This window comes from Cibotium barometz, chromosome 9 (genome assembly GCF_041138505.1).
Source record: "Cibotium barometz isolate CiBa-2024 chromosome 9, ASM4113850v1, whole genome shotgun sequence".
In the NCBI taxonomy this organism is placed as follows: domain Eukaryota; kingdom Viridiplantae; phylum Streptophyta; class Polypodiopsida; order Cyatheales; family Cibotiaceae; genus Cibotium; species Cibotium barometz.
This window is the reverse complement of record NC_141054.1, coordinates 22157275-22229028: the sequence shown is the minus strand read 5'-3', so window position 1 is coordinate 22229028 and position 71754 is coordinate 22157275. Positions and strand designations below refer to the sequence as shown.

At 44.8% G+C, this 71754-nt stretch overlaps 2 protein-coding genes across 8 annotated transcripts; both read left to right on the top strand.

Moving 5' to 3' along the window:
- The first annotated feature begins 7137 nt into the window (after nt 1-7137).
- On the top strand, nt 7138-8283 carry LOC147635333 (uncharacterized). Its single transcript, XM_086802164.1, has 3 exons — nt 7138-7426; nt 7519-7633; nt 7727-8283. The coding sequence occupies exons 1-3, from the start codon at nt 7155-7157 to the stop codon at nt 8084-8086; spliced, it is 747 nt and encodes a 248-aa protein (XP_086658290.1). The 5' UTR covers nt 7138-7154; the 3' UTR covers nt 8087-8283.
- A 5136-nt stretch (nt 8284-13419) lies between these two features.
- On the top strand, nt 13420-70656 carry LOC147635332 (protein FLX-like 2). Of its 7 annotated transcripts, none has more exons than XR_015266626.1 (9): nt 13420-13531; nt 14401-14985; nt 15140-15283; nt 15358-15427; nt 15511-15586; nt 15678-15845; nt 34044-34105; nt 34175-34249; nt 70336-70656. XR_015266626.1 is itself a non-coding variant. In XM_086802571.1 (6 exons), the coding sequence occupies exons 2-5, from the start codon at nt 14420-14422 to the stop codon at nt 15574-15576; spliced, it is 846 nt and encodes a 281-aa protein (XP_086658697.1). In that variant the 5' UTR covers nt 13420-13531; nt 14401-14419; the 3' UTR covers nt 15577-15586; nt 15678-16044. The 7 variants fall into 7 exon arrangements, 1 of the variants encoding a protein (XP_086658697.1); XR_015266627.1 differs by having other exon boundaries at nt 34015-34105; XR_015266628.1 differs by lacking the exon at nt 34044-34105.
- Nucleotides 70657-71754: the final 1098 nt, after the last annotated feature.

The following is a 71754-nucleotide window of genomic DNA, read 5'->3' as shown; positions in this document are numbered from 1 at the left end:
AATAACCAAAATATTTCCAAAACAATAACTAATAAACTCGTACTACGGTTCAACTGGTAAGACATGACCCCCATACATATTTCAACTAAAGTGGGTTGCAGGTTCCTAAAGCTGTTGAGGATGACTTCTAACAGACTTAGTTAGCATGTCTTTTACAATTCTCTCAGAAATACAAACTTGATGAATATGCATATTGTTGTTCACATCCTGTCCAAGAATCATTAAGAACACAAAGTATATGTGCTTGCATGCAAGATATGGTCTTTTCTTGGCCACTCTATCTCTGAACTCCACACATGAACACATTGGATTCTTCTGAATAGTGACCTCTATCAGAGGTGTGTCTTGGCTCCCATTGGTCAATGGATTAATACTAAATGTTTCCTTTACCCCTTCTATATGTATATGGCTGCCTATAACTTCTGCATGCATATCTAAGGCCGCAGTGATTTGACCAAATGCAGCCTTTGAAATTCCTCGTCGATATGGAAATTGTTTCACCTCCTTGTTTGTCTCGCTAGTGCCTTTTGCAAGCTCCTTTTCTAGAAAAAACTCAAGAGGAATACCAATGTCATATCCTGCTCTAATAAGCTTGCAGGCTTCTTTCACTTGTAACTTGGTACCTTTAGCAATGGGCCAAACACAAGGGACATCCTCTGGTGGATGTAATATTGTCTTTGTAATTTTCCAAGTGTGCCTAACATCTGTATTACAAAAATAGCAATACTTCTCCTTTTTCCAGGAGGATAGTTGACAATCACTGCAAAAACAAGGACTGACATCACCCCCTCGCAACCTTGAGCTACACTTTTTCCCCGATGCCCAGTGGTTGCACTCAACTCGATTCACTGTTGGTATCCTCCGCAAGGCCCACTTTGTATCATGCACATCACTTTCAAGGCTCTCTAAAACTTTGCATTGCTCATCGACCTCTATTGCAGGCTCTAATCTCTCTCTTGTCACATAGTTAAACTCAGGCCTATGGCTGCCAAAGTTTTCTTCTGTCGAGTCGTGTAGTGGCCTTTTGGCTCGAATAGTTTTATTCTCACCCTTGAATTTTACCCTATTTGAAAACATAGGGGTCCCCGCCGCCACTGCATCATCCACTGCTCGTGAGGTAGCTATTGGGGATGGACTTGCTTTCTGTCGAGAAAGAGCTCTCTCAACCAAAATCTCCAATGTAGGCCCACAACCTGTGTATTTTCCTTCTAAGAAAGCCAGTTGTCTGGCACATTGGAAGTAAGCATTGATTAGATCTGTCACACAAGCATCATAAAGACTAATCTTTTGCCTATACCCCTCCCCTGCCAACCAGCTTGCATGCTTGGTCTCTTGACATATTTGTCCTTGGGACAAGAGCATTGACAATAGGCTCTCCATCCTACAAGAGAGTGGTAGAAATTGATTAAAAACAATGCAGTGCACATAAGTAGGAGGCACACAATAATACAATGAATAATCTCTTACAAACATTACCTTTAAAATGAAATGACCCCATCGACTAACCCTATAGTGCCACCAACTCAACCAGCTAAGAAGCTTAGGGATGTTTCTATCAACTGCCTTGCCAGTTGCCCACCATGCTCGTATCCTGCGAAATTGCTGACGGGCACTTTCTTTGTTTGGGGCAGTCCTCCACTTCTCACACATCTCCCTGTGCTTTTCTTGATGTGGGCTATAGATGTACCTCTACGTGTGGACACGAAGGTTGTCTTCCCAATGCCATAAACATGACCTTTCCCTTTCAATCATCTCCTTTCCGTCGTTGAAGACACGTCTCACTGCATTCCAGTTAGCGCCAGCCTCATCCGCCACATAAACCCAAAAAAATTTGCTACCTTTCCTGTATGCTCCACCATTACCACATTCATATTTTCCCAAAACATGACTTGAGCATCCTCATCCTCTTCTCTAAATTCACAAGTTGCTATTGTCAATAGCTCACCAATCCTACATGCCACAAATGGAAACAGAGTTATATTAAAGACACAAATTAAGCAATGCTCTCTACCGCTTGTAACTTACATGTGGTCATAAACATGTGCTCCCATTGTATGCCATCCAGTATCCACTCGATGCACATGATCAAAGCAGACCCATGCTTGATTAAGATCCCCATTACCATCCTTGTCCATTCGCCGAACAATGTCAATCCCAGAACCAGGTCCAGTAGTAGACATCTTAAAGATAAAGCAACGCTCAGTAGTAGTGGTGGCTTGCAATGGAAATCGAGAACCATGGAAGAACTCAAAATGGCATGTTCTTTTTAGATTAAGAATGGCTTCATATCCTTCACCCAGAGGCCGTATTGTTTTTTGTGTTTGCATTACCATCTGCTTCACCCTGCATTCATAAAGCATACTTAGTGTATTAAAGATGATAATTGCATACTATTCTTTGCTAAATTGCACTTCCTACGTACTTTTTGACATTTATCAAACTTTGCAACTCTTGCAACATCTCCTGTAGCTCCCTCTCTGTCATGAATTCTCCCTGTGCCTTGTCATCATCAGTGAATGCTCTTAGAACCACCTCCCTTGCCACAATCATTTGTACCTTTCTGGGCCCAGCGTTGTGGTCGATGCCCACTGCACGTGCTACAAAGGCCTTGATATTTCGTATCGATGCTCGGCACATTCCCTTGGAAACCATGTGTGTATGTTTGCCATAATGAATAAATAGTCTGCTGTGCATTGATTCTTTTGGCATAAAATAATAGACACAAGCAGGACATTCTTTAAGACACATTGGCACATGCTTGCAGAGAAAACACTCAAGGTTCCCGAAGCTCCCAATTGCTAAATTCCCATATTTTGGAGGTTTTATCAGCTGCCCATTCCAATGGAGTTTGTTTGGTTGATTCATACGTGTCCTAAAGGAGCAATGCTCATTCATGCACTGGTGGAAGGTTCCCCCGCAGAAGCTCTTCCTAAGAACAAAAGTTTTATTGGCCCTAGTTTGTGTTTGTGGCTTTGTCCAAATGTTGCCCTCGTATTTTTGATCCATCCCTTCCATACCTTTCCCACCTTCAAGCTCATATGTATTGAACTCTGGGTACACCTTGGGAAGCTCTTTTACCTTGCCTTTGTAATCACAATCATGGATTAAAGTGTGCAAGACATCAGTAGGAGGTAACATGCGGATTATTTGAAAGCAAAAGACCGCAGTATCAAACTGAACATCTTCCTCTTCCAAATGTTGAAAGCACTTTTCCATAGGAGAGACCTCTATCTCCTCTTGCAACAATGACCCATGTGCTTGGACATTGATTTCTTCTATCTCTTCAGTGTCCAAGTCACTGCAAAGCACAATGCTCTCTAATTCAATGCACAATGCAAAATAAAAAATGTCAAAGTCAAAGTTAATGCCACTTACATTAGAGTACTCTTTCGAGAACCGGGAGAAAATATAGTTGAGGGGACTTGTTCTGGGGTCTCAAAATAATTCTCTGATTTAGCAATATATACAGAGGACAATGAATGCTCCAGGATAAAATATGCCTCGTCTCCTATCCCTGCATACAAGTGTAAAGGACAAATGGGCTCATACTCTCCTCCAATTTCAAGTAAGGCCTCCACATTTATCCCACCAATAGTTCCAAGCTTCCCCCGGATCATGTTGATTGACACAAGACATTTGCCATTCGAGAAGGGGACTCGGATGCATGCACCCATTGTAGAATGGAGGAAAACACGAGCCTCCCTGCATAATGCAATCACAACAACAATTAAGGAATTTACATTGAATATTAGCCAAAAATATTTTAATACTAGATGTTCTTGCTCTAATCAATAGCATATACTAGCCATAATACAATTTTACCAGGCTCATTTTAAGACTATGGGTAGAAGCAAATAAAAATATTTATTGCAAAAACAGTCATAATGAAGGGTATCAAAAAGAGTACATGTATATATGTATATATGTTTGTGTGTGTGTGTGTATGTATACACACACACACACACACACATATTTGCTTTGTGTTAGTTCTTGCGCTTTTTTATAATCTCCTGTTAGATTTCAAAAACTCTACCAGTTGGATGCCATAGCATAACTGTGCTAGCTAGATTTAAAAAAATCGAAAAAATATTGACCACACCCGTAAATTTTAGTGTTGAAATTCATTAGTGTTAGGATAAAAAAATTTGTCCAGTGCCTAACTTAGGGTTTTTAGTAGTCGGCTACTTCTTATGAAGCAATTACTTAAGGCTTTTAGTCGTCCTCCGCACAGAAGCATCTTCCCTTGAACACACACGCAGAGAAGCGATCATGAAGCATCATACGTCTCCCCAGCAAAGAAACGTTGATCTCATGCGCAGGGCCCTCTCCCCACTCCAATCTTTCTCCCCAACAAAAAGACACAGAAAGGTATCATCATCCATGAATTTGTGCTATTTTGCCTGAATGAATTTGTGCGCTCAGCGCACAAAATAATAGGATGTTTTGCTGCCACCACACTCCACACACAGTAGTATGAGATGTGCGGCGTTACTTCTTGTTATTTTTCTTGAATGAATTTGTGCGCTCAGTGCACAAAATAATAGGATGTTTTGCTGCCGCCACACTCCACACACAGTATGAGATGTGCGGCGTTACTTCTTGCTATTTTTCTTGAATTAATTTGTGCGCTCAGCGCACAAAATAATAGGATGTTTTGCTGTCGAGCATTGAAAAAATCATCACGATTTTGAGTTCGTTTCAAGCTTCGGGGGCGCTGCCCCCGAACTCCCCCGCGGCGGCAGAAATTTGGAGAGAGTAGTGTAAGAACATGCTATCTATATGGTGCTGTCTCAAACACATTGCATAGACTGTCTCTCTTACTACTGTCTATATTATGCAGACTTTGTGTGTATACAAGAAGCTCAAAAAACTCACATTTGATGTCTTCTTGGTTGAGAAACGGCTCACACAGTCAAGAGAGGAGACCAGCAAACATGTGCATCTAAAGAACAATAGCACAAAAAGAAAAAAGTTTGTCCTTAAAAAAGTGTTGGATTGTGAAATATCACTTCTAAAGTTTATTAGTGCTCAATATTGAATGCCTTCAGATTTGGGCTACCGAATCTTTATATATTTTCCAATAAATTTGAATGCCTTGAATTGAACACCTGAAAAGGGCTCCGTAAATATTTTCCAATGAAGATTTTTTTAAAATATTCAATACAGCTTTGAATGCCTTGGAATTTGGGCCAAAGCACTCCATATGATAATCTCAAAGATATTCTGTTCGTTAATGAGTTGGCCGTTTTGTTGGATAGTGAATGTGCCACCTTTGTTTGATGATTGTGTTGCAGTACTGAATTTAATCTCTTTAGTGAATGTGCCACCTTTTCTTTAAGTTTGTGTCGTATTACTGAATTTGCTGTTAAAATAATCAATTAATTATACAATACGAGTAGAATACTATTTGAAGATTTGTTCTTGTATTTTTGCATGGCTATCTGGTTTTCAAATGAGTTCGAGTCATTTCACTAGAGCATCTTGCTTGAAAGGTTCTTGTTGTGCAAAAATGGATGAGTTACCTCTTGCTAAGCGGAAAAAGAGTGTGTAGGTTGGCCCAGGTGAGAGCTCATCGAGACACACAAGGAGGCAAGTTGATTTTTCCAGCACTTTGGAGCAAGCCGCCTCCTCAAACCCTACTACGGAGCATGCGGTACATATCATAGATGACACTAACCTGGAGGTGGATATGGATAGGCAGCATCTACATAGTGATGAAAGAAATGAGGAGGATGGACAAAATGTAGTGGGGGCAATTGAGGAAAATAAAGGTGATCAAAATGAGGGTGAGAATACTCAAGGTGGTGATAATGAGGATGAAGGTGAGAATACTGAGGATACTGGGAGAGAGATAGAGGGGGAAGAGAACACACATCCACTAGAGGATCAAGAAGAAATAGTTGTCACAACCCAAACTGAAGGAAGCAAGCAGAAAAAAAATAAGGTTGATATTTTTGGGAAGATTCTTGAGACATCTACTCCACAAGCCTTTTTAGATAGGATAGGAGTCAGATTTAGGTCTCCACCTCCACGTGTTCCTCTCTATAGGATGATCCAAACGGAGGCAATCCGAAAGGTTTCTCCCTCAACAGATAAGTCTCTTACTCGAAGCTTCAAAAAACTAGGTGGGTACATTGAGAGCATGGGAGCTTTCACAGTATCAATTATGGACTTGGAAGGGGAGGAGACACCATTGACACAAGAGAGGGAGGAATCTTGGGATGAGCATTGGAGGACTGTGAATCAACAATTTGAGGAAACTCTTGCACTTGACCCCGATTGGGGTCCGTACTTGAGCCGAAAAATGGTGCATATTCTTGATGGTAATAATCGACACAATGCTTGGATGGATTGCATTTCTACAGGTGAGTTCTCATTGGGATGTTATAGTTTCTTATGCTTCTTTGTCCTTCCTAATTTTGTGTTTTATTACAGGGTTTCAAGGGGATTTGTCCATGCATTGTTGTGTTCTCTGTAACTTTTATGTGTTCGAGCGGAGGGATGTGGGCGAGCTTTTGTTTTCATTGTCCAGGTTGAACAAGTAAGTTAATTTGTTATCAGAGTCTCCTTCTATGTCAAGTAAGTTGTTTGTACTCAAGAATATTAACATATTTTTTCTTTGTTTTGTAGGACGCATGATTATGCATTTGTGCCAACCACATTTGGTGATCGTCTATTTCAACTAAGAAGATTGGGAGAGTTCGACCTAACAACTCTCATGGCACATTTGGACAATGAGGACAAGCTGTGGGTTGAGAGAGAGATGCAGAGTGCATCTGCCAGAGGAAGGCCTAGTTGGCTTCATTTGCCAATCCAGATTATGACTTGGCTCTTGTTCAAGGACGAGATGGAGCAAAAAATTGATGAGGCATCAAATGGACCACTTGCCGAGTCTGCTAGGGAGAATGTGACTCGAAAGGTATAAGTTCTCTACAGAGGAAAAACATCAAAATATGCAAGGATTGCTGATCCCTCCAACGGTGAGGCCTTTTGGTGTGCGGTGCTCTCCCTCCCATGGCACGCGTCAACCAATCATGTGGCCACAGAGGAAAAGCTCAATATGATAGGTTCTGCTTGCATCAGAGACACAGATAAGGCTCACATTGTCAAGCTATTGGACAACTCTACAGGCTGCAGTGCGATCACTTGAGGGTATGCCAAATGATAAGACAAAGGTTAGGGAATGGCTGCACATGTACTCCTATTGGCTTCAGATCACGGAGCTGGGTTTGAGAATCCAAAATGATATTAAAAATGCCGATCGAGTCAGGTTGCCAGGTGAGAGCCGATTCACCTCTTTTGTTGTTCTATGCAGAAGAAAGTACTTCAAAAGGGCTTTCAAAGTGCACGAAGGAGGCATAAAATTTAGCCATGATATTGACCATCAACCAGGCCTACAAAGTGCTGCACGGCGAGTCGTTTATAGGTTTTCCTACAACATAACCCAGATATTCCTTGTTAAAAAACATGCATGCTTCTTTCTGTGTGTTGTTTTATCATTTGGGCTTTGGCTTGCAGATGGTTGCTTTCTGAAATTGAGGAGCACCAATTGGATATTTTACCCCCTCTCGCTAGTGTGTGGCTTTGTGTTGACAATCAATCTTATATGTATGCCGATTTGAAGCTTGGAAGAGTAAGTGATTGAATTTGTCATTTTAAATCCATGATTGAGAAACATGTTCATATTGAGGGTGAGTTGTGTTTACCCATGTTTATCATTGAACAGGCCATGTCAAGCATAGAGTCTCGTTTCTGCCCGTGGTGGTTGGACCTTGAAAGAAACCATGTGCCTGAGGAGGAGCTTGATCTGTATCGCCAACATAAGTCTATATTGGAGCTTCGTAGCCAGCAAATTGATCATAATGAGGCCACATCCACATCACATGCAACATCGATTGCATCGGCTTCTTTTCGTAAGTCATTGCCAGTGAATTTAGGGAGGGAAATAGTGAATCGTGCATTGGAGGTGAATCGAGCAATGGAAGCAAATAGGGAGCAGAGTCAACAACAGACATCCAATAGTAGTGCAGGCGGGATACAACCAACTGACATCATAACCAAGACATTGCAAGCTCCAGGTATGTGAGCTTCCTACCTCATCTCTATCGTGATCCGATTGTTTTGACTTAAGACTATGTGTGTTAAATGTCAAAAACCTGTCTATAGGAACCATTTATGCCTTCAATGTCAGTATTGAGGACCTTGCAGCTACTTTTGTGAACATGGAGGATGCATCCTCATTGGGAAAGCAAGTGCTTGATGCCATGAATGTTATTTGCACAGTAGGGAATGTCAAGAGTAGAGGGTACGATTACTGTGTGGAGTTGATATTTGCAGACTTCCCCTCAAATATCATCATTGGAGGTTGTGTTGCAAACAAGATTCCATATTGGAATAAGATTGGGGATGGCATGTATGACTCTACTTTTAAAGTTGTTGATTCTTGTCTCTCGGATCGAGGCTTCTTTACATGCCTTTACACTATGGAAGAAGGAGTGACCATTGAGCAGGTTGCACAGAGCGTTGGGTTTGGCATTTATCATAGACAGGTTGTGAGGTGTACTCCACCTATTGGGAAGAAGATGGGGCAAATGATTACTACCCAGGTATTGGTGTTGTTCTCTTTGGGGGCTGTCATTTGTGCAAATCTTCTTTGTCCCATTTAAGGTGAAAATGCATGAACAACCAATGTGTCTTTGCTTGTAGGTCACTTGTCTAATATTGGTTGTTTTTGTTCGCTCAACATCTCCTGCTACAAGCTTTGTGATGCATGGGGATCAACTAAGGGATTTGGCACTAGGTGATGATCTTGATGTAGGGCAAGATCTTATCTTTGACATGTATGTATGCATTCAAATTAAGATAGAATTTAAAATGATTTTCGGTGATCTTTATGGCATATGGTTAATGGTTTGTGTGCGTTTTCAAGAGTGCCATCGGAGGATCTGGTGAAGAGAAAGGGTAGACCATGGCGGGGCGGTTGTCAGAGAGGTCAGCGGCTTAGCAAATACATCGTCTCCGTCTTCAGTCGTCCTGGGGACATGATTTTGGATTTGTTTGCTGGCACTGGAACTCTTGGGCTAGTGGCAGCATTTATGGATCGCAATGTCATAATGTTAGACAAGGATGAGCGGATCTATGATCACCTGTTAGAACCATACTCAGCAAAGGTATGCATGTTGAAAAGATAAATATGTTAGTAGAGAATAATTTTGTATTGATAAAGCTTATTTTCTTTTCTTTGTGTCTCTTGCAGTTATGAGGATCACATGTCTACATCAGAATGCCATTAGAGATAGTCTTTTTTTTAATTGAGACAATCATTTTCTTGGGACTATTGGAAGTAATGTTTTGATGGATGTTATGCTTCTGAATGTTTTTTACAATAGCATGTAGCTGATTGTTGGACAACTTTTATTTAAATTTTTAAATCCTATGGTTATGGTTTCTAAAGAGTATTATATTGTTGTGTCAGTGGTATGGCTATTAAAATTGGTGTGCATCTTAATGGCTTGATTTCTATGCTCTCTGGTCGCTGTGGTTTCCATGTGGTTGTACCTCAATGACCAATTCAACGTCTTTTTAGCGAGCCAAGTAGTATGAGTTTTGTAGTGATTTTTTATATCCGCATCATTCATTTGAAAATGCTTTATTTGCAATAGTGATTTTTAAACTTTTTTAGTCTTCTTTGTTCTGTTCATTATAGAGTTGCACTATGGTTTCACTCTTCTCTTTAACATACCATGCTCGCTTAACATCATACCATGCCCCTACTTGCTCACTTTCACAAGGACTTTATTTCTACTCACTGCTCTGTGCTCACTGCTCTTGGCTCGCTAAATAGATGCACCCCCACTTTGAGGACTCTAAAGCCGATGAGTTGGCCACACGAGACTTCTCTGTGTTGAGGTGACTTTATGTACATTGGGGATTGGTTTGGAGTCCTTGGAAGGTGTGCATGAGTATCTTTTGACGAGTGTTATACCACTAGACACCCTACCATGTGATAAAAAGAAGCTTCTCAAGAAGGCTTCACGGTTTACTATTCATGATGATGTGCTTTTTTACTGTGTGTGTCCCAAACAAGTTTTGAGAAGAGTTCTAGATACTTAAGAAGCTCATCAATTTTTGGAAGCATATCATGGAGATGTATGTAGAGGGCACTTTGCCCATGATGTATGTGGAGGGCACTTTGCCCATGATGCAATGGTCACAAAGATTCTCACCTTTGGGGTACTATTCCACCAGATACCCCATCATGTGAGAAGAAGAGCTTTCAAGAAGGCTTCATGGTTTACTATTCATGATGATGTACTTTACTATTGGGGTCCTAAGAAAGTTTTTGAGACAAGTTCTAAATACTCAAGAAGCTCATCGAGTTTTGGAAGCATGGCATGGTTGGAGATGTATGTGGAGAATACTTTGCCCATAATGCAACGGCCCCACAAAGATTCTCACTTCGGGGTACTATTGGCCTACTATGCATAAGGATGCTCATGAATGGTGTCGTACTTACAAGGAATGTCAAATCTTTGGACATTGATGATTGCTGAGTGCACCTTTGAATCCTATACTTATGTTTACACCATTCGAGAAGTGGGGGGTTGATTTAATAGGGCCACTTCCCTGCTCTTCTACTAGTAAGGTATACATACTTGTTGTGGCTATGGATTACATGACATGATGGGCCAAGGCTAAGGCTACCTGTGATGCTACTACCAAGATGGTTTCTTGTGGGGCATGTGTGCTCTCATTTTGGTACAACTTTGAGATTCTTACCGACATAGTGGTGGGTCAGGTTTTTGCCATGATCTTTTGGGAGGGTTGATGACGAAACTTTCTATCAAGCATCAATGCTTGTCTCCTTTAATATCTACAATGCAATGGGTTAGTTGACAAGACCAATGGGATCTTGGTGGAATTATTTATAAGATTGTCAAGGACAAGCCTCGTTGTGGGAACAAAGCTCTTCTTCATGCTTTATGGGCTTACCACACAAGACATAAGGTGGCTTTGGGCTTTATTCCTTTTCGCCTTGTCTATGCTATTCTTCTTATTGAGCTACAGGTGCCTAGCTTGTGGATAGCTCTTGCTCATGGGGATGGGGAGATCAAGAGGCATTGACATAACGACTTCATCAACTACATGTGTTAGAGGATGATCGAGACCATGCTTTGGAATAGTTTAAGAAGCAAACCGCACGTTCAAAGAGCTTGTTTGATGACAAATTCAAGAAGGAGGAGGGTATTGAGAAAGGTGACTTGGTCTTGAGGTATGATTACCGTTTTGATAACTGCAAGGATAAGAAGTTTCTTATTCGTTGGGAAGGATTATTTATGGTACACAAGAAGTTTTTGAATGGTCCTTATCCTCCCAACGAATAAGAAGTTTCTTATTCGTTGTTGGGAAGGATTATTTATGGTACACAAGATGTTTTTGAATGGTCCTTATCCTCTCAAAGTTTTGAATGGCGCTCTTCATTCAAGTTATATCAATACATATCGGTTGAAGTTCTATCGTCATCAACATGAAGGTGCTATAGAGGACATTCTTGCAACAAGTAAAATGTGATGGGAGTTTTTTGTTCAGGTTTTTGACGCACGTTCGGTCGAAAACATGTGTGTATGCCCATGTTTGTCTACATCGGCTTTGCACTTTCCCATTTGGAATTGTCATGTCGGCATTGGGTTGAGCATTAGATTTTTTTTTGGGGATCTCGACGAGGCAACTTTTTTTCCCGGTTTCTTCATCGGATGATGCCGTCGTCGTTTTCTTGTAAATATCTTGTGGATTTAGTTTACAGGAGGGTAAGCCTTTAATTTTTAGAAAGCCACACTTGGGAGGAAGCTTTGAAGTGTTTTTGTTAATAGATTTTTAAGAAAGCTAAGTTTGATGAGCTTATGGCTATAAAAGGCCTTGTGATATATTTGTAGAAGGGAGGAAAATTTGTTTATTGGAGAAGAAGCATGGACTTCATTAATAGGGAAGGCTTTGTTTTTTCCACACAAGCTTGGAAAAGCTTAGTTTCTTTCTTCTTCTGCATGTATGTGCATGAGAGAGAGTGAGCTTCAATTTGCTGCGCATAACCAAGGCAAGTGTCGTCTCTCTGTTGTTGTCGTTGTCGTCATTAACAACATTGCTGTCAGCGACGGCGGGCGTTGAAAGTAACAACAAGCAAAGTAGAGGAAGGGAAGGAGCCATTATGATCGTGATTGCCTCCCTTAGCACATGATACATGTGTGTTGCCTTGGCTAGTGATAGAACTTTAGAGCTCTTTGTTGTGCCTTGAACTAGGTTCGAGTCAAGCTCTACCGTGTGCCTTTGGGTGTGGTGTTCACACAGTGGTGGTTGTTGGCACCCGTCGGTGTGGCTTGGTTGGTTGGCCATAGCCGTGTGTTTGTCGGTTTTCATGGTTGTTCCAGCGGGAGTTTCCGCGTAGTGAACTATTGTGTAGTTACTCTTGACCGGGCCCTAGTGAACATCCGCATGGCCATTTTATTTTAAAAAATCATATTGAATAAGTGTTATTTATTCAAAAAACAACAAAAGCCCTATATGTTTTTCAGAATCTTAGAAATCCTCATGAGAGGGGATTTTTTTTCAAGGAATCCAAATTTACAAATGATGACCTTTCTTTGAAGTGTGCTCAGCGCGCTTGGTACTCTCGCATGGGGGCTTCTCGGTATTGCCTTCTCGGAACAATTGAAGGACGTGACACTATTAATGGTGGTGTGCGTGCAAACTAGTCATGGCAATACCCTCTTAATGCTTCCATGAACACAAATCGATGCATTCACACAGAACACAAATCGATTCATAGTGTGTGCTAGGTTCTATAAGTATGTGGCTTGGCCTTTATAAGTGTGTGCTAGGCTTTAGTTAGACACGTCCACACTGGTAGTGAGTCATGAGTTTGACAACATTGGCAACATATTCAACACCAGCCTTAGGTGGGATTGTTTATAGCACGAAAAATGGGCAATTTTTGAGCATTGAAATGTGCGTCGTGTAGATTCCTCTTACCTGATTGCTTAAGGGGTGAGCTCGTTTAGCTCTATGGTTGGGTGGTGAGCTGTTGTCCATTCAGATCCTTTAGTTGGAGATCTTCAGTCAAAGACGGATGATCTTGCATATATCGAGTCTTGAGCTCCATAGTTGAGTCTTGCTAGGGATGTCTCTACGCCGGGCCACGACCACCCTTCCCTCTACCCTTTCTGAGGATACATGTGCCACGTGTGGCATCTATCATTTCAGAAGATTTGCTTGCTAAAAAAAGCTATCCTTAAACCTTACAAATCAAAATTTCAGGTAGGCATATTCCTAGTACATTTGTGCGAACATGTATAAAAGTATAATTTTACATATTGTTACATCTGATGTATAATTTAACATGTAATATTAACAGTCCAGATTAAATTGAAAGTTAAGTTATCAAGACTGGAGCTTTTATTTCTTGATATTATCTAGGGTTGGGACGCTCTTGCAACTTTACTACAGAAAAGCTTGGATCGCCCATCGCCGGTGCCTCTTCGTAAGTGTATTTTTACGTTCTGTTCAATTGCAGGAAGCATTGGTCTCCTCTCTCTCTCTCTCGCTTAAGGAATGTTCAAGACATCTTCAATTATATACAGTTTTCAACTCTCTCTCTCTCTCTCTCTCTCTCTCTCTCTCAGATTAAAGCCTGCTTGAACACTCGGTTTCATAATCCACGAGATCTGATTAAATTCAGGACAGCTTGACCATCGTAATTATTAGCCCCAGTAATTCTTTATATCGTTGCCCTGGCACTTCCTAAACTTAAATCACTTGCAAGAAATAAGAATTTGGTGTGAGAGAGAGAGAGAGAGAGAGAGAGAGAGAGAGAGAGAATTTCCAAGTTTACTCAGGAGGTAATTTGTGTGTTGCTGCTATGCAGCTGCGCTCTCTACACCTTACCATTCTGTTTACCTTGTAAATCTACCTCGAACAACATAATTGTAACAATTCAATTATGGGTTTGCTGACCAGCCTTACCACCTTTCATCTTCTCTCTTTTCATTCCCTTCTCTCGTCCCATCCTGAATTGTCTTTGCTTGCATCATCCCGAGTCTGCCCGATTCAGCCTCCTGACAAATATCATGGCTTGTGCTCAGGATGGAATTTATGATGCCACATTTGTCAATGCATAGCACGCAGGCTCTTCTTTCATGCAGAAGACATGCTTTGTTGTTAAGTCTTCTCTATCATCATCATGATATGCTTACTCGTGTAGGGCTCCAGTCCTTGATTTATAAAAATGTCTTTAGGCGCTTAATTAAGGTTGGTGGTTCTCCATTCGCCCAGCTCCAAGTGAAGAAAGTCAGCTTTTGTGTGTTGAGTGTAGGGCATGGAACTCACTGACGTTCTTTGCCAATTTTGCAGGTAGGTCTCAGAATTATCAATGGCAGGCAGAGGCCGTCTTCCTTATCCCTTGCTCTCTGCACGTGGGCCCATTGCAGGATCTGGTGGTCTCCGTGCTGGTCCTGAAGGTTTTGGCCCGGGAATGCGATCAATTGGGCCTGGTATGGATGTTCTGTCTCCACCTCCATTATTGGTGGAGGAGAAGCTGGCCAGACAGCATGCAGAGATTCAGAGACTTTTGACTGAAAACCAAAGGCTGGCTGCCACTCATGTGGCCCTGAGACAGGAGCTGGCTGCAACACAGCAAGAAGTGCGGCGTCTGCAACAAGTTGTTGGTGGTGCCCAAGCTGAAAAAGAACAGCAATTTAGAGGACTAGCTGAGAAGTCGGTCAGATTGGAGCAAGAACTGCAAAATTTAGAACCTTTGAAGCTGGAATTACAAAGAGCTCAAGCAGATGCCCAGAAGCTTCTTTTGAGTCGCCAAGAGCTGAGCGGGCAGGTGCAGCAGCTCACTCAAGAAGTGCAGAGGGCTCGTACTGAAGCCCAGCAGCTACCAACCATGAAAGTAGAAATTGATGGCCTTAGACAAGAGATACAACGTGCCAGGTACTGTTTATGCTATTGAAGTGTAACTTTACGAAGCACTGCAGCGACTACTCATGTTTTCAATCACCTGTCCTCTGTGCTCTGATGGTAGTTGCTCAAGCAAGGATACCTTAATGCCTGCTGTTGATGATTTCTCCTCTTGAATGCCGAGCAGGACTGCCTTTGAGTTTGAAAAGAATGCTAACACAGAGCTGCTTGAGCATAGAGGTGCTATGGAGAAAAACCTTGTGTCCATGGCTAGAGAAGTGGAGAAGCTGCGTGCAGAGCTTACGAATGCTGAGAAGAAAGCTGGGGGTAGGTTTTGAATTGAGCTATTATTGAATGCCAGATTTGTTTTGGAAACTTGTTGTTTTATTCATTGTCTGCAGGTAGTGCATATGGTGGGTCTTATATAGCTGAACCGGTGTATTCGTCATATGGAGATGGATATGGAGTGAGCCAGGTGATTGAGTTTAGTAATCTATGTCGGTTCTGCTCATGTACTTTGGTTTGCTGGTTGTAATGATGGTATTGGTGCAATCTTAGATTGGTGGTGGTGTGCCTTTTGGCACTGGGGGTGGATCTGCTTGGGGAGCGTATGCCCGCCGTTGAGCGTCTCCAGGTGCAAGGAGGTTTATTCTGTGATATTTCTTCATATGTTCTCCATCATTTCCCAAAGTGTCTTATACTTTTCTGTTGTTGTGTCCTTGCAGATTAGAATGGTTGAAGTACACACTTAGCACCTGCTAGATGCTACATGGTTATATTTTGTACTGGTGGAGAGTGATTACTGCTTAGAACTTTTGAAGGGACCTTCATGGAAGGTGTCCCTTAGTTTGAATCTTGAGCAAGGCAGACATTAGTATCACTGGAGACATTAGGTTAGTATCTATCATAGATAATGTCTAGTCAGGAGTCTGTGTGTAAATGTTTCAAAAACTGGTTATATTTCTCTACTTGGTGACTAGCTCAGCGTCTATTTTGGAGTATATAAAGACGTGCTTTATGTATCTCCATCATATGTGGTGCTATCGGTATGATGTTTAAAACTTTAATCTGACTTATAGTTTTTTTTGTTGATATCAGCTTGATTCGACTACCTCCAGGGAGCTGCTAACGATTTTAGGCTATTTAGTTCAGGTTGACGTACATAGTTTAGTTGGTGTGTTGACTATTGTAGTAACCTTGCACGAGAAAGTGTCACTTTGTGATCTTTTTTTAAATGTAACCTCAAGTGACTGCTTTTTCTCACTGCTCTTTAGGTGTAAGGTTTATTTTATAACCCTGCCTCAAGTGGACTTCCCCATAGTTTGGTAGTGTTTGTAAGGCTTGTCGTTCTCTTCCTATCATTGTAGTGAATTGATAAGATAGCACACACAATGCTTTATCACTGACAATCGAGAGAGTGCTAGGTCCAAATGGCATGGACTCATACCTGGTGGAAATAATCGATTTCTTGCTATCATTCTAGTGAATTGATAAGACAGCACACACAATGATTTGTCACTGACAATTGAGAGAGTGCTAGGTCCAAACGGTGTGGACTCATACGGGGCTTCCACCAGGTGACTGCATCATCGGTTATGGATATTGAGGCTTTGAGCACCTTCGTTTCTGCTGTCCTCACGACTTTGTAGCAGAATTCAAGCTGGTTGATCGAGCCAATCACTTCTACTGGAGAGGGTGCTTATGCGAAATTGTATAAATCTACTTTGTTTCTTTGGAGGGTACATCACCAATTCCTAATGAAGCCAGGCTGGCACTCAGGGCCTGGTTGGTGAGGTCTTTCTAGTAGCAAGAGCTTTCATCTTCTCGTGGACGTTACCTCTTCAGCTTCCTGTTGAAGTCTTGCTGCTTCTTGTATTTGTTTTCTTGTACTTGCAGCTTCTTGCCAGTTACCTTCATGGCCATTTTGATGTTCAGCTCCAGCATGCTTACTGGAGGGCCAATTTTTCCAGACAGATTTTTCGTTCTGCTTCCCTTTTGTGCAGTTCTATTTCCAGTTTGGCTCTGTGACGGCCTCCTGGGCCTACTGGTCTACTTCTAATCTGGCTTCATGGGCCCTCTATCTAGCCTTCTGGGCCTTCTGTCACGGTCCCTTCATTTGGCCTCCCGGGCCTACCTTCACGATCCTTCCATTTGGCCTCTCGGGCCTGCCTTCCCATTTTGTGTGGCCCTTCTCCATATACTAGTTTATAATTTGCAGCTTGGGGGGTATTATGGCTTCATGTTTGGAATGAAGATTGTGCTGGGATCGGTACTTTGGGTAGGGGTGAGGAACATTTTTTTCGTCCTCTCCGAAGGATGAGGACACCACATTTGAAATTCTTCCCACAAGTAGGAAAAATCATTCCTATGCTTGCATCATCTGCTCCAAGTTATTGTTTTTTTCCCTCACATTCATTATGAAGGACGAGGCTCTGGTCTCTTCATGCCGAGGAGTTTTTTGGCATGTTGAATCATTGTGGGCCCATGTGTGTCTGTTGTCGTAGATGCACCTGAACCATATAGAGTGCCCAGGTCACTTAAAATTCTTGGGGCAAAAGCTGAAAAACCAGAGTCTAAACCTTGGTTTGATCAAACACAATTTTATGGTACTTGAGACAGCACATGCTTATCACTGTGATAGGTGTATGCCCTGCTAGAGATCCATTATCTACCCAAACAAATCATACACTAAAAAGTTAATTAAATCAAAACAAACAATGAGCAAGAAAACTTGCAGTGCAGATCACACCAGGGACCAGAAGAATTGGGTGGGTCCTCCCCCCTCTCTCCTTCACTCTAAGGGTATCTTTTATTCCATGGGACAAAATCCATTTCTTAGAGAACATGGTCTGCCTAGTCTCTAGCTAGAGAAACTCTTGACGTCTGCACTAGGTCCAAGTTACACATAGCAATCTCTTTTGTTGTCTTCCGGATAGAGAGCCATAAACCTGCAGCTCTCTTAATGATCTGAGTGACATAGATATCAATAATCAACATCAAAAGTGATTCCGAAGACCACAATATAGGTAATCTTACTCTGCAAGTATCCTACTCATAAGATAACATCAAAATAGCAGGATCCATATAGAAAAGTCATACAATAGTAAATGCTTGTCAAACCATGGTCAACTGAAGTCAAACATTGCTCAAACTTGGTCGGACCAGCCAATGCTGGTCAACTTTGGTCAAACTTGCACAAATTTAGTGAAAAAGTGTATGGAGAGGTGGTATGATCGTCCAATATCCTCTCCACTGAGAAATTAGCTGTGACTTTAGATTGCCAACTCTTGATGATTAATTAAAGGTCCCTCTTATGATCATTCTCGAGTAAGGATTTTTCATTTTTTCACTGGTGGAATCTTTTTGTACTTTTAACTTTTGCTTTGTCTACAGTTGTTAGAATCAAGCAAGCCTATATTCAAAGCTATTGTCTTCTAGACCTCTTTCATTTGTTTTGCGATAACTTTATGTGACTAATGAACATAAATTTGATGCACAGTGTTTCTAATTGATTGTGCGAGGTTTGTGTTGTGACATTCCTCTGGCTTTGGAAAGCAAGTTGTTTCTTAGCCGAAATGCGCTATAATCTTGTCCTTTTGAAGGAACAAATACGTCTTGCCATATTTATTCATTTGTTACATTCGTGCAGAAGCGTCTTGATTATACCCAAATTAAACATTGATTAGAAGGCTAATTACTGCTAGTTACAAACACAATTTGAATACGCAATGATGGGAAGAGATTCACCTTGTTTACTATATATTAACTGAATGATGGGAAGAGATTCACCTTGTTTACTATATATTAACACGATGATGGGAAGAGATTCACCTTGTTTACTATATATTAACTGAATGAATGAATATTTACAATGATTGTTCAGATCTGAACTTCATCTGGACACTTGAATGTCGTGTGTTATCTTCTGCTGCATGCTAATGACTAAATCGGCTGTTCGTTGTGTTGCGAACTGCAGTTCGAAGGCTGCCTATTGCTGATCAAAAAATGAGGATTGTTGGGCCAATTGCTAGCTGCTGAGATGCTGAATTATGACCCAAATATTGCCTTTTATATGTTCATAACTACTTCAGCTGGCCAGCCTTTGCAAGCCCAAAAATAATGTTGTAAAATCTACTAAACGTGTTCATATTGGGTTAAAAAGGTGTCTGGCCTTTAGGTCCTTGGCCTAGGTTCTTTTGGCGCATGTGGTGGTTGATGAGCAGCCCCAGAACTTGCCCATAATGCATTAGCATGTCTTTGTGGCACTTAGGTCCGCCGGTGTGCTCGTGACAACCCCTCTTGCTTTAACTTGGAGCAATGGGGAACTTGATGCATTTCTGCTCCACCTCCACCTAGATCATTGACTCCCTGCGTGTTTCTTTGGTCTCTTGTTGGGAGCCAGAATGAAGTTGTGTGATGTCAAAACATTCTAAATATTACAAGATTGGTTGAAATCTGGTCAGGGTAACCCGAACATGCGGCTCCAACTTTTAAGAAACTAATTGTCAGAATGGACAAAATGGAGGAAGCAACTCCCTTCCTACAGTCAATCTATAGGTCTTGCTGCTTGTATTTGGGCTTTGCTTCCAATTGTGATTCTTGCAGTGTCAATTCCATTGGAGCTGGTGCCATGAAAAATTGGACTCACCTCATCCTCCATTTTACTGAACTTGGAGAACAAGATGACTCTAGATTAGTACTTGCATGAAAAATTTGACTCACCTCATCGTTCATTTTACTGGACTAGTGTCAATTCCATTGGAGCTGCTGCCATGAAAAATTGGACTCACCTCATCCTCCATTTTACTAAACCTGGAGAACGAGATGACTTTGGTAGTACTTGCATTGATGCGGATACCGGCACTTCTCAGCTGACTTTGGCTTGTGGCATCTAAATGGTTCCATTCGCCAGTCTTATTGCTCCACCTATATCCTCGTCAGAACAACCTGGCTTGGTGTGTTGCTGGAATCCTTGCGGCCATGGTCTTCCTTTTGTTGAAACTCCTGCAGAAGAAACTCCCTTGTGAACAGCCTATGTTCGTGGACGCTCTTCAACTTCCAAAGAAACTCCCTTCTTCCTGAGATTTACCATAGGTGAATTCACCACTAAGGTATGTTGGTCAACTTTGTTGGATCAATCTTTGACAATTCATTCTCCCAATACTTCTGAATCATCCAAGTAGAATCCTTGCTTTTCTCCAAGAGAGACGAGCCTTGAATGTCTGCTCCAAAGTTGCTAACCGGTCCTTGGAAACTCTTGAATCCTCCTTTAATGCATGCCATGAAGAAAAATTCAGATCTTGTGGACTACTACTTAGACCTAGACTTGCCTAGACTCCCTAGCATCCATGGCTGAGAAGCTAAGCAACATGCATGTGTGGCTCCCTAGAAAAGACTAATGTTACATGTATGCAGAAGTGTGCTAATTGATTCATCTAATCGACTATATATAATTTGAAGGAATGAATATTTACAATGATTTTTGAGATCTGGACTTGATCCGGACATTTGAACGTTGTGCGCCAACTTCTTTTGCATGCTAATGACTACACTAGTTGTTGCTAAAACTTACCCATATCCCAGAAGCATGTCTACATGGCACCCAATTAGGGTGTGCATGTGACACTATTCTCCCCACTATTTTCTAGAAAACATTTCATGGAATCAAAGGAAGTTTCTCTCCTTCCGTCATGGGCATAAATTGATTGCGCCTTGTCCTGGGGCTCACAATGATCTTTTTCTTCACATAACTGCCTTCTACATTGCCTTAGTTAGTTATGCTATAGTTAGTTATGCTACATGCATTCGAGGCCTGATGCGTGTGACAAGAAGAGGGTTGTATGTGTGGTGAATGACATTTTGATAGCCGTTGGGAAGTATCTTGTAGATCATTCCATGTCGGTTCTTGTGCTGCTGTAGCGTAGCTTTACTTGGTCTTACTAGGTTGGTAGTAGACTTCTCTTACTAGGTTGGTAGTAAAGTTGAAAAGGGGCTGTTGGGTTCCTTATCTTGCTCAAAGACTCATCACTTTTTGGCTAAAAGATATTGAAGGGCCTTGAATAAGGTTCCCTCTCGAAAAGGTTGTGATATTTACATCATGTTTCAATAACAATAAGGGAGTTTTTGGGTTAAGTTGTTGGCCTCTATATGGGTATGGGACATATGTGTCAAATGCCCAAGAATTGTGTGAAGCTTGATTGAGATATGCGTCTACTATCTCAAGGGGTGCACTGTGAACCAAGCTACAGATGAGGTCCTTGGTGGGTTGAATGTGGTGTATCTAAGCACAGACATTTTTTCCGTGTCATCTCTTTTATTGCATCACTGTTTTCCAGGAGTTGAAGGCTTGTTGCCCAAATGATTTACAAATGCACTTTGCAGCACTTTTTATGGTGTTATGCGAAAAAGTAATATTTTTTACGTGTAGCAGGCAAATGTATACCCACTTTGTTGTATGAAATGTTTTCGAGAGGTATGAAAGGCATGAAATATTGTTTCGTTCAACCTGTTTCAGACATGCTTGGCAACACTGTTGATACTATGCATGATCAAATTGATGATTTGAAGCTTTGTGAGTAAACTCTCATGGAGTCAAGATCACACTTTGGTTTTTGTCAAGTTTGGAAAATAAGTTGAACTCTCTATTGGTATATCTTTCTGATGTAGCAGCGGACATATGGATGTGCTATATCCTTTTTCAGGCATGCCAGTATGTGGACGATCAACCAATCTATGTTGTCTTGTGTTCTGTTTGTTTTTTACCCCGTTGGTTTCAGGAAGCTTTCTACTATTTCAGTATCCGTTGTTGTCCTCTGTTCTCTGAATCCCAATTTCATTTTTGGTTCTCGCTCTAGAAAACTGATGAGTCCAACAAATTCTATTGCTGTGTAAAGCCATTCCCAGGAGTGATAGTAACTCAGTACGATCGTCCATCCAGGATGATTCATTCACTAAAGTAGATGTATACTTATGCATGAACCTGCACTCAGTCGGGGCGTTGTTTTTTGTTTAGCTTGGGAAATAACATGAACTTTTCATCAGTCTATCATCCCTTGACACCTAGGGCTGCTGAATCATATATAGGTAGCATTTTTGTTCAATGTTGGTGTTGGGGCAGAATTATTAGCTATCTCGATGGAAAAGGCTGAATTTGAAAGCTGATTTTTTCTTGTAGTCCTGGTTGAGGAATATCCGCTCTGAAGCAAGGATTGGGTTTGGAAGGCGTTCAGAGTTAGCAATAACCTAGCTCAGTACTTTTCAGGCTCCAATGGTTTGAAGAATCTCTGAATAACACTTATTAGGCACAGTAAGTGATGTGCTATATCCTTTTTCAGGCATGCCAGTATGTGGACGATCAACCAATCTATGTTGTCTTGTGTTCTGTTTGTTTTTTACCCCGTTGGTTTCAGGAAGCTTTCTACTATTTTAAGGAAGTTTCTAAGTCCACAGCTAGGTACACACTTCTAGTGATGTAAGCCAATGGTCCTAGTGTGATTGATTGGGCAAGGGTATGAACATGAGATAGCACGGCCTGATGTCGTTTGGCAAGGGCAGGAACATGAGATAACAGGGACTGACCTCGTTTGCAGCAATAATAAGATCACTTATGCATCACACTAGAGTTTACTCAAGGCAAAGGATCAAAACGAAATGAAAATGCACAATCTGTATCAAACTCAAAGGCAAGTACAGATAGATAGACGTGCCGCCGTCAACAGGAACAGAGACTAGATGGCAAAAAGCATGCTAAGAAAATACGACCTAATACTTCATCTCCTTGGTTCAGAGTAGTGGGGATGTCGTAGTATCTAGTCCATACTATGCATAATGGAGTTGATAGTTATGTAGTCTTGTGGGTTGACTACCATGAGTATATAACATGCTCATTCCTAAAAGGTGAATTTGGGCATGTATATATATACTAATTATCGTAGCCTCTCTACTTTCTCTGATGACCTATATGGAATGGTGAAAGAGGCATCTGCTACTACAAGTTCATGTCTGAGAATCCCTATCTTCTGGACCTCCGTCCTTCAACACAGTCATGTTCCGCCTTTTGTAGATTTGGTTGGATAGGGTGCGCCTGGTGCCATGAAGTTAGGAGAGATCTCCTTGGATCGAGGTAGGGAAGTTGGTGAGTTGGCCACCTTTCCAGATTACACAACTCTTCTTGTGAAAGTTTCCCTTTATGAGACTAAGGTCTCATTAATGCAATGCTATGGTTGGTAAGCTTGAGACTGAGGTTTCTCAATGCTGTAGTGTCCAAGTCAAATGCATGAGTTCATGAGGCTAGGCTACATCATACCTCACCCCTTCAGATTTAAGGCTGCCTACAGCCTCGATGGAACTTCCTTGTCAGTCAGATGGAAGCCATTTTTGGGGTTGATCTTGATTATTCTGCTTGCGATGTTGTAGGTCATAGTGCTTGGTAGAGGAGTTACTCTGGTGTTTAGGTTTATAGGAGTGTAGGAGGTGACAAAAAGTCCTGTCACAGGCCTCATAAAGCCACGTGTGGAGCATCTCAGATCTAAGGGATCCTTCCGCAAATGCAAGGTTGGTTCCCACCCAGAGGTGTCTTGGTCTTCCTGCAAAGGTGTTACAACTTCTGGCTGCAAAGCGGCCACAATAACTACCAGGCCAGTGGGGATTTGAACTTGAGATCTCCCCTCCCGGAGTCACACATGTGAACTTCAAACTTTGGCCCTCTGTTTATGTGAGTTTGGTAAATGATTCATGAATCAAGATGACATCTGGATTCTGGATTTTGCACCTTGGTATGAATTATAATGGTTTAAATTTCAAGCTTCATGCATGCATTTTGTGCTGCAGTGTATTTTCTCACATTTAACATGTTTTCCAAGCATGTAAGTGCCGAATGTGGCATTTTTTTAGACATGTACCCCTCCCCCCTGTTTGAAATGCTATGTAACTTTCCAGATTTGTATGAAACGTTTCAGAAATGTTTTTTAAACGTTTGGCAACTATGTGCGTGCTGCATATTAATCCCTGCTGGCCTGCAGCTTTTCTCTCCACAGCTCAAAACAGTGCCAGACTCTGCCTGCGTGTGTGTTCCAAGTTCTCCTCAACTGCTTATTTGCATTTGCTCATTGACATTCCACAAGTTTCTGACACTTCGTAGAGAGAGGTGCACTGAAAGCTTATTTCCGTTTTCTTTGAATAAGCACAACTACTTTGCAAAAAGCTACCATTTGACTCCTCTTTATGTCATATAAAATCTCATGAAGGAGCTCTCCTATTATTACATTAAAGCATCCCCTTTATATAGGGCTCCATCACTACGCATCTCTCCCAGCCTAGCTACTGCATATATCTTGCTGCACCTAGGGGTCTGCCAAGATCATCTTTGATAAGGTCGTTCCACATAATGGGTTGCCTGTCAGCCTCATCTACTGAGCTTGGGGGCCTATCACGTAAAAATATCCTCATACTACTACAAGCTCAGATGATGGAAGAAACCAGTGGAACTGGATCTCTTGATCAATGACGTTCAATCCCCCTTTGTGGTTGGGATGGATTATTGTTTCCCAAGCAATTCTAGCCTTGGTACTCCATAAGAAGTTGCGGATCACCCTCTATAATTGTCAAATGCATCTACGGTCATAACACCAACAAGAAGTTACCAAGCTGTGGCAAGTAACACCTAGTTTACCACTAGGGCTCTAGACACTATATCGAGCTTCTGGGAGCTCCAATGAAGGAGCTTTTTCTTTATGCTCATGAGCACAAGGATAAATTGCTGGTTAGGTGTAATGTCTATCCAAACCTAGCATCCAAGATATCTGGTAGCGTGTAGTAGGATGCCTTAAGAAACATTGTTGGATCATTAGCCTATTTATAGTCCAAAAGTTTCTCCTCCGTACGCACTGGCAATCTCAATCTAGATACTCCGGGACTGGAGAGAAGGAAAATGCTTAAACTAGTTGCAACAATGACATACAATAGGAGAGCTAAGGGGCAGCTCTTTTGTATGGACTGAGAGATGTGGAAGTGCTCACCTCGACCTCCACAAGCAAGCACAGTGCTGTGAGTCCCAATAAAGGCAAGAGACACGTTTGATCGATCTCGAGAAAATCCCATGTGTACGAGAGTACCCTCTAAGAAGTCCCAATCCACTCTCATAAGATTTCTCACAATCAAGTAGCAAGATTGCCAAGGGCTGATTACTTGCCTTGGCCCACTCTACCACCTCCCAAAAGGAAAAGATGTTATCAAAGATTGCTTCGTCCTTGGAGGAATCCATTCTGTCTCATGAATGACTGTCTATAACACTGGGTGCAATCTCATGCTCACTACCGTGGCTAGAATTTTGTATGCTGTCACAAACAATGTGATAGGCCTCCACTGGGCAATGTTAGTCCTATCACCACCGTCAGGGATTGGAGGTGGATAAGATGCTTAGTAAGAAAAGGAGGTATAGAGCCCGTGTTCCACATATCCTATGATGACACAATGGTCTCATCCCCAATGTCATCCCAAAAATTCATGAAAAATGTGGGAGAGAGGCCATTATCCACTGGATGTTTACTATGTGGTAATGCTTGAATCGCATGTCTAAACTCATCTACTGAAAAAGAGGCATCAAGTAATGCACACATGTCATCCGAAATCAGCCTAGGTAGGGACTTCCAAACCTTCTTCTGTGCTCTATCCCTCTAAGGGGAGTGAGCCTCTATGGATAACAAGTGGCAGTAAAAATCAGAGGCAATCCCTCGGACCATGTCAGGCTCTGAGTGGAGCACTCCTTGCGCGTTCTGTAGCTGTCTAACCCATTCTTTTTTATGGGAGAGACCATAGGCAACGAAGAAACGCCCCCCCATTTGAATCCAGAACGACTCTTCTGCATGATAACAAAACTGTGCACGTTGCTCAAAAGAGTCCTGCAACTCAGCCCTATCGGTGCATAACGCATTTTAGATCCACTAGGCATAAGGGTGTTTCCCATGTTCCTGCAAAGCACAATCTATGCTTGATGGCTCTCTCTCTATCCATGATCTCTTGCCTCCTCGCTAACGCCACATTGTGATAAAGATCAAGGACATTATCTAAGGCAAGAGCAACTCTTTGCTTAGAGTCAAGAGCATCACAAGCTCTCCAAACATCGATCACGTGCCATGATAACTTTGCATGCAAGTAAAGGGACTCTGGTATGTGTACTCATGGAGGAGAGTTCTAGCTCCGCAAATCTGTGATGCACAAAACTATAGGGACAATGGTCCAACTTTTAGGTGGTTGAAGCAATGAAGATAGTGCCACCTCTATCAAGTGCCAAATCATCAACATAACATTGGTCTAAGTGGCTGTAAATGCACACTTGCACCACTCTTGCAATTACTCCAAGAAAAGAGGAGTGAATCTAGCTTCCTGTGAAAGTCATTGAAACCGGCCTTCAATACCAGTGATGGGCGGTAAACAATAACTTCAGCACACACAAGCATTTTAAACAACTGAACCTTGAAGAGAGAGAGAGAGAGCGCTCCTACACAAGACACTGCATTGGCCCCAAAACCACAGGCACCCCTTGCGGTATGTCTTTCTATTCCAGAAGTTAATTTGCCGTTACAACTTCAGCCCGAGCCTCCACAGCAAATAGCCAAAGCGCTCCCCGCACACACACCCCCCCCCCCCCCCCCAAGATCCAAGAGTGATAGCTTCTCTGGCCTTCACTCAATGAATCCATGTGATGTGCTATGCCCAAAGCCCTCCCCAAGCCTTTCTTATATAGGGTTTGCCAGGTCCTTTGCTTGAAAGCAAGTAAAAGCACTTTAAAAAGCAACTGAAAAGCAACTTTATTGACTTTTTATGCAAAAAGTCATCCTCCCAAAAATATCTTAAACCACTTTGAATTTGAAGATGTTGTAAGAGACAAAGTTGTTCCTCTCAACGAGCTCTTCGTGATGACGCGAATAGATCTTCATTTTGACAATCTTGAAAATCAGGGTTAGGGTTAGGGTTTCCACCAAGGCAAAACATGCATTGCGGTGATAGTCATCCTCGAACCAATAATCCCTACCATGAAAGGAAAAGATAAATCTCTCCAAGGGTGCCTTTCAAGCGGGTGAATGATGCCTTCATGTCCCCCCTTCTTATCTACGGCTTGCTCAAACATGTTGAAGTCACCTCCAAATGATCCAATGATCTACTTGAGGGAGAGGGTCAATGATGGCATTCCAGCAAAGAATTCTTTCTCCTTTGAGGTTAGGAGGATACACATTCAAATTTTCAATCCACCCTGTATGGGGAGCTCGTCTTGTGCAGAAACAATCCGGCCAATGGCTTGCTTTGCTCTCAACTTCAATGCTTGGGTTTACTGAAATTGCAGGTTTACTAATGATACGTCCTCCTTTGCTGCTGTGTTGAATATGGAAAAGCTGCGAGTCTCAGAGGTATTATCCAAGTTTTGTTATGTTTTGAGGGCTTGATGGCTTGAAACAGGTTTCTATGTGATGTATATCGATTCTCAAATCTTGATTGACGAACCTTGCCACAAGTATGTGGGATCAGTGTTTTTTGTTGTAATGGAAACCTTTTTTTCTCATCAACCCTTTTCATCCCATAGTTGCACTTGATCTGGCTTCTCTCTATCCAGTAGTTCTCACAGTCGTGGTGAGGAGTGAAAAGACAGACAGTGGAACTGGTTGGCAAGAAAAAGCAGAATTGACAGCTCCTGCACCTTCTGTCACCATCATGATTAGCTTGCTGATGGGTCAGGACTCAGGATGTCTGCACAGAATGCTGACGTGCTTGTTCTTTCCTAGCTCCGTCAGAGCTGCTTCCCATTTGGTTTAGAAAACGGGTTGCTGCTGCTATGGCTCCTCTCATTCCAAATCAGAACGGCATTCTCTTAAACAATTATCTGAAACCTAGATTTAAGAGAAAATTTATATCGGGGGGAAGTTTTATCTCAAAATATGCTAACAAGGACAATTTAACTAAGACAAGGCATTGCCATTCTTGGCTTCGACATTTTGGTGCATCCAACAATGTTGTACGGTAGCCCTTCCTGGGAAATGATCTAGTAGAGGAGGATTGCAGGAGGACGAGAGATTGCAGGCGATGATGCTCTCACGTATGATCCGGATTAAGCCATCAATGTTGCATGAGATTATCTTTGTTGAGTTTGGAGTCTCTGTAGACCTTCAGGGTTACGCAGGCTTAAGCTAAGCTAAGGAGGATAGAAGATCTCCATGGTTCGTGTTGGAGAGAGAAATAAAGAAAGTTATATTAAACGTCTTCAAAAGACCCAATAGGTCTATCAAACCAAAAGTGATACAATAGTGTCCATGTAATCTCATCATGATACAAAAGAAAACAAAGACTAGAGCTATGAGCTGGGAATGTTGATGCGACTAACTGAAAGTACGAGAGCAGATGATTGCGTGCTACAATGATTTGCTTATGATTGATCATTTACAGTTCACAAAGTACAATGCTATGAGTGCCTTACTTTCAGGGGGATGGCTGATATGATGGGGTTTTTTTCTTCTCCTTTCATGGACCTTGCGGGAAGGATGGAGTAGCTACATGGGATCATGAAAGAGAGTCTATGCACCTTGTTGGCAATAAAGGCCAGCCAGCGACAGGTAGAGGCCAGCCCAGCCAGGTGGCCAGGGCTTAGGGGCTGCCCAGCTGCCATGCGCAGGCCTAGGTGTGGCCTGGACAGCATGCACAAAAGGGCCAGCAAAGCATAGGTGTGAAAAGCGCTGGTTTAAAGGCCATGAACCTTGTCGTGGGATTTGTTAGAACAGGCTGACCCCTGTTTGAGCCCTGAGCCAGCGGACCAGCACTTTTAGTACCTAAAGCCTTGGGCATGATCTACTCAGTAGGGAAATTCAGGCACTATCTGCTAGGAAGCAAATTTGTCCTCCATGTAGATCTAAATCACTCACAGGGAGTGTTCATACCCACTACCACTCATAGGGAGTATTCACACACAAGGCTCCGAGCCCCAAAACAATCCCCCACTTCGGAGTTAGGGTGGTGTTATGAGGAATAGCCTTCATATTTAAGGTGGTTTGGGCTCACTGGCATGATGTGATACAAAAGACCACAATGGCCATACTCGATGTGATAACAACAAATTATAGTCAAGCTTGCAAATGGAGCTTGACCACACATAAGATTCTTCAGCTTCCAGAACTATCCCCCTCTAACTCAAAACAGGGATAACAAAGGAATTGAGCCTTCTATAAAATAAGGCATTACAAACATATAAGAGAGAAAACACACACACAGATCTATTTAATTCAGAGTTTGGGGGACATTCCGGGTAGAGAACCCTTGACTCAAGCATAAAGATTCTTAAAAGCCCCCATCCGTCATCTACCTGAGAGAGAGATAGAGGAGAGAATGAGGCAGTGAAAGCCTTTTCAGGTAATGGCTTAGAGGTTTCTGGCTTCTTTGGAGAATCTCCAAACTCTTCATCTCTCTCTTCTGCTACTAGGTTGGCATGATTTTGTTCCTGCTCTTTTACCATTTGCTTGTAGCATCTTTCCTTCGGTGTGTCTCAGCTTCTTGCAGAATGTGCACTTGACTGCTTTTCCCTTAGGTCTACCCTTCATTCTGGACATGTAGCCCCCCCTCTCTACGTCATGACTAGTAGAAGCTTGCTCTCGAAGTCGACAATCCTCATCTATGAGGATAGCCACCATGTCTTCATATGGCATCTCTCTAGACATCTGAAGTGGAGACAATGTTCTCTTTTAAAGCAGCTAGTTGTTGAAGGAGGGAACCTATGGAGCTGAGGTGCTCTTGCAATGTGTGATGTTCTTTCATTTTTAAATCATAATACTTTTGCTTGAATTGTTAATATTATTCCCGAACAGATTTGGAGATTGTCCCATACCTGATTGGCGGTTTTGTCAAAGTCGATGTGATGAATGAGATTGTCGGCAAGTCTTGGACCGTTGTGAGCGAGTGCTCGATCATTCTTCTGCAAATCCTGGGCCAATGTGAGCGAGTGCTTGATCATTCTTCTGTGTCCACAGTGTCACTGCAGGTGCTGTATTGCTGCACCTTCAGCTTCTCTTCTGTGCCATTGACAACACTCCAGATTCCGTCTCTGCCATGCCGGGAAATTCGTGCTAGAGACACCCTCAAGAGTCTCATCGACATTGTCTTTGGGATTGCCCAAAGGATCAACAGATTTGGCAATGATTCTCTGCATCTTCACTATCGATAGGGGATCGACTCGGATCATTACATGGGGCACTGTTGCTTGGGCCACAGAGGCTGGAGTGGTTAGGGCTTATGAGGAGGATGGGGGAGGGCTAGCCCTTCATGTCTCTCATCATCGTATTGCAGCAGTACTAGTCACACAACCCCACCTACAGGCGACTGGTGGCTAGGCTCATGCTAGAGATGGGTGATTTGCAGTAGCATAGCATCCTGGTACATTTGGTGAGCTAGATGCAGCGAGGCCATTGAGGGTACCCACACTCTGCCGGCTGAGTCTATTAGAAGCATATGGCATATGGCTCGATATCATTCACACCTGCCGCGGTCATAGGGGGAAGCTACAAGGAGGTTCTCACCGCATGTGGAAGTGGAGGCCTGGCCCATTTCTCACAGATAGAGGAGGTGACCCCATTTGGCATTACAGTCCGCCTGTGTGTTCCCCCCCCCCCCCCCCCCCCTTCCCTTCTCCTTGTATGAGATAGCCTTCTCCTCACAGAGCGGCCAGCCAATGGACGTCTTCTCCTTGTATGAGATAGCCTTCTCGTCACAGAGCAGCCAGCCAGAGGAGGTCTTCCCCTTTTGATCATTAGACTCCCGCCCTTAAATGAGGCGAGCTTGTATTTAGCCCTTCGTGGTTGTATCTAGCCCTTTGTGGCTGTTTTTTCATTAACTAATAGAAGGATCTTTTTCCCAGAAAAAAGAAAAAGGTTGGGCATCACATCAGTTATGGGCATGCTATTTAACATTAAGGGCTCGTGTAAATGAAAGAAAGAAAAGGAGGAAACAAATAGAAGCTGCCAGACGTCTTCAAAAGAAGAAACTTTCTTAATACGTGGACTTCCCAAAAATTGACCACCCTGAACTCATTAAAGCAACTCGTGGAGAAGGCGCAATCAGTTGAGGCCTGGTTGGTAAGATACTTTCTTAGGCGACGGCTGTTGCTGCTGAGCGACCCCTTCTTTTGAAGATCCTGCTGTACGGCGGTTTTCTTCTGCCCAGCCGCGTACTTGCTTTAGGGTGCCCTTCCGACCAAAGTAGCTACCTTCAACAGTCGACCTTGGTCATGTTGATCTCCCTGACTGCTGTGCTGGCTCTGTCGATTGCTGTGCTGACTGCACGTGCTGTACGGAACCTACTGTAAGGTGTTTTTTCCCCAACTGTTGTACTTGCTGGCCAGCTGTGAGGTGACGCAAGGCTTAGCAATGGCTGTCATACAAGGCTGGAAAAAGGGGTATCACAAGGTGACTATGAGTCAACGCAGGCAAGGAAAAGCCTGTGTGGTTGTGAAGGTGCTGCTAAGCAGTGTATAACAAAGTGGTGAAAGAGAGGGAGAGAGCATGGCACGGCATTTCCTGCTGAAGGATTGACATTTATACCTGCGGTACGGTTCCTCCCAAGCAACTGTTGCTGCTGTGCAAGTCTCTCCTTTGAAGACTCTATGCTGCTGTGGTAAGATATCCAGTTGCTGTTTAAGGTTGTTTCTCCAGGAGAACCGCAGGAAATTCAGGCTGCTAGACAAACACATATAAAGTAGTATCCCTTCTTCAAAAGTTAGAGGAGTTTACCCGATTTAAAGTTTTCTCAAGGCTAGAGAGCAAAGGTTCTTTAAAAATTCTCCAGGAAGGAAGACAGGCTTCTCACACAAGGTTTCCTTAGAGGGAGAAAGGGGCTCAATGAGGAACTTTCAAGGGGAAAGGACTGCAACGTATCAAACTGCATCTTGGTCCTTGGTGGTTCCCATCCTGCAAGAAGTGAGAGAAGATCTTCTCTTTGAAGTCTCTTCAAGAATAAAAGGCACAGCTTACCAGGAAGGGAGAGAGGCACTTCACAGAAGGCTCTCCTAGTGGAGAGAATGGTTCAGTGAAAGAGGAGTAAAAGGTCCCAGATGTAACTAGTCTTGGCTGTATAACTTGCACAAGGTTTCTTTTGTTTCTTTGTTATTGGTTTCATGCATGTATTGGAAATGTGGTGCAAGAGCACCTTGTACCAAAGAAATACTCCTTGGAATGAAGTTTTTCCTAAGGGGGGGCGGCCCGTTCCAGCCCCAATGATGTGTTGAGAGAGGTTAACTTATCTTTTGTGTGAAATTTCTCATTGGTTGCAAGTGTATTCAAACTATGATTGGTTCTACTTGGGTGCCCACACCGTTATACCGAGAAGCCGGGTCGATCAGCTAAAGAACTGTCAGCTAGTAGTAGTAGTAGATGCTCACACGTGTGAAAGGCGCCTCAGTAAATGCAGATTTCCTTAGTTGTGAGCAGGTCCACATCCCTTGAGCAAACCGATTGGGCTGCCTAGCATAGTAGCAGGGGAACCCCGTTTCCACGCCTTGGGTAACGGTGGAACGCGTTCCCCTATGGCCAGCATGAAGGGAATGAGCGAAACGCAGCTGGGGAATGATTGGCAGGCGGAACGACTGTGGAACGCCCAGTCGGAACAGTGGGCTGCGGTTCCCCCACGTGGGGAACGATGATGTGTATTATTGTTTTTTAAAATAAGTGAAAAGTACCATACCTGCCCGTCGCCCAGTATTGCTGCGTTTCCATTTTGCACGCTGCCTGTCGCCTGCTCATATTGCTGTCGCCACTGTGTGTACCAGCCGGTCTAGCCTAGTTGCTGCAGCCAGTCGTGCAGGCCCCCAGCCCCTGCTCGTGACACGTGTACACTATACCAGCCTGCAACCTGCCTGTGTTGTTCACATTGGACAGTGTGTGTCAAGTTTCAAACTTTCAAGTTCAACAGTCCAACAGTGACAACTTACAAGGCAAGGCAGCAAGCTTCTCTCTCTCTCTCTCTCTCTCTCTTTGAACTTTTGGTCTTTTAAAAATTACATATGTCACAGTCTGGACTCTGCACAGTCTGCAGCAAATAGCAAAATTTAAAGCTCCTTATTCTCTCTCGAGTCTCTCCCCATTATACAGTAGACAGAAAAGGACTCATTTCTCTATCATGGATAACTTTGAAAGTCTATTCAACTTGTTGCCCGAATTTGTAGAAATCATAGCTTCCTCAGGCTCAAAGCGATCGGCTTGGAATGCTACTTGGTGGGACGAGGTTGAAAGGCTAGAATGGTATTCATCGAAGGGAGGTGCAACATGATGGGAATGCAAGCAATGTAACAAAGAGAAGTTAGGAGGAGCAAACCGTGTGAGAGCACACCTATGCCATGTGAACAATGAAAAAGCACAAGTGAACAAATGCCCAGGGACAACACCTGAAATGCGTAGAGAGCTTTTGGCAAAGTACCCAAGTGAAGAGGAGAAAGTATGTGCACGAAAGAAACCGGCAATTGATGCATCTTACTTTAGTAGACATGGGGAAGATGTACACTTGGGAGATGGACAAAAGTATGGAGGACTTGGGAGCTTTGCATTTTCCCAGGATTCGCAACCTATGGGTGCTCCGGCAAGCAGCAAACCTTGGGAGCAGCTTGGGATCCCCGCAAGAAAGAGAGGGTAGATTCAGCGTCAAGAACCAAGGGCTGAAAGTATTTATCAAAGTATATAATCCTTTTCTATTAGCTTCTGCATGTTACGGTGGTATTAAAGCTTTGCCTTTTGATGAAGAAATTCAACCAAGAAAAAAAGAAAGATTCTTCTTTTTCGCTTGTATGGTTGGTTTATTGTTATGTACCTAGAGCTAATCCTCATAGTAGCAAGCCTTATCTAGCAGGGTTAGGGGGCCCTGGGATTAGGAGATATACAATGGAATAAGGTTTTGGAATCAGAACTAATAAACTAGTCTACCTGCTATCTATAGTAGGTTAGCTAATTATAGCGACAGTTATAACTATATAAGTGATGCCTTGGGTTATTATTTGGTAGTCAATTGTGCAGTGCACTTCTAATGGGTTTGTGCATGGACTAGAGTTTCTGCCCTTGCCGTGGACATGGCAGATCACGGATAGTCTTGCCGAGGGTCCCTGTGGGCGGAGGTGGATCGAAGTACTGATCCTATGGTAGGGTGGTGAGCTTGCCTGCACTTCTTTTATTTGGTTTTCTCTAATCTTGTGTTGGACTGTGTTTAGGAGATCTTGGTTGGACACGCTTGGAAGGCCTCTTACACTCGGTATCAGAGTGACTTAAATGCGGAGTCTACAAAGGTTTGCATGTCTCTCCTGGTTTATCTTTTGTCGAGATTCCTTATTTCTCTCAGCACCATGGTTGATTTTTTGTCTCGTTAGGATGTATGCTTTCTTGGGGTACTGCCAGGTTGATGTATGTGGATTCTAAGAGAGGGATAATGAGACTCATGGTATAGGGGATTTGTAGAAATTTGAGAACTCTTGTTACCCTAGTCGATTTTCTGAAGACTGGGCTTTTTAGGTTTTGCTTGTGCGCACCAGACAGTAGGGCCCAAGGCGCATAAGATCGTATGGGGGATGGCTACACAGCCACATGGTGGCTAGTAGTCGTAGCACCACATGTTTAGAGGGGGATAGCTAGACAACCCGATTGTTGGTGCAGAAACATGGCATGGCTAGGTTACGCAGCAATTGCAGCCAGTTGGTGCAACAGAACCAGCCAAGCCTGCAGCACAAAAGGTTGGTCAGCAGAGCAAAGAAAAAGAAAGAAAGAAAGATATATTAAGTGTTTACTAAAGACCCAATGGGGCTATGAGACCAAAGTGATACAATAATGTCCATGGGATATCTCATCATGGAATAGAAAATAAAACAGAAAGAAAACATAAACATATCTATCTCACTGGGGTGATACAAAACTGTCCATGGAAACTCATCATGGAATGCTAGGAACATAGAAACATGAGGGCAACATCAACCCCCAGTAGATGGTATACCACTCTCCAAAATATCAAGCATGGGGCTAATGAGTATGGCTGAGAGGTCTCCCTCAGCGATGTCACGTGGAAAGGTAGCTCAATGGCAGTGGAGCATGTCCTCGATTTGAAGCTGATGAGGGGATCATGGCCGACGGCCGGGGGGCTGGGGGCGTTAGGCACGCTAGAGTGCGGAGGCCCGGTCCGAGGTAACTCCTCTCGGGCAAGGTGGGTCCACAAGGTCCACTGTATCGATGTCCACCTCCTAGGTTTGAAAGAAACCGGTGATGGTCGGCTGGCCAGAGAGGGGGCGGGGTGGCTGGGGTTGAAGCGCTCTCCAGAAAGTGTCCCTGTGTCTACGGACCTCAAGCAGGAAGAGGCCTAGGCAACACTGGTCCGGGAAGTCAATGATCCTGGAGAGTGGACCAAATCCCTCACGAAACAGACAGTGAAACCTCCCACGGATCTCATAGTATACTGGGTAGTGGCATATGTAATGCTCCTCCCTCTCAATCTCTGTGTGGCATAATCGGCAGAACCTTGAGTCTCCATATGAGCTTCCCGGCTCTGAAGACGCACTCAGCTCTACTAGGTGGTCAGCACGTGGGGCAGAGGTTGAGGTAGAGGTGGCCAGCAGACTTGCTGTGCACTGGCAAAGCAGGCTGCCCAGAAGGCTCGGAACGTTGACGGAAAGTAGGCGAGAAACGACAACTAATATATTTGGGGTTTTTTGCTGAAAAAACATTATAAGTTTTTTTAAATAAAAAAAGCTTGGGTGGCTACCTATTTAATAGAGCACATGAACTACCAAACCTTGAAACTTCCTTACATTCGGCGTGGGACAAAACAACAACGAGGAGTAGACTTCGCTCCTCTTTTCTTGTACATGGAGGTGGGGAAGACTTTGGTAAGTGGATTCATGCGATAGTCTCATATTTTTATTATCTACGGTTGTAGTTTTTCTTCCCTCGCTTTTTTCAAAATTGAGAATTAGTACATGTTCATCTCCTAGTTTTTTAAGGGAAAAAGCATTATAAGTTTTAAAAAATAAAAATAAAAAGCTACGGTGGCCACCTATTTTATCGTGCACATAGTCCCTCTTAAACCATCAAACCTTGAAACTTCCGTACGTTCAATGTGGGACAAAATAGTGAAGAGCAGCAGGCTTCGCACCTCTTTCTTGTACATGGAGCTGGGGAAGACTTTGGAAAGTGGGCTTTTGTGATAGTCTTATATTTTTTTCATCTACGGTTGTAGTTTCCCTCGCTTTTCTGAGAATTGAGAATCAGCACATGTTCATCTCCATGTTTTTTGGCTGTGACAAAGCTACACCCTAGCTTTCTTCTCTCCTCTATCCCTCCTCATGCCCATGGTGATACCCCAGCCCCTCTCCTTTACCGATGATTTGTCGGATCATGAACGGGAACGGAAAGGTACTCGGGCAGATGTTGGGGAACCTGGCCATGATCCCCCGAGTTTGGCCACCATACCATCATGGTGGAAGAGGAGGAGATAGTTGTGGTCGAGAAAGCTCACTTTGACAACGAGATGCAGAAACTTCGAGTAGAGGTCACTACCCTAAGGAACTAGGGTAGTGAGATGGCTAATCCCCAAAAGGAGATTACTGCATTACATCAGCAGATCACTATTCTACAGAAGGTGGTGGCTAGTACTCCTGCACCTGTACGGAATATTGCAGCGGCTCCGTTCTTCACCCTAGACGTCTTTTCGAGGGAGGAGAAGGAGAGAACCCAAGAAGTGGTTGATGCATGGTTAAATTGGTGGAATGTTCATTTTGAGTTCCATCCTCTCCAAGATGCTCGAAAGATTCAGATGGTGTAGGGCCTCCTGAAAGGGAAAGCCTTGTCGTGGTGGAGGGAGCTTTAGAACAAGCCTAGTGCTTCAGTTTCGAGCATATGTTCAGCGATGAGTTCCTTCGGGCGGAGGATGAGTATGACGTAGTATCCAGGTCTATAGAGATGGATATGAAGATCATGTCCTTTGACACCTTTTTGCACAAGTTTAGGAGTTGTAGGCGAAAGCAACGCATATGGACGTGGTCACTGCCACCACTGCACATGTTCTACCTCGGCGGAAACAATTTTCAAGATTGTCAGAATGAAGATGCTTCGTGTCATCGCGAAGAGCTCATTGAGAGGAGCAACTTTGTCTCTTTCATTGTCTTCAAATTCAAAGTGGATTGAGAGATTTTTAGGAGGATGGCCTTTTGCTTAAAAAGTCAATAAAGTTGCTTTTCGGTTGCTTTTTAAAAGCAAGTTACTTTTTAAAAGTGCTTTTTAAAAGCAAGACTTGCTTTAAAGCAAGCCTAAGCCGGCTCTATATAAGTGAGGCATGTGGGAGGGCTCTAGTCTTAACCACATCGTGGGTCTAAGAGGAGGTGGCCAAAGAAGCCTTCACTTGTGTGCCTTGGGCTCTAGTGCTTGTGCGGGAGTGCTCCTAATCGAGGATACTTGGAGTGAGACCAGTGAAGTTGTATCCCAACTTTGTGAAGAGTAAATAAATACCTACGGGGGACGCCATGGCAATTTGGGGCCACCACTTCTCTTGTATCTAGCTCCCCCTGTCGACATTCTCTCTCTCAAGTTTAAGTCATTTAAACTATTTTTAAGTGCTTGTGTGTGGGAAAGTTTTTGTCTACCGCCCCTCGGTTTTATTGAAGGCCAGAGAAGCTATGGCTCTTGGATCTTGGGCGTGTGTGAGTGCGGGAGCACTCTGGCCATTTGCTGTGAGGTTCGGGCTAAAGTTGTAATGGCAAATCAACTTCTGGAATAGAAAAAAAAACTGCAAGGGGCGCCAGTGGTTTTGGGGCCAATGCAGTGTCTTGTGTAGGAGCGCTCTAGCCCCCCCCCCCCCCCCCTTCTCTCTCTCTCTATGTATGCAGATGCAGAGCATATACAGCCATCAGAGAGAGATATCCCATTTTATTAAGAGAGCCACATTCCCTACGCCAGATCTTTGAGACAGCAGACCAGCGCATACTGGGGAGATACATTCTAGACATACAGCGCCACAGAGAGACATTATTACAGGCTCAGACAGCTCCAGAGGGGGGGCGACAGACACAGATTACTACATTTTTTCAGAGATCCATACCCCTCCCAGCCCCTACACGGCAGGGAATTACTCTCCAGAGAGCAGAGACACTTAGAGCCCGCAGGAAACAGAGGACACCTGGCTTTCGGACACCACGCCTATACCAGAGAGAGATGACAGAGATCAGAGCTCAGTTTCACAGAGAGGGTGCGGAGCGACTGGCTCGCTTCAGAGCACACCCAGGCATGTTCTTCAGGGAGCTGTGGACACCCCCTTCACTGATGTATACCATTTTATACCCCCAGTATGGTTTAGGATGGAGCTAGCTAGGTTGCATATCATGATTGTATACTCCATGCATATAGCTTTGCATTCTCCTAGTAATAGAGCTCCATCCCCTGCACACCCAGATTCAGCTTTTTTATTCAGTACTTTTTCATTTTGTTGGGATGACAGAGGATACCCCATACAGGTTCTCCGATTTGTCTCATAGGCCGAGTTCGGTCTTTTGGAAGACGTTAATAAAATCTTTCTTTCTTTCTTTCTTTCTCTCTTCAAGTTTCAATTGTTTAAAGTGCTTGTGTGGTGAAGTTATTGTTTACCTCCCATCAGCGGTGTTGAAGGCCGGTTTCAAGGTTCCGTTGTTGGGACCACATCAACTTTCTCAAGGGGACAAGCTCATGGTCATTTGCATGCAAGCATAATGAGAAGAGATGAGAAAGAAGCCAAAGAAGAGAATCGGTTTCTCTTGGGAAAAAGCAAAGAGAATTCACATGGACCAAAGACACATGAAGATGCACAGTGAAGGCCTGTGTTGGCATGTCCATGAGCATTCGAGTGGGTAAAAGTCAAAAAACAGGGCTGTTTTGACCAAAAAGTTGAGTTTGATAGAGTCAAAAAGTGGATCAAAGTGTATGGAAAGGTTGACTATGTCAGGATAATGGCATGCATGTAGTTTGGAGCAACTTGGGGCATGAGAACATGCTAAGGTAGGCATGTTTGACCAAGATTGACTAGGGGTTGATGAGGTTTGACCATGCTTGACCGAGGGTTGACCAGCATTTGACTCGATGGACAAGGGTGTCCAAAGGTGGACCAATGATGTCGGAAAGCATGGGCTGATTTTGGCTTGGTTTTGCAAAGCAAAAAGTTTGCAAAAGTTGCTTTTTGTGCTTTCTTGGTTGGAAAAGTCGCTTTTTCTCAAGGTTTTTGGCCAGTGATCTTGCCCCTTTAAAAGGCCCTGAACATGCCCTTTGACAAGCCGCCAAAAGCACTTCTCATCAACCTAATCCTAATTTTCAAGATTGTCAGAATGAAGATCCGTTTGCGTCATCGCGAAGAGCTCATTGAGAGGAGCAACTTTGTTTCTTGCAACATCTTCAAATTCAAAGTGGCTTGAGAGATTTTTAGGAGGATGACTTTTTGCATAAAAAGTCAATAAAGCTGCCTTTCGGTTGCTTTTTAAAAGCAAAACTTGCTTTAGGGCTTGGGCACTAGTGCATGTGCGGGAGTGCTCCTAGCCGAAGATACTTGGAGTGAGACCAATGAATTTGTATCCCAACTTCGTGAAGAGTAAATAAATACCTACGGGGGGTGCCAGAGCGGTTTGGGGCCACCACTTCTCTTGTGTAGGAGCAATCTAGATCCCCTTGTCTACATTCTCTCTCTATTTTCTCTCTCGAGTTTAAGTGATTTAAACTGTTTTTAAGTGCTTGTGTGTGGGAAAGTTTGTTTACCATCTGTCAGTTTTATTGAAGGCGTGTGTTTTACTCACCTTGCTTGGTTTTTTAATGCGGGGATTTTCCGCGGATCATAAGCTTTAGGTGAGGAACAATTATTGCAAAACACTTAAGGATGCTATCTTCTTTGATTTATGAAGATACAATTGTCGGCAAGAGTAGGAAGACTATTCCTCAAAAGCAGAAAAGCTGAGGCAACTCCGAACCAAATTCCAAACCTAAACCTAAGTTTAGGTTTGTGAAGGCATCCACAACCCAAAATCAAACACAAACTTCAGGTCCAATTCTAAGAAGACTCATAGGACGAAGCAAGAGCCCCCAAAGTATTAGAGGTATTCTTAGATGATATAGACTATCAAATAGGTTCGTTCGTTTTTAGGATTCACTATCTTTCTTAAGAAGTCAGTGAAGGTGTCTTCAGACGCAACTGTTCCTCTTTCTAACCTCCTCAAAGGATGTGGACGAACGTCTGATGCTCCTATTACCTTCAATGAGAGGCTTGATCATGCTTTTAAAAGGATCTGAAGGTGAGAAATGCACCAGTTCTAGCCATACTGGATCTTGGCAAACCATTCGTGGTTGAGACTGATGCCAGTGATTTTGCGTTAGGGGATGGCTTATTCTAGGAGGGTCGATGTGTGGCTTTTGAGAGCAAGAAGCTTGATGATACCCAGGTGAGCTAGCATACTCAGGAGAAAGAGTTGTATGCGGTTATTCCCGCATCGAAAATTTAGAGACATTACTTATATGTATCCAAATTTGTTGTCTTGACAGACCACGAGTTGATCAAGTATTTCTGTGATAGACCTGAGTTGAGGGGGAAGAAGGCGTGGTGGGAGACCTGAGTTGAGGGGGAAGAAGGCGTGGTGGGTAGAGTTGATGCAAGATTTTTATATGGACATTTGGTATCAGAAAGAGTAGCTTGAACAGGGCTGCAGATGCGTTGGTGAAACTTTTGAGTTTTCATTGAGATTCAGGTTGACCTTTATGATTCCCTGAGAGGGCTATGTGAGACCGATAGATATTTTGGCTGGTTTTGATAGCAGGTCCATGCAGGGAGCTCCATTATTACAGACCAAAGCTTAGAGACAACTTGGCAAGGTGGTTGGAGGTCAGTATCGTATTAGGAACAAGTTGTTGTTCTGAAATGATAGAGTTTGCGTGTTGGATAGTGTTGAGATTAGGAGAAGGATCGTTTATGACAGTCATGATGCTCCTACAACAGGTCATCCGGGGGTACAATGAACCTGTGATTTGGGAAAACATATGTTTTATTGGCCCAAGATGAGGGTAGAAGTTCAGGACTATGTGGTAAATTGTTGTCAGTGTCTGGTGAACAAGGTTGAGCGTCTTAGGGCTGGAGGACTGCTACATCCACGAGAGATCCCTTATAGTAAATGCGAGAGTATTTCCAAAGACTTTATCACTGGGTTACCACGCACTTGTAGAGAGCATGATGCCAGTTGGGTGGTGGTAGACAGATTGACAAGGATGGCAAGATTTTTATCCACAAGGAAACTAGTAACAGCCCCTGAATTGGCACAATAGTTTGTAGAGTAGCTTTTTAGGTTATATGGTTTACCTTGTGACATAGTGAGTAACAGGGACTCAACGTTTACTGGACACTATGGCAGCTGTTCTTCGAGAAATTGGAGACCAAACTGAGTTTGAGTTCTTGTGATCTTCCTCAGTAGTCTGATGGAAAGACGAAGAGGGTGAATTAGGTTTTGGAGGATATGCTTCGTGCAAACATCTCCTAGTGACCATCAGATTGGGAGAGGTACATCCGATGGTTGAGTTTGCCCAAACAATGCTAAGCATGTGGCCACTGTATGGATACTGACCTAGATCTTTGGTAGCTGTGGGACTCAAGGGTATTCAAAACGATGTGGATAGGGGTTTCTAGACAGATGTGCAAGAGATGTTAGCTAGAGCTAGAGACTCTATCAGAAGTGCTTAGGATAGACTACAGTTTGATGCTGATAGGTAGCATTCTCGCCGAGGGAGTTATCTGAGGGAATGCTGGTGTATTTGCGAATATCCAAGAGTTCAAAGACGTTACAGATAGGGAAGGTTGAGTAGTTATCCCCTAGGTACTGTGGATCTTTCTAGATCCTTAAAAATATTGGAGAGGTAGTCTATAGACTAGAACTGCCTCATAATGTGAAAGTTCATCCAGTCTTTCATGTCAGTAGACTGAAAGAGATGCTGGGAACTGAGGATAGCATTGTGACTCCTCAGGAACTTGTTGAGGTTGAGGACTTGTCCTATGTTCTACATGAATCGGAAGTCAAGGAATGGCAACTAAGAAATAAGTTGATCCCTAAGTATAGAATCAAGTGGAAAGATAGGGCAGAGGAGGACTCGACTTGGGAGACTATTGCTAGTATAGAGCATAGGTTTCCCCGTTTTCTTGCTTAGATCGATTTTGTTTCCAAGAGTGGAAATGTCTGAGGAGGATGGGGAAGGTTGGGAAGTTATCCCCTAGGTGCTGTGGACCTTTCCAGATCCTTAAAAAAATCACAGAGAGAGCCTTTAGACTAGATCTGCCTCAGAATAGTTCATCCAGTCTTTCATGTCAGTAGACTGAAAGAGATGCTGGGAGCTGAGGATAGCATTGTGACTTCTTAGGAACTTGTTGAGGTTGAGGACTTGTTCTATGTTCCACATGAACTAGAAGTTGTGAAATTAGAATTAGAAGCTGTGATTGATTTCAGGGAAAGGCAACTTAGGAATAAGTTGATCCCTGTGTATAAAATTAAGTGGAAAGATAGAGCAAAGGAGGAATCGACTTGGGAGACTGTTGCTCGTATAGCGCATAGGTTCCCTCATTTTCTTTCTTAGATAGATTTTGTTTCCAAGAGTGGAAACGTCTGAGGGGGGGAATTATGTTATGTACCTAAAGCTAATCCTTGGATTAGTAGGGGGCCCTGGGATTAGGAGATGGGAGGTAGATATAGTGGGCTAAGGTTGAGAATTAATAAACTAGGCAACTTGCTATCTATAGTAGGTTAGCTATTTATAGTGGCAATTATCACTATATAAGTGAATGCTTGGATTATTATTTGGTAGTGAGTTCCGGAGTACACTTGTGATGGGTCTGTGCCTAGACCAAAGTTTCTACTCCTATCGTGGACACGGTAGATCATGGATAGTCTTGTGGAGGGTTGGTCCCTATGGGCAAGCATTGGTGGTATGGGACGCCAAGGCTTACTGGCATGTATATGTGGAGTGAAACCTTAGTCCCTGGCACGGGGGTTGATCGAAGTACTGATCCTACGGTTGGGTGGTGAGCTTGCTTGCCCTCCTTTTATTTGGTTTTCTCTAATCTTGTGTTGGTGCGTGTTTAGGAGATCTTGGTTGGGAGGCCTCATACATTTATAGACGTTGGTAGCACTCCTCATTTCGGTGTGACTCGTCCCTCGAATGAGGGTTGTTTTTCAGCCCTTGGAAATAAATGTCTCCCACACACACAGTGGATCATTTATTTGTGGTGTGGGAAAAACTTGACCACTCCCACTATGGCGAACTTTGACGATGAGAGAGAACCAAAAGAGACTATAACTTCTACAGCAACGGTATCAAGAAGAAATTCTCTTAGCGTGTACTAGATACAAACAATGTTAAGAATTTTATGCTTTTCATGATGCAATTTGCAGATCAAGGCATGATCCAGGCATTGCAGAAACGCCTACCTCCGGATTCTTCTTCACCCATTCAACCTCCCTCCCCCTCGTTAGTTCTCACTGAGAATTCTTCCCAGCTCCCTTCCTAGATCCCTACCTGGACTAAGTCCATTGTGGAGTTAACGCAGCAGGCCCGTGCTTTACATGAATTGTAGGTATGAGAGTTTGAGCTTCGGACTGTGTGAGCAGCTCACAATGCTACATAGGAGAAACAAGACGACACATGGAAAAAGGCGTTTCCTTGCAGCTCTCGACACAAGGGCGGTGGTGACTTCCTTGACTCGTTCTCACGGGAAGGTGAATGGCCAATTCCTAGTTTGGGGTTGCCACCTATGAATGGGACTAGTTATCTTACGCTTGGATGCCATGTGGCCATACTTGTACAACAAGTGCGAGTCATAGAGTGGTAACTGGCCCTTTGTGAGTCCTTATCTTGGACAAGTTAGCCAAGGTACCAGTGTAGAGGGTCATGGTCAAGTGTGCATGTCTTGCACATGAGCTCAGTGCATGTCCCGCACGTTCGTCACCCTTTGGAATGATGTAGATACTAGAGGTGTACTGTGCATTTATTAGGCTTCCAGCCGGATGCACGTGCACCAAATTAGGTCAGGAGATGGATTCTACATGAATTTGCCTCATGAACAGCCATGGAAGGGCTGTCCAAGAGCCACCTAGGCCTTAGGCCAGCCTTGAAGCACTTAGGACAGCCTTATGTCTAGCTGAGAAGCCTATCGGCCAGCTAAAGAACTGTCAGCCAGCAACAGATGCTTACATGTGTGAAAGGCGCCTCATTAAATGCAGATTTCCTTAGTTGTGAGCAGGCTGACAGTTAAAAATGTGAATGTACTTGTCTTGGTGCATACTTCAGGTACTCGTCGGGACACATTCCAAATGCACTAACCACCTTGGTACATGGCTCAACTGAATCCTAATGTAGCCGTTTCCTAGGAACTTGATGTCGATGATGCATCCTTGCTCATTGACAAGAGCGGCTTGCAGGAGGTCCCAAATCGATCTCCTTGATAGCCTGCTTCCAAGGAATATGCAGATCAAGGTGGTGGTCTCCTTAGCCCAGCCCTGAAGCACTTGGGACAGCCTTATATCAAGCCTAGGAACCGTGTCACCCAGCAGCGGATGCTCACACATGTGAAAGGTGCCTCATTAAATGCAGATTTCCTTAGTTGTGAGCATGCCGACAGCCCTTGAGCAAATCGACTGGCATATTGTGGACACTATGTAAGCAATGGGCTGCCTAGAGCATAAATTATGTCATATCTCTGCAAGTGCTGAAGTCCAAGGGCTGGAGTAAAGCCAAGAAGGGGCCAAGCAAGGTGGAAAGTGTTGATCAAGGGACTAACTTCAGGCTGAAGGTTTATCTCAGCCAAGGGAAGGTGTCCAAGTCAATTCAGTCTTGGCTATTTACAGCCACTGATGTGTCATTCTACTTGTTCAATAAAGCAAAATACACCATATGTGGTGGGGGCCCTTTAGAGGGTATTCGGGACCCAATACTGCGTATTTGTCTCCTCTCTCTCTCTCTGCACTCTTAACTTCTCTACATTGTGCTATTCATTGTCAAGAACCAAGGGCTGAAAGTATTTATCAAAGTATAATCCTTTTCTGTAAGCTTTCGTGTGTGACATTGCTGTGGTGGTGATTGAACACACACTGACCTGAACGTTCAACGGACAGGTATGGTTTTGTCATAGATATATTGTGGGTGATGTGAGACATCATATGGTTGCAGATCGTGGACAGTTATATCTGAGAATCGAGCTTTGTGTATTTCATGTTATGGATTTCTTGGGGTTTGGAGATAACCTAAGATATGTGGACATATGCATACCATCTGTACCTTGGTTTTGGTGGAATTCTAGACATTTTCCTGGCTGCCTATCTCTTGGCCGCTAGCACCATGTGCTCCATGGTGGACTTCTTTGATTCATAGGAATCTGGGGATATTTGGATATCTTTCGAAACGTACCACATTGTAAATTGGATAACTTGGCTTATTCCATGCGTGGGAACAAGAGAGGCCCCCAAGCTTGTAACGGACAAATACTTCTTGGTAATAATGACATAAATTCCAAATTGGATAACTTGGCTTGTTCCATGCGTGGGAACAAGAGAGGCCCTCAAGCTTGTAACCGACAACAAATACTCCTTGGTAATAATGACATAAATTCCAAGGGGAGGGCCAGTCCCAATGTGTAAGTGTGCTTATGGTTTTAAGTGGATAATGTGCCTTTATTTAAAGTGCTTAATGGCATTAATAGTCGCGTGTGAGACCCATGGAGCACGCAGGAGAGGGTAGGGGGACAGGAAGTTGAAGAGGCAAGGGGTGCGTGTAGGGAGAGGGGGGGGGGGTGTGGACATAAGGGAGTGAGATGGAAAAGGTGTAGGTTGCTAGGAAGGGGGCTCTAGGTCGACGAATTCGACAATGACACACTACTTGTGAATTGAGGTGTTAGTTTGGGTTTAGGTGGTGGTTGCTTGAGCAAGGAATGTAGAGAGAGAGAGAGAGAGAGAGAGAGAGAAAGAAAGAAAGAAAGATTTTATTAACGTCTTCCAAAAGACCGAACTCGGCCTATGAGACAAATCGGAGTACCTGTATGGGGTATCCTCTGTCATCCCAACAAAATGAAAAAGTACTGAATAAAAAAGCTGAATCTGGGTGTGTAGGGGATGGAGCTCTACTACTAGGAGAATGCAAAGCTATATGCATGGAGTATACAATCATGATATGCAACCTAGCTAGCTCCATCCTGTACCATACTGGGGGTATAAAATGGTATACATCAGTGAAGGGGGTGTCCACAGCTCCCTGAAGAACATGCCTGGGTGTGCTCTGAAGCGAGCCAGTCGCTCCGCACCCTCTCTGTGAAACTGAGCTCTGATCTCTGTCATCTCTCTCTGGTATAGGCGTGGTGTCCGAAAGCCAGGTGTCCTCTGTCTCCTGCGGGCTCTAAGTGTCTCTGCTCTCTGGAGAGTAATTCCCTGTCGTGTAGGGGCTGGGAGGGGTATGGATCTCTGAAAAAATGTAGTAATCTGTGTCTGTCGCCCCCCCTCTGGAGCTGTCTGAGCCTGTAATAATGTCTCTCTGTGGCGCTGTATGTCTAGAATGTATCTCCCCAGTATGCGCTGGTCTGCTGCCTCAAAGATCTGGTGTAGGGAATGTGGCTCTCTGAATAAAATGGGATATCTCTCTCTGATGGCTGTATATGCTCTGCATCTGCATACATAATGCTCCTCACTCTCCACCTCCTCTCTGCACAATCTGCATACCCTCTCCTCTCGGGGGATCCGTGCTGCTCTGCCAGCCTCAATCTCCAATCGGTGTGATGAAACTCTGAGCTGACCAATAGCCACTCGGGAGCCGTGTGGTAAAAAGCCCTCCATGTATCTAGGCCTCTCTATAAATCCATCATCAGTGATACTCATGAAGTGATCTCTGTAGTATAGCATCTTCGGTGGAAGAGGCTGTGTAGGTGATATCCATGTCTCTCGTGTATAGAGCTGCCATAGATCCTGTCTCAATACTCTGTTCCTCTCACTATGAGAGAGACGGATATGTGGTGCATCCCTGTCATACTGGAACGGTGGTAGATGATCCATGTCTAGGCCATGCTGTGAGAACCAATGTGTGACCTGTGCATACCATGATCCTCTGTCTCCTGCCTCAGCCAACTGTCTAGATGCCTGAAAAGCTCTGTATGATAATCTGTCCTTTGGCATCTCTTTGAATCTGTCTAGCAGGCATATAGTCTGAAATATGGCCTCTACCATCATAGGAGGCGCAGCAAACTCTGCTCGGATAATGTCATGAGGTACTGACGGTTTGCTGCGTATCATGCATGCCATCATGAGGGCCTGTGGTCTCTCTATCTGTGTCCACCAATGGGTAGCAAGGCCTGGCGCCCATACTGCTGCTCCATACATCAATGCTGGTGCGACTAATGTGTCAAATAGCCACCCCTTCGTCCGGGGCTCCTGAAAATGCGCCTGGTGGCACTGTCTCTCTAGCATAGCCAATGCTGCATATCCCCGTGTCAATCTAGCTCTGGCTGCTGAACCCATGGTAAAGCGTGTGGCTGCTGCAGAGAAGGTAACCCCTAGGTACACGTATGATGTCACCACCTCCACCTGGCATCCTGCGAGAGTGAATGTCAGCTGACTCCTGCCCTGTCTCGATGTATGAAAGACCATAACCTTGGTTTTCCCAAGGTTCACAGTAAGACCCCTCTGTGTGCAGAAATCATCGAGTGCATGTAGATGCTGCTGTAGACCACCTGGGGACTCAGACACTAATACAATATCATCAGCATAGAGCATAATATGTACTGAGGTACCTGCTAAATCAACTCCATCTCCGCCTCCCCGTGTAATGAAGTCAGCCACCTCATCAATGTATAACCCAAACAGCGTGGGGGAAAGTGGGCATCCTTGCTTCACACCAATGGTGCTAGCAATAGTCTCGGACATACCTCCTGGACATCTGACTCGCCCAAAAACCTGCTCATATAATGCATAGATCCCCCATGTCATATCTGCTGGTATGCCAAGAGACTGCAGGCGCTGAAAGAGCCTCTCTCGTGGTACTGTGTCAAATGCCTTGCGGAAATCCACAAAGCAGCAATAGTGCTTTCTCTTCCTCACTCTGGCCTGATCAATCATACATCTCAAAGTGAATACATGGTCAGTGGTAGAGAAAGCTCTCCTGAAGCCTGCCTGCCCTGATGAGCGTAAACCTGCTCGCTCAGCATATAAGCTAAGCTCTTGCTCCAGCACTGCACCATAGAGTTTGGCCAGCACGTGGCCAACCATAACCGTCCTGTAGTTGCTCGGATCGAGCATATCCCCTGTTTTGTGAATCGGCACAATGGTGTGCATCGTCCACTCCGCAGGCAAACCCTCTGCTAGTGCCCTGTTAAACAGGTGTGCAAGAAAAGGAGCTAAAGAATCTACTGCATATATGAGATGCTCACCCTGCAGGCCCATATGGTCGGCGGCCCGTCCATGCTGTAGGCGGCGGATAGCTTCCTGTACCATCGAGTGGGTAAAGAAGCTAGCTGTGGTAGGTCGAGGCTCCAGTGGCTGAGGTATAGGTGGCTGCTGTGGGACATGGTATAGACCCTCTGCATATGTGTGCCATGTCTGTGGGTCTGCAATAGGTGTCGGGGTCCGGGGCTCTCTGAAGTGCCGCCATGAGACAGGGCTATCTCTACTCATGAAGAAATGAAAGATCTCTAGCTCCTGTGTCTCTGCGAAGGCCCGCCTTTTGCGGCGAGTAAGTCTCCTCATCTCTCTCCTCGACTCCTGCTCTGTGATGGCTCCCAAGGCTCTCTGTATGCGGAGCCGTGAGTATAGGGCTCTGCACTCGTCATCATACCATGTGTTCTGGGGCATAGTCCCAGGTCTCGCAGGCTCTCCTGAGTGTACACGATGTGGGAAGCTCTGTAATGCAGCCGTGTGTAGGAGTGATGCGAGCTGGGCTGTAATGGTATCCATAGATGCCAGGGGATCCATGAGTAGGAGCCCATCCTCTACTCTGCCAGTGTATATGTCTGCCATGTCATGTGTGAAGTAGATGGTAGTGTGTGGCGTGGGTATGTGGGGGGCTGGTGATACTGGTGATCCGGCTAGTGAAAATGCCAAGTATGTATGATCTGCCCCAATAGGACGAGGTGGAATGGAGAATGAGGTGACAAGCTGTGATGCCTCCAAAGACCCCATAATGTAGTCTACCACCGTGCCTCCGGTCCGTGTATGACCCCCATGTGGGAAGCATGTCAGCCCTCCTGATCCCGGCCACTGTAGCATCCCGTTATAAATAACGAGACGATGCCTGGCTCCCAACTCTAGTAAGTGGTCCCCATAATGTCCTCTGTCTGGTCCAGTGTCCTCTGATGCCCGACTAGCCCCTATCTCCTCTGGATCCACAGGGTGGAGGATCTCCATGTCATCATAGTCATACACCTCACACTGTCTGCTCTGTGTGTGGGCATTGAAGTCGCCCGTAAGAAATACTTCCCCTAGTGTAGAATAATGCATAATCTCCTCTGACAGACAAGTGTATGGCGAGGCTCCTGTCTCCTCCTCCTGTGGCATGTCGTCTGTAATGACATAGGATGATCCTGATGGAGAAAAGTAACATAGAGCTATGTATATAACCCTGTCCTGTGAGAGCTGTAAGCTGATCCACATGTATCTGGCCTCTGGATCCTGTGCTACCACTCTCAGCCTCCCCTGTAGCTCCCGTCTGAATAGGACTGCTACTCCCCCCGACCCTCTCGAGGTACCCTGGCGTGTGGTCCTCCTGTATGCTGACTCCCACTGGAATCCCTCTACTCGAGGTAGCCCTCTCTCTGGGCTCTGATGTGTCTCTGTCAGAAGTATGATGTCTCTCCCCACCATAACATGCTCCAGTCGTCCAGGCTGCACCCATAGTGAACCATTACAGTTCCATACTGCTATGTGTATCTCTGTCAGTGGCCTGGTCTGTGTCCCATAGGCCCCAAACCGCTAATCCATGGGCCGGCCATCAATGATGACCCGACCATCTCGATAGAAGGCCTTCTTGCCTTCTCTCCTCGCGTGTAAGACTCGTGGCATGCAAGTTCTCCTATGCTCAAGCTGCATCCTCGTGAGATCATCATCCAAGAAAATGGGAGCTCCCTCTAAACCCCGTAGTATGACCCTCTTCCTCATGAAGGTGACCCTCTCCGTCTCTCCTGCAAACTGTAGGATGAGGGCTCGCTTGCGTGTTGAGTCTTTCCCGGCTCTCCATGCTTTCGTGAAGGGGAGAGGGTGCTCTTCCTTGTAGCCGAGCTTCATGCATAGAAGCTGTCCATCGTTCTCGGGAGTGGAGTTGGGTGTCTCGGCTATACCTGTGACTCGAATGTTGAGGCGGCGAGCATGCCTCATCTTCTCCTCCTCAATGGTGGTGTGAATGATTTGGTTTTCTTCCCTTTGAGTCTCCTCCCTCACTTCTTTACGTATGTTCTTCTTCACCACCTCGACCCATCCTGACTGCTTGGCTTCGAGCTTTCCCTCCATGTCCTTTGTGATCTCCTTGGAGATCTCTTCTTTGATGGCCGTGAGAGTGTTGTCATTGATCTCCCCTTCTTCCTTCTCAGCATTCTTGATGGCTACCATTTCCACTTTCAATGCACTCACCTCCTCCTTGAGTGCCGTGTTCTCTTGTTCGAGGTTTGTGACCCGTGCTTCGAGAGCTATGATGTGCCTGTGTAGTTTGTTTTCCACCTCATTGAGGTTGGAATCGGATGTCTTCTTGTTCTCCTTGATTAGTGCCTTCATTGCCATCTCGAGGGCCTCGAGTTTCTCTTGGAGACTCGGGGCCATTCCTCCAAATCACTCTGCAGTCCTTCCCACAGGTAGGGAGGAGAGAGAGAGAGAGAGAGAGAGTTATGTTGCTGCCTTGGGGGCCTGAGCAAGGGCGGTTGGGGAAAGGGGCCAGAACTGATGCGAACTGGGCGGAGGCGGAATGAACTGGCGAAATGGAAAGGGGCCAGACCTAATGCGAACTGGGCAGAGGCGGAATGAACTGGCGGGCAGAGGCGGACTGGGCAGAGAGGCGGAATGAACGGGCGAAATGGAAAGGGGCCAGAACTGATGCGAACTGGGCGGAGGCGGAATGAACTGGCGAAATGGAAAGGGGCCAGACCTAATGCGAACTGGGCAGAGGCGGAATGAACTGGCGGGCAGAGGCGGACTGGGCAGAGAGGCGGAATGAACGGGCGAAATGGAAATGGAGAGAGAGAGAGAGAGAGAGAGAGAGAGAGAGAGAGAGAGCTCATATCACCCTAATACATCCCTCATGGGCCTCTGTGACATGGTGCTCAAGGTGGTAAAATTGAGCTGGCGCAAGGAGGTCCTGCGATGATGGGAGATGATGGCCCGGATCCTCCTGTGGTGGTGTGGCCGTGGGCGAGGGCCATGGGGTCTGGGGTGTTGAGCTCTGCATAACTTAGTGGCATTGTCAAGCATCACGCCTCTCGGCTGAGCTCTTGCACTACCCTGTGGTCCGGGTGGATCAGCCCTCGGAGCGCTGGTCTGGAAGAAGTCGGTGAGAGCTCTCTGTGCCAGTCCTCGAGCAAGTACAGCTGATCCGGATCTCACTAAGGACTCCCTGTGTCTACGGAGCTCTAGAAGAAAAAGTCCCAGGCATCTCTGATTCGGGAAGTCCATGATCTTGGAAAGTGGTCCAAACCCAGCTCGAAAGAGATAGTGGAACCTCCCCCGAATCTCATAGTATACAGGGCATTGACATAATGTAATGATCCTCTATCTTGGGCTCTGTGTGACAGAGCTGGCAGATCCTGTCATCTAGTGCGGCTGCCCTGGGCCCATATCTAGCAATCTGCACTCTTAGCAGGTGGGACGAGGTGTGGATCTGGCCGATTGCACATCTCACCCCAAAACATACGTGTGTCCAAGTAGCGTGGGTGGATGATGAAGCCATCCTCTGTCAGGCATAGGAGGTGATCTCTGTAGAAGGCCATCTTCGTCCCCAGTGGACAACGAGGTGAACTCCATGTCCTCTGAGTATCCAGTCTGACAATGTCCTTCCTGATAACCCTGTTCCGCTTTGTGCAGGTGAGAGCAAAAGATGGGGCCTCTATGCTATATTGGAACGGGGGGAGTGCCTCCATCTTCTTGCCATGCATGCCAAACCAAGTGCCCACCTATGCATGTCGGCGCTCTGTATCTCCCTCGAGTGTCAGCTGTCTCGAGGACTGGAGGACTCTAGGGCTAGCCGGGGGTATCTAGCTAGTGGAAGCTCCCGTAGCCTATGCCAGTATGTCATTGTCTGGAATAGAGCCTCTGTCACTATCTGTGCAGCCTCCATCTCTGCTCGCACAATCTCATGTGGCACTGATGGCTTCCTCCTAATCATGCGCGAGATCATCGCCACTAGGGGCCTCTCCATCGGCTTCCACCCATCATATACGTCCTCTGTATCTGTCTCGGCCAGCTCTCTTCTCTGTCTCCTCCTGTGGTATAACCTAGGACCCAGATGGGGGCACCATACAGTAGTGCAAGTGTAACTAGAGTATCAAATAGCCAAAGCTTCGTCCTCGGCGGCTCCTGAAACTGTATCTGTGAGCATTGCCTCTCTAGCGAGCCAAGGGTTGCATTTCCCCTCATCAATCTAGCTTCGGTTGCCCTCCGCATCGAGAACTGAGGTCCAGTAAAAGTGATCCTAAGGTATACATATGAGGTAACATACTCCACAGGCTCTCCATTGTATGTAAACTGTACTGCAGATCTACCTATCCACTGTGGGGAGGTGTTAAAGATCATGACCTTGGTCTTTCCAAGGTTCACAGTGCTGAGTGGGGTCCCGGTCCTCGCAAAAAGCCCGCAATGTATCCAAATGCCTCTGCAGCCCCTCTGGTGAATCAGAAATAAGAACAGTATCATCTACATGAGAGAGAGAGAGAGAGAGAGAGAGAGAGAGAGAGAGAGAGAGAGAGAAGGAAAGTTACATTAATGTCTACCAAAGACCTCAAGGGTGTGTGAGACCAAATGTAGTCGATGAAGGGAGCTAAAGAAGCTCAGCTTGAACAATTAGGGTTTCATGTGGGAGACACACACACAGACAAGAAGGGAGAGAGAGAGAGAGACGTGTGGGGATAAGTCAACTCACAAAGTATGAGTGTGTGACTCCCCTATCACACATGTATATTTGCTCTAGTACACATAGTGCACTTAGTACATTAAAAGTACTAAGTGTACTATGTACTATAAAACTTATGGGCTTGTACACACTATAAGGGTGGGCATAATGCCTTTACCCCAACAACCTCCCACTTAAAGGCAAAGTGCCCTTAAATGAAGGAAAAGAAAAAATCAGCATGTACATGATAATATACAAGGCCATATCAAGGCTGAAACTGGCCTCATCCAATGCCCATCAAGTGTCTGCAATGAGCAAACCGCTCTGGAGGCAAACTCTTTGTCAACAGATCAGCTGGGTTGTCATCCGTATGAATCTTGACAAGCTGAATTAGCTTGTTCTCTATCACCTCTCTGATGAAGTGATACTTCACATCCACATGCTTCGTCTTTGCATGAAAGACAGGGTTCTTTGCCAACTGGATGGCACTCTGACTGTCACAATCATGGTTAGTTAGTACGAAAGGTACGATACGGTACGGTACGATAAAATACGGTACTAATTGGTACCTTAAAATTTTTTGAGGTACGGTACGATATTAGTACGTTTTTTTAAAAAAAATACTTCCTAAACTTAAAAATTATAGACAAGAAGTTACAAAATAGTAGAACCATGAACATAATGTCATCATGCCATTAGAGTACAAAATTGCTACAAAAGGATAGGCCAAAAACTCATGGCATGGGCGACCGCCAACATGCGTACATACATGATACTACATACTACAATACATCATCGATGGGCTAGAAGGAGATAGATGCCCAATGCCTAGAGAGCTATAACATATCAAAAGTCTACATCATCACCAACATCTGCATGATCATCAACATGATCACTACTAGAGTGTCCATCAAGAGAGTTCTCTGAAGAGGACTCTTCGAAGGTGGACGAGACACTCTGGGGATCATTCTCGCTAAGTAGGTTGCCATCATCATCAAACAAGGGCTCTCTAGGCAGTGGGGTATCATCATGAGGGGGCAATGGAATATCATCATGAAGGCAGGGATTGGAGCTCGAGGATCCCCGCCTCACATATGTGCGAAGGCCACCCTTTGCCGATGCCGAAGGCGGAGGCCTATGAACTCCAACTGCTCGGGCCCCCGTCCATGCTGACTCCTGGTGCTGCGAGTATCTGCTGCCACAAGCTCACTATAGAGCTCCATGAAGATTGCCTCGTCCTCCTCATCAGGCAATATGATCGCTTGCCTAATATGGCAATGGCAAGTGCACACGCTGACAAACAGCTCCCTATAGGCTGCAAATGGCGATGAATGGCTCTCTAGAAGACTGAAATTGCTCCACGCAACAGCAACAACAACAACAACAACAACGACGACCAAAAAATAAAAAAAATAAAAATAAAAAAAAATAAATTTCGTACGGTATCGTACGAATCCGTACGGTACCGTACTGTACAGCAAGTACGTACGATTTCAGTCGTACGACGTACGGAACTAACCCTGGTCACAATGCAACAATGGAATATCCCCTGTATAACCCAAATCAACCACTAATCGAGATAGCCATAATGCCTCCTTGCAGGCCTCTGTGGCTGCAATATACTCGGCCTCTGTAGTAGATAAGGCAGTGCACTTCTGCATCCTGGATATCCATGACACAGCACCTCCTGTGAATGTAAACACATAACCGGTAGTAGACTTCCGGTTATCTGGATGACCGGCATAATCCGAATCCGTGTAACCATGCACTAATGCATCCTGTTTGCCAAAGCAGATGCACATATCCCGTGTGCCCTTCAGGTATCTCATGACACCTTTCACTGCTTCCCAATGCTTCTTGCCAGGGTTGGCCATGTATCTAGTTACCACTCCCACTGCAAATGCAATGTCCGGCCATGGTAGCAACCATGGCATACATGAGACTGCCACAAGCTGAAGCATACGGAATCTTGGCCATATCAGCCCTGTCACTATCCGACTGTGGGCTGTCCATAGCACTGAGTTTCACATATGGAGGCAAAGGAGTACTAGTCTTCTTCCCCTCCTCCATATTGAACCTCTGCAAAACTTTGCCAATGTATTCCTTCTGAGACAAATACAACACATGCTGATTTCTGTCCCGAAGTATCCGCATACCCAAAATGTGATTTGCATCACCCAAATCCTTCATATCAAAGGTCTGATGCAGCCTCTTCTTCAAGGCATCCATCTCTTTACGAGATTTCCCGGAAATCAACATATCATCAACATACAAGATGAGGATCAATAGACTGCCATCCAAAGCTTTCTTGGTGTATAGGCAGTGATCTATGTCACTCCTCCTGAAATCCTTGGATTTCATGAATGTATCAAATTTATGATACCATTCCCTTGGTGCCTATTTGAGCCCATAAAGACTCTTTTTCAGCTTGCATACAAGCTTCTCCTTTCCATTCACTTCATAACCCTCTGGCTGTTGCATATATATCTCCTCATGGAGATCACCGTGAAGAAAAGCAGTTTTCACATCCATCTGAATCAAATCCAGATCATCATGAGCAACCAAAGCTAGAACAGCTCTAAGTGTGGTCATTTTGACCACTTGAGAGAAGATCTCATCAAAGTCCACACCATATTCCTGCTTGAAGCCCTTAGCCACTAACCTGGCTTTGTATCTTGGCTTTGCATCAGGTGCAACTTTGAGCGTGTAAACCCACTTACATGGCAAAACCTTCTTGCCTGTAGGCAAATGCACCAACTTCCATGTTCCATTTTTGTGCAGAGAATCCATCTCTGACTTCATAGCACGCTCCCAAAGAGCCTTGTCTGCCCTCTGTAAAGCCTCCTTATAACAAGAGGGCTCCCCACAGTCAGTGAGCATCAAGTAGTCAACCCCTGGAACAAACCTGTCAGGGGTCTGGAGGGTCTTGTGGACCTCCGTACCCAATGACCATCATTTGCAGGTTGCTGTCCAGCCTGCATATCACCTATTGGTGGCTCCTGTTCCATGCCATAAGGTTGAAAGATCATGCCCGGTATCTCCTCTAACTGTGGGATATCCATAGGGATATCTTCTGCCATCTCTGGCTGTCCATTTGGACCATTTTCAGCACCATTTAAGGGCTGGTTTTGTTGCTGTAATGGCTGATTTACAGCCCTTGGTTGTTGTCCATGATGTCCATCATCGTCAAAGATGACTCTGCCAGGTTCCTGTTGTCTCGCAGGTTCCTTATACATGCATGTTTCATCAAAAAAGACATCATTGCTGCGTATAATCTTTCTATTCACTGGATCCCAAAGTCTATACCCCATTTCACCTCTGTCACCATATCCTAGGAATATGCATTTGTTATCCTTAGGATCAAGTTTGGTGCGTATTTCCCTGCGTATGTGCACGTACGCAACGCAACCAAACACTCTCAAGTGCTTGTAGGATGGAGGCTTCCCTGTCCATACTTCCTCTGGCACTTTCCCACCAAGCCTCGTGTTAGGTGATCTGTTTATAAGATGAACGGCTGTCATAACAGCTTCAGTCCAAAAACCATGAGGTAACGCAGCATGTGACAACATAGAACAGACCTTCTCCTGAATGGTCGTGTTCATCCTCTCTGCTGTCCCGTTTTGTGGAGGATCATAAGGAGCAGAGAGCTCCCTCTTGATGCTCGTAGCATCACAAAAGTCCCGAAACTGTTTGGACATATACTCTCCACCATTGTCGGAACGCAAAGCCTTCAGTGTTTTGCCAGTTTGATTCTCAACATGAGCAACAAACTTCTCAAACACTGAGAATGTATCACTCTTGAAACGAAGAGGATAAACCCACACCTTGCATGTGGCATCATCAATAAAAGACAAAATATTTTGCCCCTCCCAAAGAAAGCTGAGGCATCTCACATACATCTGTATGCACAAGCTCTAACTGAGCATCTTTCTGTCCAAGAGTTTTCTTGTGGGGGCACTGGAGTTGCCTGCTATATATACAATGCTCACAAAACTGAAAACTTGAGAACTTTAGAGAAGGCAAGTAACCAAAACGAGACAATTGCTCCATTCCTTTGACACTCATGTGTCCCAACCGGCAATGCTACATAGAGATTTCCGGCAGCTCGGTTGCATTTACATTAGCATGGTGATAAACACCAGCATGCATGAAGTAAAGAGTGTCCACCTTAGAGCCTCTGGCAACAACCAGTGAGCCCTTACTAATCTTCCACTTTCCATTACCAAATGTCCTCCCACTGAATGTGATAAAATCACCAAAATCTGGTTGCTGCAGATTTATGACAGCACCTTAGATGTGCTCTGTTCCCCTTCCAAAATACTGAACAACAGTACTAAGTGCTCACCAATGATGTACCAAATCTGTACCGGCAAGTACAGCAGCTGAAAATGAGCCTTTTCCTCACTCAAATCAATGTACAGCCATGCCAAAACTTGTACAAGGTTGTACCAAATCTGTACCAGCAAGTACAGTAGCAATAAATGCTCTCCTGGTTGTCCAAATGAGTGAAAATCAGACCTTGACAGTCCTCACCATTGCATACAACAGTCCCGGACAGAAATTGGGCAAAAGCCCCTTGACTGCAAGTGGATTTCTGAGGGTTCAAAGCATAAAAGTCTTCCCTGCTGCTTTGCCAAGCTTAACAAGCACAGAATCTTAAAAAGCCCCTTGATTCAAGATCAATTTCTGATCATGAATGGTACATTAATGCACATGAAGGCATCCAGAGTCTTCACAATGCTTCCCCTTGGCCACATATACATCCAATACATAAAAGCCCCTTGATTTACTGGCACATTGAGTGCTTGACAGGCATCAACACATTGCCCAAAGCATCAAATGCCAGTGCCTGCATGCAAATCAACCCAATTGGCACAAAAGCCCTTTGATTTGCACTCCAATTTCCAGCAATTTAGCCCCGAATGTGAGATTGCTCACATCATACAGCATGTATGAATGCCCAATGGCACAATTACATCAAAAGCCCCAAATGTTAACACCCAATTTCCTGCCAATTGACCCGGAATGTGACCAATGTCACCCAATGTTGCCAATTGTGCTCAAATCTGAGCCATTAGGACCTGTACACCTGCTCGATTGATGATAATGGACATGCAAAATCTGGCGCATAAAAAGAGCATAAACTAAGCCAAATCTGACTGCCAACTAGGCGTCATAGACTGGGCTGCCATAAATGCCAAAGCTGGCTCCACAAGAGTGTGCATGGCAAGAACCACATATAGCCTACATATATGGCGAAGTTGCTACGTCACAGTAGGACAAGCGCTCAAACCGGCGACCTGCAATGCAAGCAGTACCTGTGGGGATCCTCGCTCTCAATAGAGCTCAACCGCACTCAACAGTGCCATGCGCATAAGACCATATGCACTCGTCCCACATCTGCGAACTGCTGCAAAAGCATCATGTGCCAAACAACAAACCAAACTGTATCCAGCTAACCTGTCTATGTACTGGCTCGTCACCTGAGAGCAAACGTAGCTGCAAACCGAGCTACCAGTGAACCGGAAAACAAAGCTCCGTAAGCTCAAATTACATGCGCATAAACCCTGCACAAAACCGGTCTGCGCTGCCCGCCGAGCAATGAAGAAGCGATGTTACCAGGCCGGTACTACTTTGGAGGCGAGCCTGATTTTGCCAGAGGACAGGGGCAGGCGCACGCCATATCTGCGCGAGGACGCCAGTTTTGGGAAGCTCTACGTGAAGAAAGCTCTTACGGAGAGATGAAGAGGAGCAGCAGTCATAGATATTCCATAGCTCTGATACCAGTTGAAGGGAGCTAAAGAAGCTCAGCTGAAACAATTAGGGTTTCATGTGGGAGATACACACACAGATAAGAAGGGAGAGAGAGAGAGAGAGACGTGTGGGGATAAGTCAACTCACAAAGTATGAGTGTGTGACTCCCCTATCACACATGTATATTTGCTCTAGTACACATAGTGCACTTAGTACATTAAAAGTACTAAGTGTACTATGTACTATAAAACTTATGGGCTTGTACACACTATAAGGGTGGGCATAATGCCTTTACCCCAACAGTCCAAAGTATCCATGATGAATAATGAATTATGGAAAAGAAAAAACTCTGTGAAAAAATAGCTACATAAGCTAGGATAGCCATGTAGTGCTACGCTACATGATAGTGGCGAAAATAGCTACATAATCTAGCTTAGCCATGTGGTGCTACATGATGTTGACGGGTGGTCACACAATGATACCATCCTGCTCTAGAATCTCTTGTAGAGCCACAACAATGTGAGCGGCCTTCGGTTGAACCTCTCTTCCTCATCTGAGGAGGTTGCGGATTTGAAGCTGGTGGGTAGAAGGTCCCCCCCTTTGAGGGTTGGGTGTAAGTTGAGCTCATTCTCTGGGTTACCCCCTGAATGATAGAGGTCAGGGGGTTGGACCGAAGCGGGCTGAGCCTGCTCCGTTGTCCTAATTGTGCAAAGATGGGAGAAGAAGTTAGTTATGGAGGCTTGGGAGGCATCCTTGTGATCTCCGCCCTGGTGGTACTGTCTAAGTATGCCCTCACAATGTCTCTGGAGCACCAATAAATACATGCCCAAACAACTCGTCATATCCAATGATGAGAGAGAGAGAGAGAGAGAGAGAGAGAGAGAGAGAGGCCCTAAACCATCTCTGACTGGGCAATGAAATCTCCCCTGGATCTCATAGTAGGACGGGTATCGAAACAAATGTTTCCACGAATCTTGCAGGTCTGCTGTTATGCATGTGGACACTAATATACGGATCAGAGACCTAATCCAACAAAGTTAGGAGGCCTCGAGATTAGGGATTAGCAGGTAGATACTTGGCTAGGGTTTGCTAACTGATAAATAGGTTTAATGGTTGTTTAGCTATTTATGGCGTTATCACTATATAAGTGAGAGGGCTTGGGTTATTATGAGACATGGTTGTTGTGTAGATGCACTATTGAAGGTCTGGCTTGGACGAGGAGAGTAGACATGATCTTGCTGTGCACATGGTGAGTACATATGTTGGCATGTCGAAGGCCTTCCGGGCAGGCTTTGGTGGTATAGGACACTAGAGTTAGACATGGGCCTGTGACATTGTGCTAGATTCCTAGCCTTGGCTCGGGGGAGGCTGGTGGGACGCCGGTTGTGGTTGGGAGGTGGGCTAGCTTGATAAGTCATGGTTTGGTTTTGTACTAACCTTGATTTCAGTTGTGTTTAGGGAAGATCCTGTGGAGGACTTTACATCTGGTATAAGAGAAAGTCTAACACACAGACTTAAGAGGTATGTTTGTCTAGGCGTAGATGTCGGGATTCGAGGTATTTGTCTCATCGTTTCTCTTTCCCTAAAGAATTTTTTCTGTTGAAGTTGTTTGCAGGCGTTCAGGCATGCATAAAGTTGAAAAAGGGAGAGCTAGAGAAGCATTGTTTTTTAATGTGTTGATGCTTAAGGCGAGTACACGACGAAGGGGTTGAGGCTGGAATCCCTTGTTGAAAAGGGGGAGGTGTGATGGTTCCTTAGGCTGGGCAGCCACAACTACCGTAGAGCTAGGCAGCCTGGCTGAGGGGCATGGCCTAGGCAGGACGGCAGCCAACACATAGGCTGGTAGCCAACAGCCAGGGCTGCTGCCAGGACATAGCTGCCGGCACCAGGCGTGACTCGCGTAACTCCCCATGGCGCAGGAAAGCAGCAAGCTGCATGTGCAGGAAAGCGGCAACATCTGTCGTTTTTTTCAGAGAAAAAGCATATGTTTTTTTGCTAAACATATTCGATGTTTTTAAGAAAAGCTCAAAAACGGGAAAGGCCATAAGCAAAAGAAAAACACCATGTTAAAACAAAAAGCATGAGGGGGGGGTAACTAAATCTGATGTGGTGTCCTCCCCCCCCCCCCCCCCCCCCAATATCCACCCATAGGTGAACTACCTCCTCGGTCCAATTCCGAGTTGATGAAGATGGTCCTCTAGCAAATCTCCCAAGAGCCTTTGTGAAAAATATTTACACTATTCTTTGTTGTTCTCTACCTCTCCATCCATGATAAGCTCACGCACATAATGATATTGTATCTCAATGTGATTTGTGCGAGCTTGAAACACCAGGTTCTTCGCCATGCAACTATGATTGTTGCATAACACTATCACTCCCTCGTGAGCAATACCCATGTCTCCTGAAATCCTTCTCAACTTGACTTCTTCACATGAAGCAAAGCATGCCACAATCCTAATCCTTTGCATCTCTTATAAGACTACAAAACTCATGAGCCCAAATCTTTCATGCCATAGCTTGCTTGTTTTGACATCGGCTTGGGTTGTAAAGCTGACAACTCATACAAGTCGTTGTGCTTGATACCTCTTCATACGACATTGGCGTTGGCATCTGTGATGGCTATACCATTCTTATCAAAGAGAACCTTCAAGTCACAGTCAGCTGTGGCCGTGTGATTGACATTGGATTCCTCTTGATGTCTGGCATATAAAGGACATCGGACAACTTCTTAGTATCACCATTGCTAGAAACAAAAGAAATGGGCATTTGGTATCGTTCTTGACCGATACCAGGATGGACTCCCCCAAAGGCTTGAGAGAGTTATACCAACCCTTTTGATTGGTCATATGTTGGGATGCTCCATTGTAGATGATCCATGAACGAAGGACAAGGGCATGGCCGGATAATGTGGTGCTTGCAAGCATGCCTATTGTATACCCTCCCCCCCCCCCCCCCCCCCCTTTTCCCTTGTTGCATGCCCACTCATCCACATAAAACCTGTGTATCCTTCCGTTGGACCTAGAAAAATAGAGGCTCCTGTGGTGCGTCCAAACTCTAGTTAGTGCTAGAGATCATGTCCTCTCATGGTGAGAATCAAGTCCTCTCATAGTGAGAATCAACTCCTCCCAGGCGGGGGACTTAGCTCCCGAGAGAGTGTCCGATCCTCCTCCTTGTGTGCCCGCAGGGTCCTCTAGCATGTCGAAGCCCTTGCCATGTACCAAAAATCTACGTCAGGGAGCTCGTGCTGCACCTGAGTCCTTAAATATGTCCGCCTTGAAGTCCTGTTGGGGGTATAAATGTTGAGGAGGCCCACCCTATCCTCCCCAATCCTGATGATCACCCGTTGAGCTCTCCCTTGAACCATGGTGCCTAAGTCCAGAATTGAAGGGAGCAACTGCTCACTGACTGAGATGCAAACACCCCCTTGGTTCCCCTTGGGACCAAAAGCGAGTGACCAAAAAGTGTGGCTGCGGCCTGACTTGATCTTCCCGCATCTCCCGGTGCGTCCTGCCGACAAACGGTGCTCTTGCAGGAGCAGAATATCCACTGAGCCTCCCACAGAGGCTCTCTAAATCTCCTGGAGAAGAACCCTCTTGGCACGGAAGCGGGGCCCGTCCATCCCATGAATGTTCCAACGCATAACTATGCATGGGAGGAGTGAGACCTGCACGATGCACCTTCTCTACGGAGGGTATTGGAAGTTAGTTTGGAAAGAGAGTGAATGGGAGAGAGAATTAGGGTTAGAGATTCATGTGGGAGACATACACAGAGAAACAAGGGAGAGAGAGAGAGAGAGAGAGTTGTGGGGATAAGTCAACTCAATAGCATTGAGTGTGTGACTCCCCTATCACACATGTATATTGCACTAGTACACATAGTGCACTTAGTACATTAAAAGTACTAAGTGTACTATGTACTATAACTTATGGGCTTGTACACACTATAAGGGTGGGCATAGTGCCTTTACCCCAACAACCTCCCACTTAAAGACAAAGTGCCCTTAAATGAAGGAAAAGAAAAAATCAGCATGTACATGATAATATACAAGGCCATATCAAGGCTGAAACTGGCCTCATCCAATGCCCATCAAGTGTCTGCAATGAGCAAACCGCTCCGGAGGCAAACTTTTTGTCAACAGATCAGCCGGGTTGTCATCCGTATGAATCTTAACAAGCTGAATTTGCTTGTTCTCTATCACCTCTCTGATGAAGTGATACTTCACATCCACATGCTTCGTCTTTGCATGAAAGACAGGGTTCTTTGCCAACTGGATGGCACTTTGACTGTCACAATGCAACAATGGAATATCCCCTGTATAACCCAAATCAACCACTAACCGAGATAGCCATAATGCCTCCTTGCAAGCCTCTGTGGTTGCAATATACTCGGCCTCTGTAGTAGATAAGGCTGTGCACTTCTGCATCCTGGGTATTCATGACACAGCACCTCCTGTGAATGTAAAAACATAACCGGTAGTAGACTTCCGGTTATCTGGATGACCGGCATAATCCGAATCCGTGTAACCATGCACTGATGCATCTTGTTTGCCAAAACAAATGCACATATCCTGTGTGCCCTTCAGGTATCTCATGACACCTTTCACTGCTTCCCAATGCTTCTTGCCAGGTTTAGCCATGTATCTAGAAACTACTCCCACTGCAAATGCAATGTCCGGCCTAGTAGCAACCATGGCATACATGAGACTGCCACAAGCTGAAGCATATGGAATCTTGGCCATATCAGCCCTGTCACTATCCGACTGTGGGCTGTCCATAGCACTGAGTTTCACATATGGAGGCAAAGGAGTACTAGTCTTCTTCCCTCCGTCCATATTGAACCTCTGCAAAACTTTGCCAATGTATTCCTTCTGAGACAAATACAACACATGCTGATTTCTGTCCCGAAGTATCCGCATACCCAAAATGTGATTTGTATCACCCAAATCCTTCATATCAAAGGTTTGATGCAGCCTCTGCTTCAAGGTATCCATCTCCTTACGAGATTTCCCGGCAATCAACATATCATCAACATACAAGATGAGGATCAATAGACTGCCATCCGAAGCTTTCTTGGTGTATAAGCATTGATCTATGTCACTTCTCCTGAATTTCTGGGATTTCATGAATGTATCAAATTTATGATACCATTCTCTTGGTGCCTGTTTGAGCCCTTAAAGACTCTTTTTCAGCTTGCATACAAGCTTCTCCTTTCCATTCAGTGCATAACCCTCTGGTTGTTACATATATATCTCCTCATGGAGATCACCGTGAAGAAAAGCAGTCTTCACATCCATCTGAATCAAGTCCAGATCATCATGTGCAACCAAAGCTAACACAGCTCTAAGTGTGGTCATTTTGACCACTGGAGAGAAGATCTCATCAAAGTCCATACCATATTCCTGCTTGAAGCCCTTAGCCACTAGCCTGGCTTTGTATCTTGGCTTTGCATCTGGTGCAACTTTGAGCCTGTAAACCCACTTGCAAGGCAAAACCTTCTTGCCTGCAGGCAAATGCACCAACTTCCATGTTCCATTTTTGTGCAGAGAATCCATATCTGACTTCATGGCACGCTCCCAAAGAGCCTTGTCTGCCCTCTGTAAAGCCTCCTTATAACATGAGGGCTCCCCACAGTCAGTGAGCATCAAGTAGTCAACAAGTGAAACAAACCCGTCAGGGGCTCTGGAGGGTCTTGTGGACCTCCGTACCCAATGACCATCATTTGCAGGTTGCTGTCCAGCTTGCATATCACCCATTGGTGGCTCCTGTTCCATGCCATAAGGCTGAAATATCATGCCCGGTATTTCCTCTAACTGTGGCATATCCATAGGGATATTTTCTGCCATCTCTGGCTGTCCATTTGGACCATTTTCAGCACCATTTAAGGGCTGGTTTTGCTGCTGTAATGGCTGATTTACAGCCCTTGGTTGTTGTCCATGATGTCCATCATCATCAAAGATGACTCTGCCAGGCTCCTGTTGCCTTGCAGGCTCCTTATACATGCATGTTTCATCAAAAATGACATCATTGCTGCGTATAATCTTTCTATTCACGGGATCCCAAAGTCTATACCCCATTTCACCTCTGTCACCATATCCTAGGAATATGCATTTGTGAGACTTAGGATCAAGTTTGGTGCGCATTTCCCTGCTTATGTGCACGTACGCAACGCAACCAAACACTCTCAAGTGCTTGTATGATGGAGGCTTCCCTGTCCATACTTCCTCTGGCACTTTCCCACCAAGCCTCGTGTTAGGTGACCTGTTTATAAGATGAACGGCTGTCATAACAGCTTCAGCCCAAAAACCATGAGGTAACGCAGCATGTGACAACATAGAACGGACCTTCTCCTGAATGGTCCTGTTCATCCTCTCTGCTGTCCCGTTTTGTGGAGGATCATAAGGAGTAGAGAGCTCTCTCTTGATGCCTTTAGCATCACAAAAGTCCCGAAACTGTTTGGACATATACTCTCCACCATTGTCGGAACGCAAAGCCTTCAGTGTTTTGCCAGTTTGATTCTCAACAAGAGCAACAAACTTCTGAAACACTGAGAATGTATCACTCTTCAAACGAAGAGGATAAACCCACATCTTGCGTGTGGCATCATCAATAAAAGACACAAAGTATTTTGCCCCTCCCAAAGAAAGCTGAGGCATCTCACATACATCTGTATGCACAAGCTCTAACTGAGCATCTTTCTGTCCAAGAGTTTTCTTGTGGGGGCATTGGAGTTGCCTGCCATATATACAATGCTCACAAAACTGAAAACTTGAAAACTTTAGAGAAGGCAAGTTACCCAAACGAGACAATTGCTCCATTCCCTTGACACTCATGTGTCCCAACCGGCTATGCCACATAGAAATTTTCGGCAGCTCGGTTGCATTTACATTAGCATGGTGACAAACACCTGCATGCATGAAGTAAAGAGTGTCCACCTTAGAGCCTCTGGCAACAACCGGTGAGCCCTTACTAATTTTCCACTTTCCACGACCAAATGTGGTAACATAATCAGCATCATCAAGCTGTCCAGTAGAAAGCAGATTCTTCTTGATCTTAGGCACATGCCTGACATCATGGAGCATAAGCTGTGAGCCATCTGAAAACACAAGCCTCACATCACCTCTGCCAAGAATCTTGCATGCATGGTTATCACCCAAATAAACCACTCCTTCATTGCCAGCAGTATACCTGACAAACAAGTCTCTGCAACCTGTGACATGAAAGGAGGCACCTGAATCAATGATCCATGAGTGCATACCATGACCATCTCCTGTAAGAAGTGAATGGGCATCAAGTGAAGACGTGAATAGGACCTCATCCTCACTGTCATCTGCATGTGACACATTGATTTCTTCACATGGGCTGTCATAGACGCCCCTTCCTTCATCTGAAGATCTATGAGTTTCTTCAACCAATACACTTTGCTTGAGGCACTTTGCTGGGCATACAAGTCCTGCAATCTCTGCCACATTCCCCAAGCTGTCTTCTCTTCACGAATGCTGAAAAGTAAAGAGTCTGACACAGACAACATGATAGTAGATCTTGCCAGCTCATCCATATCTTCCCACTCTTCAGCAGCAAGAGAAGCGGGCTTTACACCCCTTTCTTTGATAGGCTTGTGCTGCTTCTTCTGGAGCAACACATTATAGCATTGGGTTTGCCAAATATCATAGTTATGTGAGTCTTCAAGCTTCTTGATGTGAAGCAATGAAGAGCTCTCACATGTAGTTGCCATTGCAATATGCAACCTGTCAATGCCTGACTCCCTGCAAAATGTGCAAACACTGCACCAAAAGCACACAAAGTGCTCACAGTTATTCTCCCAAGCTTTATCTCCCACTGCGGAAGCACAAATGCAACTCTACTCCCACTATATGTGATGAAATCACCAAAATCTGGTTGCTGCAGATTTAGGACAGCACCTTAAATGTGCTCTGTTGCCCTTCCAAAGTACTGTACAGCAGTACTAAGTGCTCACCAATGATGTACCAAACCTGTACTGGCAAGTACAGCAGCTGTAAATGAACCTTTTGCTCACTCAAATCAATGTGCAGCCATGCCAAAACTTGTACAAAGCTGTACCAAATCTGTACCAGCAGGTACAGTAGCAATAAATGCTCTCTTGGCTGTCCAAATGAGTGAAAATCAGACTTTTACAGTCCCGAACACTGCATACAACAGTCCCGAACAGAAATTGGGCAAAAGCCCCTTGACTGCAAGCTGATTTGTGAGGATTCAAGGCATAAAAGTCTTGCCTGCTGTTTTGCCAAGCTCAGCAAGCATACGATCTTGAAAAGCCCCTTGATTTAAGATCAATTGCTGATCATACATGGTACATTGACGCACATGAAGGCATCCAGAGTCTTCGCGATGCTTCCCCCTGGCCCCTTGATTTACAGGCACATTGAGTGCTTGCCAGGCATCAACACGTTGCCCAAAGCATCAACTGCGAGTGCCTGCATGCAAATCAATCCAATCGGCACAAAAGCCCCTTGATTTGCACTGCAATTTGCTGCAATTTTGCCCGAATGTGCGATTTCTCACATCATACAGCATGTATGAATGCTTAATTGCACAATTACATCAAAAGCCCCAAATTTCGACATCCAATTTCCTGCAAATTGATCCTGATTGTGACCAATGTCACCCAATTTTGCCAATTTTGCTCAAAATTTGAGCAATTTGGCACCTGTACCTGCTCAATTGATGATTGTACCTGCTCAATTGCGAATTGGACATGCAAATTCCAAAAAATTGAAGCAAATACCTCAGGTAATTTTCTGATTTTTTGTTTTTGTTGCAGGAAAAGGGGGTGATGATGCTGCTGCTGTGCAGGTGGGCAATTGAAGGAGCTGCTTCAGTCTGAAATATTGATTGGCCTTTGAAGGTCGCAGGGGAGGGGCACACTGTTGCCCAACGCTTCTTCTCAAGAATCCAAGGCTGGGAGCCTTCTACTACGTCGAGCTGGTTGCGCTGAAGTATGCGGGATGCGTTTGCGGCAGGCGCCTCCAATCTCTCGCTGGCAGGCAGCTTCTCGCTCTTTGACATGTGCTATGCGTTGAGCTCCACGTCACCTTCTACAAGGCGTCAGACTCCTGGCAGGCGAGCGAAGAAGTCAGGTGCTCGTTGCTGTGCTTGATTGGCTGCGCCTGCGTGGCTGGGCAGTCCTCGTGGCTGCTGGGCAGCCCACGCTACTGGCTGGGGCTGGCTACGCCCAGCTGCTGGGCAGCAGTTGAGCAGCCCACGCCTGTTGGCTGGGCAGAGAAAGGCGACCAAAAAAGGCAAGGCGACCCTCAGATCAGAATTCAGCACGACCAGAATTCAGCTCAGATCAGAATTCAGCATAACAGTACGACTGCTCCACTGCTGAGTTAAGCTTAAAGCTCTGATACCAATTGAATGGGAGAAGAAGAACTAGGGTTAGAGATTCATGTGGGAGACATACACAGAGAAACAAGGGAGAGATAGAGAGAGAGAGTTGTGGGGATAAGTCAACTCAATAGCATTGAGTGTGTGACTCCCCTATCACACATGTATATTGCACTAGTACACATAGTGCACTTAGTACATTAAAAGTACTGTGTACTATGTACTATAACTTATGGGCTTGTACACACTATAACGGTGGGCATAGTGCCTTTACCCCAACAGAGAGTAGTTGCACTCTGTGTGTGGCCGAATGAAAGCTAGGTGCTCAATGATCCTGCCTTCAATGAAGGCCCACTCTGCACTCTCCTCCCCCCCCCCCCCCCCCCCAAAAAAAAAGTTGAGAGTACCAACTCTGCACTGTTCACAAACTGTGTTCCCATAAGGATTCTCAGCAATTGCATGCAGCCTGTGATGTATCTTGTGAGGCACATATTCACTCATTAATGGCTTGCTTAGAGTTAAACCTTAGTGTAAGTGCATGATATTTTTGGTGCGCCTCCCCATGCCGCTGGACCACCTCTCCAGGTGTCCCTTGCTTAACCTCCAGCAGATCGGGTGATGCAGCAAAGTCCCATCGCAATACACAGCCGTCACGCGTTTTTCACTAGATGGCACCACGGCATGAACCACCAGCATCCAACCCCCTTCCAGGTGTTTCCAGCTTCTTAGTTATAGTCTGCTTCCCCGGCCTCAGGAGTATCATCCTCTCCTCCACTCGATTGGACAGATGTTCAGGTAGGTTTTGGAGTCCCCCAGACTGCCCCCTTGGTGGTAGCCAGGGGAGTACGGATTCCTGTCATCAGAGTTTGCTAGACTCTTCAGAGGCTCTCCTGCAAGTTATCACAATCCCCAGCCTACAGGAGGGCCCGTTGTTGTAGCGGGTTGAGTATTCAGAACTTCCCGGCCAGTGTTCCGTGTGTCGACAGACGGGGCAACTTGCTCTGGTCTGCCCATGTTACCAGGCCATTGAGGACGCCCCCTTGACCCTCCTTCGGCCCCACACCAGGCTCCCCCATGAGGGCAGATGACAACAGAGCTCAGCACCACCCCCTTCCCCTCCCGACTTTGAGACGCAGGCTGGCGGCAGCAGCTGGCGGATCGGCCCACAGACATCACCCCAGCAGGGGCGCCGCAAGCCAGAGCATCTAGCAGGCTGCACCCCCGAGGTAACGATGCCTTCTGGTAACCGTTATGAGCATATATCTCCAGATCAGGAGGTGAGTAGTAGCCCCCCCGCTTTCCCCTCCGACCCCCTCCCCAACTCATGCGCCATCTCCATTCCTGCCACTCTTGATCCCTCTTGGTGCCAGCAGTCCAGCTCAGCTCACCATTTGATGCATGATTTTCCATCACTCCCGAGTGGCCACTCCAGACAATGGCATGGTGATCTTTTCGTTCCCGCTCACTGTTGCGCTGGGGAGCGAGTGGGACTGAGAGATGGCATCCTCCACCACCCACACTCAGGCAGTCGCCCGCTCTCAGCATTTGAGAGATGTGGATGGACGGCTTGTTTATATTGTTACACATTTCTGGCCTCTGGCCCATATGGAGCTAGGGGGCTCCAGAAGGACGGAGCTCTGGACTCTTCGAGCCTAGAGGTGGTCTTGTTCGTATTCTTATATGCGGCAGCGATAGTCCCTCTGATGCCCGGTATACCGTTGAGGGATAAATCCCCGAGTATGGGCTAGAGCAGACTAGGGCTTGAGCACAAAGTCCGTCTAGGCCGCAGGATTCAGATGCAAGAGATTGATAGTATGCCAGCGGCAGCAATACACTAGCAGACTCACAGATATTTTGCATCATCATCTCAGTAGGAAGTACGAATCATTTTAGCTTTTTTTTGGTGTCAGGATTCAGATCTGTAGAGGTAGTGTCTCAGATTTAGCTAATTACAAAAGTGTAGATTTCTGAGTAAGGGTACAAGTCATGACTGGTGGGAGGGCAAGCAATTTGCCTCCTTCAATCCCTACCTTACCTTGAACCTTTTAAGTTAGCCATTTTTGTTTTTGTTTTTTTTCAATTATTGGCCACTGCCATGGTCTGTTGCTTGGGTAATGGAATTTTTTGTAGATGCTGAATTCTGACGTGGAGAACATTTCCTGCTGTTTCAGTGATCTTTCCTTTGCAGTTCTATCAGAGGTCAAGCAGCAAGGGCTGAAGCTGAGTAACTTCACGTGTTCATTTCTCTTTATTGAAGCTTTAAAGGTTGGTTTTTTGGTTTAACTAATGATGCAATGTGCTCTGGTTGCAGACTAGCTGGTTGGATTTGGCCTTCTGTTGCTTGGATTCAAATTTGTGTTAATTCCATTGGCGTTTTAGTAAATTGGTGACCACAAACAAAACTTTCATCAAGAGTGGAGAGGGTGCAAGACATTTAAACATATTTTATACTATCATTTAATATTTAGCCATGTCTTGCCATCTAGACGCAAGTCATCCAGCACTACGAATTATTTTTTAAAGAGTCAAGTAAGTTGTAGAATTGACCTAAAACAGCACTATCAGCCCTCTGAACGTTTTGAAGATGTGCTTGAAAGACTTTTGACTTGAAGGTGATTGCAAGGATGATGGGGCTACAAATTAAAATAAGACAAGCTTTCAGGCTATGATAGTAAAGCAAAATAGCTAGTATCCAAGCGTATTCTTTTTGTGCATTTTGTATTTTGAGCATCAACCAATTGATTTCATGATGCCATGTGAAACTATAGGACAAAAAGTGTTTTGTAGGAAAATCCTTTGTGGAGGTTTTGGCTTGCGGTGGGCCTAGTGGCATGCAACATACGGTTAGGGGCTTTATTTTTTGAAAATAGCTATCCTCTCTCTCTCTCTCTCTCTCTCTCTCTCTCCACCCGGAAGCTGTAGATCCAAGATATTCCCTTTTCCATGGTTGAGTATTTATCATGGAAACGATTTGGTCTCATAGACAATCTCTCTTTAAGTTAAGAGCTTTTTTGCTGAAGCATGTGTTGTTGGGTCTTGCCTTAGAGCTTCAATTGCGACTTCTCGATATGGGTGCATTAGCTTGTCCATCGCGTCACATTGGAATGCTCATTGTCGATGGGGTGAAGGGAGAGCTCTCTTTGCCTAGATGAAGGTAAATAGAGATCTTGTTCGCGGGTGGGGAAGAAGAGGAAGCTAATGCAAGTAAAGAATCTATAAACACTCTTATCTAGCAAGCATCCTTCAAGCATGCTAGCTTCAATAGAGCACAAGCAAGCGAGAGTAGATAAGAAGGGGAAGCTTTATGTATTCTATTGCAAGGGAATGATTGTATCTTTTGTTGTAAGAATGACTTATATACCAATGACTATTTTTTACATTCGGTCGGTCAAACTTAAAATTGGCTTGGTATCTTTTATTAGTCTTAAGTAACTATGTACATAAAGTCAGACTTTCTCTATTTGACATTAAGCAAAAGGCAAGGCCACTATCTACCTACACTAATCATTCCATGGTGGTCCTTGTGCTCATTCTGCCAATCACACCATGTGGATTGCTTCTACCGACTACTTAAATTTGAAGTCTCACAA

What these genes read in the sequence shown, in the direction of transcription:
- LOC147635333 (XM_086802164.1), top strand. Translation starts at nt 7,155, where the DNA reads ATGCCAAATGATAAGACAAAGGTTAGGGAATGGCTGCACATGTACTCC. An exon ending in GCACGGCGAGTCGTTTATAG is followed by an intron (nt 7,427 to 7,518) that starts GTTTTCCTACAA and finishes TTTGGCTTGCAG; the next exon opens with ATGGTTGCTTTCTGAAATTG. An exon ending in CCGATTTGAAGCTTGGAAGA is followed by an intron (nt 7,634 to 7,726) that starts GTAAGTGATTGA and finishes ATCATTGAACAG; the next exon opens with GCCATGTCAAGCATAGAGTC.
- LOC147635332 (XM_086802571.1), top strand. Translation starts at nt 14,420, where the DNA reads ATGGCAGGCAGAGGCCGTCTTCCTTATCCCTTGCTCTCTGCACGTGGG. An exon ending in CAAGAGATACAACGTGCCAG is followed by an intron (nt 14,986 to 15,139) that starts GTACTGTTTATG and finishes AATGCCGAGCAG; the next exon opens with GACTGCCTTTGAGTTTGAAA. An exon ending in ATGGATATGGAGTGAGCCAG is followed by an intron (nt 15,428 to 15,510) that starts GTGATTGAGTTT and finishes GTGCAATCTTAG; the next exon opens with ATTGGTGGTGGTGTGCCTTT.